The following is a 56,223-nucleotide window of genomic DNA, read 5'->3' as shown; positions in this document are numbered from 1 at the left end:
CCCGAAGAAAACCTCTCCATCCGAACTAAAAAGAGACTTAGCATGGCTAAATCAAAGCTGTGACAGAAGTAAAAAAAAAGAAAGGAAAGACCTTGTAACAGCGTGCTTAATCTTGGTAAAAAAAATCACTCCAATTTCTGCAGTGGAATTTTCCTTGGAAAGTGGGACTCTAAGGAGGAAAATAGCTGCGATTAACGATCTGGAGTTACTGTCAGATTTAGTTAAAAGTAAAGGACAGATTGGATTGGTTAACCCAAATTTCTGGACTGTATTTTTACTACTAAACTTGAAGAGCATTAGGAAACTATTGCAAAACAATCTTATTCAGAGACATATTGATTGTAGTTAAAGTGTTTAATTCAGCAAGTTTTGCTCTATTTCAAAAACCCTTTGAACATCGTGTTACAGCCTTTTGTTTACAGAGTAATAGCAATCTGCTATTACAAAGAGCAATAAATTCCTCTCACTCAGTCAACTACAGCTGCTAGTAAAACAATTAACTCTTTCCTTGCAGACTCTTAATACTACGTCATTACTTTAATCAAACACTGATTAATTCATTACCTCAAAACTTACAACTTTTCTACCTCATCACCTATATCAACGATTAGATAATCAATTTCTATAAAATATTTTATTAATGGTTTAATTGGTTTATTGTTTTAATTGATTAGTGTGATTAGAGTATTTAGTGCAAATAGTGTGATTACTGACTAGTTTAAAAGATCAAGATTCATGTAATTTAATTGATTAGTAAAATCAATGATTTAGTGAATTTAAATGAACAGTGTGACTAATGATTAGTGTAATTAATTGATTAGTGATTAGAGTAATTAATTGATTAGGCTGATTGTTGCTCAGGAAAATTAGCTGACTAGAGAGATTACTGCAATTGATTGATTGGTGTGATATTGGCTATATAGATTACCCAAAATTGTTCCTTTAATTTAATTCAATCAACGTACTATCTTAACAAACCTACCATGCCAAAAAAAAAATCCAATGCCAAACCACAACCTAAAGAGAAGGTAATCCTCACCAATGAACCACAAGACTCCTGCACATGCCTTAAATGCTACAAAAATCTAAAGGATAATGAAAACTCCATCAAATGTTCTCTGTGTAACAAATACGCTCATCATGACTGCTTGGGATTAACCAAGCAATTGATTCAATACCTGGAATCATCCAATGAGTTTCCATATCTCTGCAAATCATGCAAACCCAAACTGGATCTGTTGGAAAGAGTTGATACCATTGAAACCATTGAAACATCCCTTGACACCATAGTAGCATCCCTGGACACCTTAAAAAAAAGAATATCCAACCTTGAAAAAAAAGACACAACGCAAAAACCTGAACATCCAATAGCTACAAACCACATCTCTACCCAACAACCACAACCCAATCCAAAACCCAATCCACAAATAAACACAACCCAGACAAATATTGATATCCCAATCCTCATCAGAGAAGCTGTTGAGCGTGAATGGAAACGTCCAAACGCCATCTTATTTGGTCTAGAGGACATCAATGATAATGATGACATCACAACTGTCCGAAACATCATCAGTGATTATCAAGCATCAACCATCTCCGCTGATGAAATACTTGACATTTCCCGCATTGGCCGAGAGCTCAAAAACAGAGACTGCTCTGTGGCCCCACACTTCTGCAGAGTCATTTGCAAAAATGAATCAAGCAAACGTAAATTCATTTACACTATAAATTCACTCGCCAAAACCAACACCAACCATAAGAACCTCCGTTGTCGCCCGACCTAACCATACAGCAACGTGCCCGCTCCCGTGTACTCCGCGACTGAACTCAAAAAACGTCTAGACAATGGAGAGAAGGACCTGTACATTGACTACCATGCTGACTGTATCAAAAGTAAGTCACACAACCCGCAACTCAGCTTTAACCCTCAACCACATCCCTACCTCAACCGATCCACCATCACCCAAGACTAGGCACGCACGCCCCTAACTACCTCAATTCCAACTACTGCTGGCCTTAAATGCAAACTACTCAATGCAAGAAGCCTCGCGAATAAAATACCTGAATTTTTCCTCCTACTAAATATGGCTAAATTCGACATTATATTTGTCTGTGAAACATGGCTCAATGCATCTCTCCCTGACTCCATTACCACAGTAAGAGACTATCATGTTTACCGATCAGATCGTGAAATTTGTAGAGGGGGTGGTGTTGCTATCTTCTATAAAAAGTCCTTACATCTAAAAAATATCCAAGTTATCCAGGAGCTTGCTCTTCCTGAGACCATCATCTGTGAACTATCCTTAAATTCGATTCTTACTATGTTACAGAGCACCTGATTATGACATCGAACATGTAAACAAGCTAAATACACTACTAACATGGGCAGCATCCTGCCCATACCCTTTTATCTTTCTTGGTGATTTCAATCTACCTCATATTGACTGGACCCTAAATGAACTGAAACCATACACGCAATCTTCTACAATGCTATTACAAATCTGGGACTGGAACAACTAGTAACCAACAACACTAGACTAAACAACTGCCTCGATCTCATCTTCTGCAATAGTTTGAATTTAATTTACGGAATACAAACTAAAGAACCCTTTTCCAGCAGTGACCACAATATGATTGACTTCTGTCTCAACATACGCCCACACAAAAATCACCACAATGATATAATCCCAATTATAACTTCAAAAAAGGCAACTATGATCTTATAGACAACGATCTCTCATCCCTTGATTGGCAATCTCTATTCACTGGATGCAATACTGTTGAAGACCATTACAACATATTTTTACTTGAAGTCAAAAGAGTCATCAAACTATATGTACCAACAACAACTCCCAAAACAAAACAAAAAAGCAGATTACCCATAACAATAAGGAAACTTCAATCCAAAAAGAGATCACTCTGCGGAAAAACAAATCTGGTCACGTTGCCAATTTCAAAAGCCGATACAAAAATTTATGCCACCAGATAAAGACCGAATGCACCAATTATCACATTAAACAAGAGGAAAACCTTCTAAGCACCAATTCCACCGCGCTTTTTACAATTTTGTAAACAACAAACTAAAAGACTCAAGGTCCATCCCTCCCTTGATAGGACCTGATGGTAAAGACTGCAACGACGACACCATTAAAGCCAACATCTTTAACACATTCTTCGGCTCAGTATTTGTAAACAGCAATGGATCATGCCCAGTATTTCCTAGCCGTACCACAGATAACCACAATGATCTAATACATATCGATTTTACAGAAGACAATGTTGAAAAAGCACTACGCAATCTAAACCATCTCTATCTATTGGACCGGATGGAATATGTGCCTACTTCTTAAAAAAGCTATCCACTGCCATAGCCAAACCTCTAAGCATAATCTTTGAAAAATCTTTCAGGACCAGCTCCTTGCCTAACCTATGGTCACAAGCCACAGTCATCCCCATCTTCAAAAAGGGAGACCCCAGCCTAGTTGAATATTACAGACCAATCTCCTTATGCTGCGTCACCTGTAAAGTCATGGAATCAATTATTAACCAATCCATCATCCTCCACTTAGAGACAAACAACCTACTCTCCAATAAACAATTTGGTTTCAGGAAAAAACTATCCTGTAATCTGCAACTCTTACACTGCAAAAACATATGGACGACACAACTCGATCAGGGCAAAGCAATAGACGCAATCTACATAGATAAAGAATGTTTCCAAGCAAATACAACTCAGGTAAACAAAGTCACTAATCTAAAGGAGGATTAGAGAGAGGAAGTAAACATATGTTAGACTTTAACTAGAGATAACTAATTGCATTAATTACTGTGCTAAACAGTAACGAAAGTTAAGCAGCAACCAAAGTTAACCAGTGATGGAGGATAACTCAAAATGTGTATAAATGCAAGACTAGACTCCAATAAAGTTCATCATGATTCAGTTGTTCATGATCAAACTACTCAACTGCCTCGTCATTACAACATGTTTCAGCCTCCAGTCCCCTAATCCTCTTGGTTGCTCTTCTCTGCATTCTTTCTAGAGTCTCAACCTCTTTTTTACATTGTGGCGACCAAAACTGAATGAAGTATTCGAAATATAGTCTTACCAAGGCCTTATAAAGTGGCATTAACACTTCACGTGATCTTGATTCTATCCCTCTGTTTATGCAGCCTAGAACTGTGTTGGCCGTTTGGGCAGCTGCTGCACACGGCTGGCTCACATTTAAGGGATCGTCCACTAGGACTCCGAGATCCCCGTCACCACTTTCCCACTTCAAGTTTCCTCTTGAGTTTCTTACTTCTTCGTTGACCTCTATTTGTTTATGATTTATGTGTAAAATTTATCAGCCCCCCCCCATCTTGTCACTCGGTGGCTTTTGGGGTTATTTTTTTGCCACATTGTTAAGCAAATCGCTAAGTGAAGCAAATGGTCATTAAGCGAATCCAACTTCCCCCATTGGCTTTGCTTGTCGGAAACCATCTGGGAAGCTCACCAATGACCCTGGGAAGCTGTTGTAAATGCTGACCATTGGCCAAGCACCCAAATTTTGAGACTCCAGAATGGCGCATGGACAAAGTGCCAAGGACTCATTGTAAGTCACTTTTTTTCAGCACAGTTGAAGGTGTCTTCAACCGAACGGTCATAAAACAAGGATCGCCTCTATCATTGTACAGTATATTCTTTTGAAATTTGAAGTTCACCTGCAAGATCTCAATATACTAGATCTCAATATACAGGTAATCCTTGACGTATATGACCACAATGGAGCCCAACATTTCGATTGCCAAGCGGGACGGTTGTGAAGTGAATTTTTCCCCATTTGATGACCTGTCCTGCCACCACCGTTAAGCGAATCGCCGCAGTTGTTAAATTAGGCAGCCCAGTCGTTACGTGAATCCAACTTCCACCATGGATTCTGCTCGTCAGCAGGTCGCAAAAGGGGATCGCGTGATTCCCCCACCCCCGTGACACTGCAACCGTCGTGAAGTCGATTGCCGGTTGTCAGTTTTGATCTCGCGACCACGGGATGGCTGCAACAGTTGTAAGTGGTTTTTTTTCGTGCCGCTGCTCACTAAACGATTGGTCGTAAGTTGAGGATTACCTGTCCGCTTACAGTTCTTTTGCAATTCACAAGCACACCTGAAATTCAAACCCCGACTGGGGCCCAGAGCATACGCATTATCTTTGGGTCTCTTCTACGCTCTGTGGAACAGCAAGACAACTGCAACGCTATCAGCTGCACTACCTGGGAGAGGAGTTAGGTTACCTGTGGCAGGTAACTAATTAATTCTCGAGGAAGACACAGAGCTGCGTTATCTCCCCACCACCACCTGCTATACGGATCTGCAATTGGTGGGGCTGCCTCCCCAGCTAATGCCAGGCCAGGAGCCAGGAATATTCTGAAACCCCTTTGCAAGCCAGGTGTAAGAACACAGCTTTGCAACTGTGTGGTGTTTGCCCACCAGCGCTGAAACAGGAGGCCCAGGATATCCATGGGACCTCAGCCAAATCGAATCCCCAAAGACCAGACCGGCTCGTAACCCTGCCCTGAGAGACCACCACAGGTAAGCTTCTGTTGCTAAGGAAACACAATTGTTAAGCGAGTTTTGCCTCTTGTTACGATCTTTCTTGCCACCGTTGTTAAGTGAATCACTGCAGTTAAGTTAGTAACTTGGTTGTTAAGTGAATCGGCATTCAGCTTTGTTCGGGTATTTTCCCACGTCATTGTATTTTCCCACGCCATTGATGGCAGATGAGATTCTGCCGAAACGTTGCTACAACTTTAAAAGCACAACTACAATGACGTGGGAAAATGCCCGAACAAAGCTGAATGCCATACATGTAAGTACCCGCGAAAACTTAAGAAAACATTTATATATATATATACACATACACATATATTTATATAATCATATTTATATGGTGTCCTATTTTACAACCGTCATGATTTTATATTTAGATTTATTTACAATTACTGTTATAAATCGTGACGGTTCTAAAGTAGGGCATCAAATAATATAAATATGGAAGCAGTTGCCAAGCACCTGAATTTCGATCACCTGATCCTGAGGATGCTGCAAAGGTCATGAAAATGGTCCTAAGTCACAATTTTCAGGTTACTTTGAATGGCCACTAAATGAACTGTTATAAGTCAAGGACTATTTGACTTTTTGTTACTCTTCAACCATCTTTTTCCTGAAGCTACCACTGCTGGGTAGATTTCCCCCATACACACACAGGGTTTGACAAGGAGAAAAATTTGAATTAAAAGTTTAGAGGGTTGGGATAAATAACCGGATTCTGTAGAGGCGATCAAGGGATGGTAGCCACCGTCACCCTCTTCTGACGGGACGGAAAATCCGATCCCTAATTAAACCACGAGGGGATGATGGAGACCGAGGATCTTCTGGGACCAAAACACGAGATCCAATTTCCTGGTTGCAGATCCCAGGTGATGGAGCAGAGGGAGAGGCCCTCCAAGGATCCCCTCCATCCCTAAGCAACCCGAGAGATTAAGACTCTGTCGGTTGCTTAGGGAAAAGGGAAAACGCCATGTGAGAGAATTAGCGCCATGTTTTGGGTGGCACAATTTTGGGGTAGTCCTTGACTTAGGGCCGGTCACATAGCAGCCATTCCAAGTTGTGACAGACCCCTGAAAAGCTACCTGATGACCCGTTTTTTGAAGTTTTGATATTTTGTGTGCTTAGCAACCGGCAATTTTCAGGGTTAGGATTATTCATGGTTTTATAATTCACGATGTTCTGGCTGGTTTTAGTTTAGTTCTGGCGATCGGGCAAAACAGCGATAACCAATGCAGGTAGTCCTCGACTTACGACCACAATCATCTTTTAACGACCCCATAATCCCTTATGGGGTGGATTCTGGGCCACTGAATGGAGCTGAGTGTTTCCTGGCCGGATGCCCTTCCTGTCGCCAACGCGGAGTTTTGTTCGGCGGATAATATTCTCAGTGTGCCCAGAGGGAGAAATATTTGCTTCTACCTAGGATCGAACTCACAGCCCTCCTGATGGTGAGGCGAGAGCGCCACCTCGAGGCCATGGCATCACTCCAACTTACGACCACAATGGAGCCCAAATATTAATGAATGAACGAAGTGAGAAATTTGTTAAGGGAGTCGTGTCCCATTTTACGAGTCTTTCTTTTGCCACGTTTGTGAAGCGAATCCCTGCCATGGTTAAATTAGTCACACGGTTCTTGACCAGACCTGGTTTCTCCATGGTCTTGGCTTGTCAGAAGGTTGCCAAAGGGGATCACATGACCCCGGACTCTGCGACCGTCATAAATGTGAGTCAGTTTTTATATATTTATTATTTTCTAAAACTCTACGTATTTCATTATTGTATTTTATTATCTAACCATTGATAGAAAAGGTCCCAAATTTTATAAAATTGTTTATCCTCTTGTTCTCTAGTTTCAAATGTCAAATAATAAATATAGAAAATAATAAATATATAAAGATGTTTTTTTTTTTAAAAAAATGATATCTACAAAATGTCTTTAGGATAGATTTGAGAGGATTATATGAATTGCTATAAAATAAACGAAGTAAACTATGGTTATCTCGTAAAATATGAATGAATAAAATTATTGTCAAATGATTGATTAATAATGATACTAGGGTATTCAATTTTTGATTGATAATATGAGCTATTATGCAATGTAACTGTAACTTGAAGACTACGAAATGGATGCACAAAAAATTTTGTAAACCAACCAGCACACGGCTTGTATATTTATGGAAGAAAGTTTGATGTTTTTATGTTTTGTTTGTTTATGTTTGTCTTTAAAAAATCAATAAAATTTATTAAAATAAATAAATAAATAAATGTGAGTCAGTTGCCAAGCATCCAAATGTAAATCACATGACCTTGTGGGAATGCTGCAATGGTCGTAAGTGTGAAAAATGGCCCCAAGTCTACCTTTTTTCGGTGCCGTTGTAACTTTGAACAGTTACTAAGCAAACTATTGTAAGTTGAGGACTACCTGTAATGGCTTCACTTAATGACCATGTTGTTCACTGTTTAACGACCACAGCCAAACAAGGCAGTAAAAATGGGTCTGGTCACATGGTGATCTACTTTGGACCTGTTATGATCTACAGGAATTGTTAGGCTCAATTACCGCCGTAATCCGAGGACTACCTGTATTAGCTAGAACCCACAGAGCTGCAACTTGTAAAAGGTATCTTCCTTCGTCCTTCTCGATGCTTGGAGGACCAAAGTCTTACAGGCCGTCCTTGATTTCTGCCCGCAACCAAAACTTCCGTTGCTAAGCAAGACCATTGTTAAGTGAATTTTGCATCCATTTTACCCCCTTCTTTTGCCGCCGTGCTTAAGTGAATCACTGCAGTTGTTAAGTTAGGAACACGGTCGCAGTGAATCTGGCTTCCCATGGACTTTGCTTGTCAGAAGGTCGCAAAAGGGATCACGGGACCCGCAGGATGCTGTAAACCATTGTAAGTGCGAGTCAGCTGCTGCCGCCTGAATTTGGATCATGGGATCGGGGATGCTGCAAGGGTCGAAGTGTGAAAACGGTCATAAGTCTGTTTTTTCCAGGGCCGTTGTAACTTTGAACGGTCATTGAATGAATGGTTGTAAGTTGAAGCAATGCAAGTAGTCCTCAACTTACAACTGTTAGTGACCGTTCAAAGTTACAATGGCATAGGTAAAATTCCCATATGACCATATTTCACACTTAACGACCATTGCACCATCCCCACAGTCACGTGATCAAAAAATATCACACGCTTGGTCACTTGACTCATACTTGTGACGGTCGCAAGGTCCCAGAGTCACTCGATTCCCCTTTTGTGACCTCCTGACAAGCCCAGTCCATGGGGAAGCCGGGCTCGCTTAACAACCATGGGACTCACTTAACAACAGCAGGGATTTGCTTAACAACACTGGCAAGAAAGGTGGCCAAATGGGGCGGAATTCACTTAACCCCTGTCATGTTTAGCCACGGAAATTTTGGACTCTGTCGCGGTCATAAGGCGAAGACTCCCTGCTCTCGTCATCAGGTGGCATCACAAACCTTAACCTCTTGATCTGTGTCTTGCAGAGAGCAACATGAAGAGCCTGAAAGCCAGGTTCAAGAAGGGTGACGTGAGTACAAGCCACCATTGGCATTCTCTCCTATTTTCAGGTCCATGTCGGATTCCTAAGGTCAGCATTAAAACCCGGACCCCTTTTCTTGAGGCCTTCCTTCCTGCATAACAGGTTGTAAATGGGACAGGGACTCCAGATAATAGATTAACAGAGTTGGAAGGGATCTTGTAGGTCATCTAGTCCAACCCCCTAACCCTACACCATTTCTGACAAATGCCAATCCAATTGAGAGCCTCCAGGGATGAAGCTCCCACAGCTTCTGAAGGCAGCTTCTGTTCCATGGGTGGATTGTTCTCCCTGTCAGAAAGTTTTTCCTTATTTCCAGGTTGAATCTCTCCTTGTTCAGTTTCCATCCATTGTTCCTTCTCTGGCCTTCGGATGCCTTGGAAAATAGCTTGACCCCTTCCTCCTCCCTGTGGCAGCCCCTCAAATATTGGAAGACCGCTATCATGTCTCCCCTGGTCCTTCTCTTCAGCAGTCTAGCCCAGCCCAATTCCTGCAACTGTTCATCGTATGTTTAAACTCCAGTCCAGTGGATTCCAATTTTTTTACTACCGGTTCCGTGGGCTTGGATCGGTGGGCGTGGCATGGCTTGGTGAACGTGAGAGGGAAAGGACACTGTCAAATCTCCATTCCCAGCCCCACTCCAGGGGAAGGATACTGCAAAATCCTATTTCCTCACCACCCCACCCCACTAACCAGGGGTAGGATTCAAATTTTTTAACAACCGGTTCTGTGCGCGTGGCTTAGTTGGTGGCTTGGTGGTCATGTGACCGGGTGGATGTGGCTTGGTGGTTATGTTATTGGCTGGATGTGGCCAACTCAACATCACTCACATCGAGGCACGCATCTCCTCGCCTGGCCTCTCGTGACTGTGGGGATGCTGCAACAGTCGTAAGTGTGAAAAGTGGTCATAAGTCACTTTTTTCAGCGCCATTGTAACTTTGAATGGTCACTCTGCACAAGCAAAGTACCAGCAAAGGAGAGGAAAATAACTCCAGAGAAGTTCCTGAGACAGGAAGTCCAGTCCTGCCAAGAATGTAATAAGGATTAGCGGAGAGGCAGTTTCTGTAAGCAACACCAGAATGTTTCCTTCCTGCCTTCCTTACAGGATTAGGCCAGTAAAAATTTCTTCTAACAACCAGTTCTCTGAACTGCTTAGAATGTTAACAACCGGTTCTAGTGAATAGGTGCGAACTGGTAGAATCCCACCCCTGCCACTAACCTGCTATCCAGCTCCGTTCTCCTGTGCAGGGCAACCAGAGAAGACCCAGCCGATCAGCTGAGACTCGGGAGGCAAAGAATAGATGGGGGTGGAGCCAGTCAGAGGCAGGATTTGCCGGTTCTCCGAACTACTCAAAATTTCCACTACCGGTTCTCCAGAACTGGTCAGAACCTGCTGAATACTACCTCTGCTCCAATCCCCTAATCATCCTGGTTGCTCTTCTCTGCACTTTTTCTAGAGTCTCAGCATCTTTTTTTATAGTGTGGTGACCAAAAGTGGATGCAGGACTCTAGGTGTGGTCCTACTAAGGCTTTATAGAGTGGTATTAGTGCCTCCCTTGATCTCGATTGTATCCCTCTGTTAATGCAACTTAGGATTGCATTAGCTTTTTTGGCGGCGGCTGCACACGGCTGGCTCCTATTGAGCTGGTTGTCCACTAAGACTCTGAGATCCCTTCACAGTTCCTGCTACTGAGCCTGGTTTCACCTAGTCTATATGTGTCCTTTTGGTTTTTCTTGCCTAAGTGTAGGACTTTTACTTTTCTCCACCTTGAATTTCCGGTTCTTTCTAATAGCTAAGGACAGTTTACTCATCTTTAGTGCAACAGGGAAATCCCTGCTGTTGAGGAATTAAGATTAAAAATAGCAGGAGCTGCCAAGGTTGATTGATTTGATGAGGTCCCATCAAGTCAGTCTGGACCCTTAGTAGTACGTGAGAAAGCGCTGTCCTCATCCTAACCCTTCAGCATTTCTTCCATTACCCCTGTAACTGACTCCATCTCCCTTTTTTGCAGGTGGTCTCCTTCTTCCCGTTCCTTCCATTTTTTCCAGCATCAAAATCTTTAACAGAGCAATAGGTTGTAGAACATAAAAAGCACAGAATAATAGAGTTGGAAGGGACCTTGGAGATCTTCTAGTCCAACCCCCTGCTCAAGCAGGAGACAATATAGCAGTCTAGACCAATAGCTGTCCAGTCTCTTCTCACTGAAAAACTCCAGTGATGGAGCAGCCACAACTTCTAGTGGCATGCTGTTCCACTGGTTAATTGTCCTCACTGTTAGGAAATCTCTCCTTAGTTCTAGGTTGCTTCTCTCCTTGATTAGTTTCCACCAGTTGGTTCTTATCCTGCCTTCTGGTGCTTTGGGGAATAACTTGACTCATTCTTCTTTTGGGCAGCCCCTCAAATATAGGAAGGCTGCCATCATTTCACCCTTATTGGTGAGGGGGGAGTAAGTGTGAAAAACGGTCACAAGTCACTTTTTTGCAGTGCTGTTGTAACTTTTTTTTATTTATTTTATTTGGGTTGTCAATTGCTTACAAGATAATAGATATAAGTAAAAACATAGTTATGAATACATGGATACATATAAGAAAAATAAAAGAAACAATAGGACAGGGACAGTAGGCACATTGGTGCACTTATGCACGCCACCTACAGACCTCTTAGGAAAGGGGTGAGGTCAATAGTAGACAGTCTAAGGTTAAAGTTTTTGGGGTTTGGGGAAGAAACCACAGAGTCAGGTAGAGTATTCCAGACATTGACCACTCTGTGGCTGAAGTCGTATTTCCTGCAATCAAGTTTGGTGCGATTAACCTTGAGTTTGTATCTATTGTTTGCTCTTGTGTTGTTATGGTTGAAGCTGAAGTATTCATTGACAGGTAGGACATTGCAATGTATGATTTTATATACTATACTTAGATCAAACCGAAGGCGGCGTAGTTCAAGGTTTTCTAGATCTAGAATTTCAAGTCTGGTGGCATAAGGTATTCTGCAATGAGTAGAGGAGTGGAGAACTCTTCTTGTGAAATATTTCTGGACTTTCTCAACTGTGTTAATATCAGATGCGTAACGTGGGTTCCAGACTGATGAGCCGTATTCGAGTATTGGTCTGGCAAATGTTCTGTATGCTCTAGTTATTAGTGCGATATTCCCAGAGAAAAAGCTACGTAAGATTAGGTTAACAGCTCTTGATGCTTATACTTATACCTATTATCTTGTAAGCGATTGACAAATCAAATCAAATAAATAAATAAAAAGACTTTCAATGTTCCTTCTCGCTCCATTGATTAAAAAGCATGGATGTGGATGGATTTGAGCAGAGCGAAGCTCTGGGGTGTGTCTGCTTTCAGCCACTAGAGGGAGCCAGTCCTGCACTCGCTGCGCCCCCTCAGGGCCTTTGTGCGGTGTGGCTGAGTTCTCTGGACCATTTTGCTTCCATCTACAACGGCCAGCAGCCGCTTCGAGCATCTTCCCTTTGGTTCTCCCTCTTTCTGCACCAGGCCTGGCGTGGCAGACAGGTTGGATGGATGGCGACCCGCTACTTCCTCGGGGGAACCATGAAGCAGATTTGCTTCTGCGCTGCCTCCCCCTTCGTGGTAGGTTCTGCGACCCTGCAGCTCCCTTCCTTCCCCCTCCGTGCTCCTCTGCCGATAGCCTCCCCCTCCTCACCCGCCCTTCCCCGCTGCCATTGCACCAAGCCTCCTTCTCCACTTCTCCAGACTCCCCCCCACCCCCGTGTGTGTGTACGTAGGTGTGCTGGTTTCCAAGGAGCTGAATGAGGTGTTTTGTTTAATATTGCAAGGAAGCGAGGTTGGGGGAAAGGCAGACGGTGTAGCAGGAGAGGGCAGTTGCACTCTGTGCATACACAGAGGGCAGCGAGCCCGTACCCATCATCCATTGACTCTCCTTGTACTCTAGAAGGGTTCCAGCCGTGCGGTGAAGAATGAACTGAAAGCTACTGATCGTTTTTTTTAGCAGAAAATGTAGAGGCTGTCCTTTACGTGGGGCATTCCATCATCATCATCAGATGATGATGATGAAGAAGAGGAGGAAGAAGAAGAAGGAAGAGGAAGAAAATTCTCTCATCTTCATCCAGAGATTTCAATTCAAGAGAGCTCTCGTGTTTTCTACGTAGCATGATATCCCTGTTTAAGGATGTTTTTCCTGGTTTCTTTGTGCTGTTAAGGATGTTTGCCTGGTTCTCTTCCTCCCCTGACCCTCCATTGTTATCATCATTATCACAACAACCCTGTCAGGCAGACTTGGCTCAGAAATGAAGCATAACAGAATAACAGAGTTGGAAGGGACCTTGGAGGTCTTCTAGTCCAGCCCGCTGCTCCAGCAGGTGATCCTATACCATTTCAGACAAATGGTTGTCCAGTCTCTTAAAAAACCTCCAGTGATGGAGCACCCACAACTTCGGGTGGCAGGTAGTTCCACTGGTTAATTGCTGTTAGGAGAGGGTTAGTCAAGGTCACCTCATCAGGATTACAGGCAACATCAATTCCTCTCTAGTTTCACCCATTTCAAACCCTTCCAATACTTTTAATTTTTTGTTCAGTGCCTATGCAGTTTGTCCGTCATCCGGATCATGGTTATCCCAAAGGTGCTTTTTTTCTTTTTCTTCCCCAAAAAGCAACTGGACTTTCTTGGTCTTTCCTTGAAGACGTTGCACTTCTCATCCAAGAAGCTTCTTCCGTTCTGACTGAATGGTGGAGAATGGAATGGACTGCCAGGAATATAAACCCTTCCCTTCTCCACCCTTCCGTTAGAACCGAAGAAGCTTCTCGGATGAGAAGCGAAACACCTTCGAGGAAAAACAAAGAAAGTCCAGTTGCCTTTTGAAAGGAAAAAAGAAAAAAAAAGCACCTTTGGGTCGATTTTATTTCAGCTTTACTTGGCGTATTCTCAACCTCACCCGTCTGTTTTGCACCTTGTCTCCTCTTTCTAAGAGTATTTGCTCTCTGCATTTCTTGGAACGAACAGTTCTGGCCCCCACCCCTTCCCTTCTTGTCAATGCAGTTCCAAATGCTTTTAATGTGTTATTATTACTTTTTTAATGTCGGTGAGACTCTCTGCGCGCCTCTCTGCATTGGCCTGTCTCAAGCTTGCAAGGCAGATCAAGGTGAAGGAAAGGGACATTGGCATCCGAGTTGGGTTACTCCAGAAGAGGACTCCAAAACAGCCGAACCACCTGGCTTTTGCAAGGTTGAAGGCAGGAAGGGTGGTAATTTTCCATCCGTGGAAACCCCTGCGGCGGCTGCATTTGTAAAACCTGCTGAAGTGAAGCAAATTCTCCTTCGGAGTGATCTTGACTCCCAGACAGTCCTGAAGACACCGATGCAGCATTTGTAGAAGTGGCTGGCCCTTGCCTTCAGCTGACCAGTTTAGCCAGTAGCCCTCAAGATTTTTTCTCTCTTAAACCATCAAACGTATTTTGCTCTTTAGGAATAACAGAATAACAGAGTTGGAAGGGACCTTGGAGGTCTTCTAGTCCAACCCCCCCCCCCTGCTCAAGGAGGAAACCCTACACCACTTCAGACAAACGGTTATCCAATCTCTTCTGAAAAACTTCCAGTGTTGGAGCATTTACAATTTCTGGAGGCAAGTTGTTCCACTAATGAATTGTTCTCACTGTCAGAAAGTTTATCCTTAGGTCAGTGATGGCTAACCTTTTCAGCTTGGTATGTCGAAAATCGGGAAAAAGTGTAGCCTTCCTCGGGTCGTGTGTCACTTCGAGAAATATCAATAATTTGGTTTATGACGGACTGGGCTGGGGTGATCACACAGGGCTGTGAAACTCGTCTCCCTGGTCTCAGGGCTGCAGGTATAGGATGTGGGGATCGGAAGGCCACCTTACAGGGCTGTGAACCTCATGGATCTCCTTTCCTCCTGTAGCGTTCCTCAGGTAATGAAACTGACAAACCTCAGTTTATGGCGGTTAAAACTGGTTCTCTGCTGCAAAGATCTCGCAGCAGCGGTGACACCACGCCTCCACGCAACAAGCAGGGAGCAGGGATTGGAGCAGAGCACAGGCAGCCTCTAAATGTGCAGGTTTTCCCCACACCAACAGGCGTGTCAGTCAAAGTGCCTCGGCGTGTCACGAGTGACACGCGTGTCATAGGTTAGCCATCACTGCCTTAGTTTGCTTCTCTCCTTGGTTAGTTTCCATCCATTGCTTCCTGTCCTGCCCTCAGATGCTTTGGAGGATAGCTTGACTTCCTCTTCTTTGGGGGCAGTCCCTGAGATATTGGAACATGGCTATCATGTCTCCCCTAGTCCTTCATTTCACTAAAGTAGATATACGCAATTCCCGCAACCATTCTTTGTATGTCTTAGCTTCCAGTCCCCTAATCCCCTTGGTTGCTCTTCTCTGCACTCTTTCTAGTCTCAACATCTCTTTTACATCGTGCTGACCAAAACTGGATGCAGGATTCTAAGTGTGGCTTTATAAAGTGGTATTAACGCTTCAGGTGATCTCGATTCTATCCCTGTTTGTGTAGCCTAGAACTGTGTTGGCTTTTTTTGGTAGCTGTAACACATGGGTGGTTCATATTTAAGTGATCGTCCACTAGGAGTGCAAGATCCCTCTCAGAGTTAGTGAGAGATTGTTGTCCAATTGCTTCTTAAAAACTTCCAGTGTTGAAGTACTCACAACTTCTGGAGGTAAGTCGTCCCTCTGGTTAATAGTTCTAACTGTCAGGAAATTCCTCCTTTTAGTTCTAGGTTGTTTCTCTCCTTGATTAGTTTCCATCCGTTGCTTCTTGTTCGGTCTTCCGGTCCTTTGAAGAACAGAACATAGAATAAAAGTGTTGGAAGGGACTTAGAAGGTCTTCTAGTCGTACCCCCTGCTCAAGCAGGAGACCTGGCCTGGATCATTTCAGATAATGTAGCAGACGTTTCTAAAGATTCCCCATTCCCCTCCAAATAATATAAATAAGACCCACCAGATAACATCCCGCTTAGCTTTGTGTTTGTTTGTTTTTAGCTTTCTGTATTCTTACTAGATAGTGTCAATCATCACGTCAAGCTGCACTATATGGTTTGTAGATGGATATACAATGTAGGGTGTCTATAAGGGTCGAGGGCTTTGCAAAACCAGGTTTAGGGTTTGATGTAATGGGCTGGACAGACTTTTCACGAAGGAGGTTCTCTCGCACCTCGAAGTTTTCTTCTTTTTAGAAAGGAATTGTCGTTCAAAAGGGGGAGTGAAAACCCTGAGTTGGTGGTTGGATAAATTCTCATCCTCCATGTTGGCTCAGCCCAGGGGTTCTTTCTTCAGGATCTGGTGCAGCATTCCTCAAATTTGGCAACTGGAAGATGCATGGACTTCAACTCTCAGAATCCCCCCCAAGCCAGCATAGGGAATTCTGGGAGTTGAAGTCTACGCATCTTCAAGTTGTCAAGGTGGAAGAATGCCAATCTGGTGTGAGGTTCAGCTGATGCCTTCATGGTTGTCTGGAATGGGTACGGGGCTGAATGCCTGGCTTTCTCCTCCGTTTTGTGACGGTCCAACCACATTGTTCTAAAAGATAGGAATGAGCTACAAGAACATCTCAACGTTCTTTGTAAAAAATAATAATATCCTAAGCACTTAGGAGATACAGTGAGTAGATTACTCTGAGTTGAACTCTTGACTGGCCAAGTCCTGAGGGAGTTGATTAAGGCTTCATCTGTCTATGGAGATTCTCAGTTCATCCAGGTTATGGTTGTCCCACAGATGCTTTTTCAAGAGACAACTGGAGTTTCTGGTAACTGGACCAGAAAGTCCAATTGCCTCTTGAAAAAAGCATCTTTGAGACAAGACTTCACCTGATTCCATTTGTTGGGAGATATTGACCCAGTAACTCTTGAGGAAGCTATCCAGATCCTGTTTATCCAGCTACCCCTCTGTTAGATCTGTACCCCTGCTGATTAGGAAGTGATGTACGGTTGGGGTCCACATGGTCACAAATGTTTCCTCAAGTGAGACAATTGTGTCTCCTCTCTTCAAGAAGGGGACCCAAAAAGTCCTGGACAACTTCTTCAACCTTCCCTTTCCAGGGAAGATTGTGGAGAAGGTGGTCAGGTTGTAGCTGGAAAGACCTTTGGATAAGGCAGAGAATCCATATCCTATCCTAGGTCTCAAGCTAGGACACAGGGTTGAAGGCACGTGTTGATGACTTCTGGGGAAGCCAGGATGGAGGTGGTGGGACCATCGTGGCTCTTCTTGATCTCTCAGTGGCTTTTTGGTGCATCCTTTTTGGAGGCCTGATGTGTGATAGTTCTCCTTGGGCCAGTTTTGATTGATGTTGCTAGAGCGGAAGAGGTGACCTTCAACCCTTTCAATACTATATTAAAAGAAAATGACTTCATACAGAGGATGGAGAAAGAACTGGCTTTTTTCTTTAAAGAAAATAAAAAAGAAGACACATCAATGCAGAATGTACGGGATACAATGAAGGCATAGGCCAGAGGCTTGATAATAAACTATACAAGGAAAAGAAATATCACAAAAAGACTAGCCTCTAAGACATTAGAGGATGAGTATAAAGAACTTGAAACAGAGCTACAGAAAATTCCACAGAAAAAGGACATTAAGTTAAAAATGGATATAATTAAACATAAAATGGGATTAATGGAAAAAAGAAGAATTAGCACAGAAAATCAGAGGCACGAAACAGAACTACTTTGAAGATGCAAATAAACCAGATAGATGGTTAGGATATACACTGAGAAAGGAGAAAGAATCAAGGAAAATATTGCAATTAATAGATGATCAAGGCCAAGTTTGCTATGGAAGTAAAGAGAAGAAGGAAATTATACGAGACTATTACAGGAAACTATACACACAAGAGAATATTGATGATGAAAGAGTTAAACAGTACTTATAGAATGCTAACCTACCCCTGGTACCTAAAGAGATTGAAATAATGTTAGAAAATAATATAATGATGATGGAGTTAACTGAAGCACTTAAGAAACAAAACAATGGAAAGGCACCAGGCCCAGGTGGACTTCAGGAGGAATTTTATAAAACACTACAAGAATCGTTGAATCTTCCATTGCTAGAAGTTATGAATGAAGTTATGTCAATGATTGCTTGGGGGAAGAATTTTGGATATGGGATTGATCTAGAGAAATGGCAAAAATTGTGGTCTCAAAATTATAAAATGACATTGTCAACAGCATATAAAGAGAATTTGTATAAGATGTTTTACAGGTGGCATTTCCCCCCAACAAGAATAGCAAGAATGTTCAAGAACAAATCTGAAAAATGTTGGAAATGTCATCAGACACCTGGCTCATATTACCATATGTGGTGGACCTGTGCAGATGCCAAAAAATATTGGACTAAAATCCACACATGGTTGGAAAAAATGACAAAAAAACATATAGACTTGAAACCAGATATATTTTTACTGGGAATTTTACCTGAAATATATAGTAAAGAATTGAAATACCTGATTGTAAATGTATTAACAGCGGCTTGGATTGTATTTGCCAAAAACTGGAAAAATGAGAAAGCACCATCACAGGAGGAAATTATTAAGAAAATATTGGAATGTGCTGAAATGAGTAGATTGACATTTGAAATCAGAGAACAAGATGATAAACAATTTTATAAAATTTGGGATCTATTCTATCAATGGTTAGACAATAAAACATGGTAATGAAATATGTAGATTGTGAGAACATAATGAATATATAAAAATGTATTTTTTAATTATATCTACAAAATGATTGTAGGATAGATCTGAGATGATAATATGAACTGTCACAAAACAAATTAAATAAAATATGGATTATCTTGTAAAACATGAATGAATACCGTGTTTCTCATATAATAAGGCTGGGTCTTATTTTTTTTTTGAGCCCCGAAAAAATGGCTAGGCCGTCTTTTCGGGGGTGACTTAATTCCCCCCCTTGCATCTTAGGGTGGGCGGCGACGGCTTGGATGTTGACCTCGGCGTTGGTGGGGCACTTCGTATCGGGGTCAACGCAGGCAGCACCATATCCAGGTGTGCAACAAAAGTACTTCCTAAATGCAAGCCCCCCCCCACCATTCCCCCCCCCATTTCGCATGTTTTAATATAGGCCTTAATTTGGGGGGGGGAGGGACTTAATTTCATTTCATGCCTATAAAACATGCTGGGACTTCCTATTGGGGGAGGCCGTATTGTTGGAGAAACAGGGTAATAGTATAGTCAAATGATTGATTAATAATGATATTAATGTATTTAGGAATATTTGATTGACAATATGAGAATATATACAATGTAATTGTAATTGAAGACTATGAAGTGGAAGCACAAAACAATTTGTAAACCAACCGACATACTGTATGGAAGATGGCTTGATGTTTTGATGTTTTGTTTGTCTTAAAAAACAATAAAACTTTATGAAAAAAAAGAAAAGAAAGAAAAATGAAACCCATTCTACATCCTGTCCCTGAACTGACCAAACAATGCGGTCACGGTCATTTCCCATGTCTTGAAGCTCCAAAGATCTGGATGGAGAGGAACAGGCCTAAACTTAACCCTAATAAGATGGAATAAGATGGCTATATGGGATCTTGGTTCTCTCAGGGAGATCGGGGATTGTCCTTCCCTCCGTGTGTGTCCCTGAACATATATGTCAACTATACATCCTTTCTAGGAGCTCCTTGGTAGTGGCTGTTTCCCCAGTTGTTGGTTCAGATGGAGAAGCTTTGTTGGGTCTTCCAAGTTGGGTGGGCTGGAAAGGTGAGGGAGAAGTCATATCTCGCCTACAAGTGATGCTACAAGTGATATCTCGCCTGCAAGTGATGCTGTTGGTTTTCAGAGCCAAGACTGGAACAAGAATGACGAGAAGCTCCTGCAAGCGGTGGAATTCAATGATGCGGACCGTGTCTCCTCTCTCCTGCTCCGGAAGAATTTGGTCCCCACCAAACTGGACACGGAAGGGAAATCAGCGTAAGCCTTTCCTTTCTTTCTCCCCAATTATTTAATCTCTTGTTTCTCTTTCCCCTTTTCCAAATCTTCCCTTCCCTTTCTCATCTATTTAGTTCCTTTCCTTTCCTATTTATTTAGTTCCTTTCTGTTGTGTCCGTCGAGGAAGGAAGCTCGGAGTCAGTGACTTGGTTTCAGCTCTTTATTGGCTCCTGAAACAGCTTGGGCTTGAAGGGGAAAAACCGCTGCTTTTATTCCCGAGCCGCGGCGTCACTGCCAATGACACCGCTTCAAATCTCCGCGATTAGTTTCCTCCAATCGCGGGGGATTCGCAACGGCCAATCAGTGCGGCTCGCTCGACCAATCCGGTTGCCGCGCTTTAACCAATCGCGACGCGGCTACGAGTATGTAAATTGACTTGTACAGAACACCCTCCCCTCTTGGTTCGGTCCTACGTAACGTAGTCCCGTAGGTAGGCGGGGCTTCGTACTTGTCTACTTGACTTGCGCAGCTTAGTTGTTGTTTGGCTCCCGGCCGGTTCGGTCGGGACTTCTGTTTCTCTTGGCCCTGTCGATGGAACCCCCTGGAAGGTGTCGCTGGGCCTCTTGTTGCAGCTCCCTCCTGGTCTACCCGGTTGGTCGAGCTGCGACTTTCGCCGCTCCTGCCTGGTCTTTCCGGGCTGGTTGAGCTGGCCTGGCTGTTCCTTCCTGGTGAGACTTCGGGCTGGCTGTTGACTGGTGAGTATTGCTGGTTATTTCCTATTTGATCCCCTGTATCTTCCCTCCCCTCTTGGTTTGTGTTATCGGGTCGCCTGTGTTTGGTTGCGTGTCGGTTGTGTTCTTTGTTCTTGATCTTATTTGATCGATGTGGCGTTTCCATGTTTGTCCGTCGGTTGTCTGTAGCCGGTAGGAGTGGGGTCCTGTCAGTTGGGTTATAGTTGCGGTACCCATAGTGGGTCTCCGGTAAGGTTTTTTGCATAGACTGCGTCGCCTGGTGCAAAACCCGGTGCTTGCTAGATGAGTCCGGGGTTTTTCGGGTTGTATGTGGGGTGTAGTCTGTCGAGTGGTGACCTTAGTTTTCTTCCCATTAGTAATTCTGCCGGGCTTTTGTTTGTCGTTGTGTTTGGGGTGATATGTTGTATTAGGAGCATTTTATTTATTTTTCTTGTATGTCCCCGTGTTCGATCTTTTGGAGGGTTCTTTTGTAAATTGAACCATCCGTTCTGCCCTACCATTGGCCGCCGGATGCGCCGTCGCTGTCAGTGCGTGTCGTATGCTCGCTCCGCTAGGAATCTTTCAATTCCAGCGAGGTGAACTGGGGTCCGTTGTCTGACACGATAACATCCGGGAGACCGTGGGTTGCGAAAAGTTTGTTTAAGACCTTGGTTACCGATCTGTTGTGGTGGTCTTCATGTTGCTTACCTCCAGCCAGTTGGAGTAAGCATCCACCGTGATGAGGAATGTGTTCCCTTTGTGGGCCCGGCAAAATCTATATGGAGTCTCGACCATGGTCCCCTGGGCGTTTCCCATTCTAATATTGGTGCTGCGGGGGATTTGGTCTGGTTTCCTGGCAGCGCGAGCACTTGGCTACCCAGGCCTCGATCTCCTTGTCCATACCTGGCCACCAAGCATAGCTTCTGGCCAAAGCTTTAGTCCTCACAATCCCGGGTGCCCTTCGTGTAATAATTTTAATACCTTCCCTTGCAGTTTTTCCGTATGACCACCCTGTCCCCCATAACAAACAACCTTTCTGTAGTGACAGTTCTGTTTGCCGGTTTCGGAATGTCCTGAATGCTTCATCGTTGTCTTTCTCTGGCCATCTTTTCTACCCAATGTAATACCCGCGCCAGACGCTTGTCTTTATTAGTCTCTCGGGCAATGTCTGACGCGGTTATGGGTAGGTCCGGCAATGTCTCTATGCTGAGGGTGGTCGTCGTGGGAGCTGGATCGCCGCCTAGGTCGGGAAGCGGCGAGCGGCTCAACGCGTCTGCATGGGAGATCGCCTTACCGGGTCTGTGTGTGAGCCGGTAGTCGTAGGCGGCGAGGAACTCAGACCACCTTGTCATCCTGGGGGATAGGATGTTCGGGTGGCCTTGTTCCCCGCCAGGATGCCCAGCAGCGGCTTGTGGTCCGTGATGAGGGTGAATCGGGCGGCCGTAGAGGTACTCGTGGAACTTCTTTACTGCTGCGACGATGGCCAGTGCCTCCTTATCTAATTGGCTGTAGTTTCTTTCGGGTTTGCTGAGTGTTCTTGAAAAGAAAGCGATGGGTGCTTCTTTTCCGTCTGGGAGTGTATGGCTGAGGACAGCGCCGACGCCAAATGGTGAGGCGTCGCATGTGACGGCGATGGGTAGGGTCTCATTATACTGAATGAGAACGGCATCCGAGGTGAGCAGGTCTTTGGTATTCTTGAATGCGGTGTCCTCCCGCTTTCCCCCAGGTCCATTTGGCCGCCCTGTCCAGGAGCCTATGCAAAGGCTCCGCCTGCGGTCGCCTTTTGGGGCAAGAACACATTGTAAAAATTTAGCAGTCCCAGAAATGCCTGCAGCTCTGTTTTGTTCTTGGGTGTGGGGGCTTCCTTTATGGCTTTGACCTTGCTTCCGGTTGGGTGGATGCCATGTCGGTCTAGGAGGTACCCCAGGAACTCGACTTGCTCTGTGCATAGCTGGCATTTCTTTCTTCACCTTTAGCCCGGCCCCTTTGAATTTTTCTAGTACCTCCCTTAGGCGACCCTCTAGTTCCTCCTGGTTGGCTGCTGACACTAATACATCGTCAAAATAGGGAACCACCCCTTGATTCCTCGCAGCAGTCTCTCCATGAGGCTCTGAAAAATTCCTGGGCTACGCTGACTCCAAACTGGAGTCGGTTACAACGAAACGCTCCCGGTGGGTGACTATTGTTTGCGCCTCGGCGGTCTCTTCATCGACCGGCAGTTGCTGATAGGCTTGCGCCAGGTCGAGCCGCAAGACCTTGCCCCCCAGCGAGTGTAATAGGTGTTGCACTACTGGGACGGGTAGGCGCTTTGTTGCAGGGCGCAATTGAGGGTGGCCTTATAGTCCCCGCAGATCCTTACTGACCCATCTGGCTTGACTGGGGTGACTATAGGGGTCTCCCACCGGGCGTGGTCGATTGGCTGCAAAACCTCTGTTTGACGAGCTTGTCAATTTGCTCGTCTATTTTCTTCCGGAGTGCAAAAGGCACCCGCCTGGGTTTTAGGCGATGGGGGCGACATTTGGATCTAGGCTGAAAGAGATAGGGGCCCTTTGTACTTGCCTAGGGTGCCGCCGAATACTTCTTGGAAATCCTCGCCAGCTGCTGCTCCCAGTCGGCCTCTGTGGTGTGGTTTATTCCGTGACCTCGATCCCGAGTGGCGCGAACCATTGGAGTCCTAAGAGGCTGGGTCGGTTCCGGTCCACGATAGTCAGGGGAAGTTTCAGCGGTGCGGTTTTTGAAAGTTACCTCGAACTGTCCGGTCCCAATGACGGGATGCGGTTCCCCTGATAGTCCTTGATGATCAGCTTCTGGTTCTCCAGTCCTCTTTTCTGGATGTTCGGCACCAGGCGCTTGAGTTCTTTCCAGGCGACCATGGAGAGGTAGGATCCGGAGTCTACCTCCATCCGGCATGGCTCGCCCTCGATGCTCACCTCCACGTAGACCTTCCGGGCATCCGTGGTTTCGGCATGGCCGATGGTGACCGTCTGGTGGGTTTCTTCTCTCTGGCGGCCTTCCCGCTCCGCCGCCCTCGGTTGTCTCGGGTCCAGCGATAGTCGGCTTGGCGATCTCTGGTTCTCGGGGGTGTCGTCTCGTCCCCGGTTGCTTGGTTCTCGCCGGCGGGGCTGTGTGTCTTTTGAGTCGGCAGACTCGGGCGATGTGGCCCTTCTTGTTGCAGTGCCGGCAGATCGCGTCGATAAACGGCACTCTGATCGAAGGTGATTTCCCGCACCCGGCGCACTGGTTCCTCGACTTACGACCTCGTTGATCTCGCCGGTCCCGTCCTGTTTGTAGTCGGTGGACGTCTTCCTCCTCGTCCGTGGTCTCGGAGGCGGAGTCCAGGTCCCCGTGGTGTGTGGTGGTTTCTCGTCGGCTTGTCTCGGGGTTTTCAGTGTGGTCCCCGTTGTCTGCCCTCCGAAGTCTGGCTGCTGACTTCCGGGTGGCTTCGGCTGCGGAAGCTTCGGCCAGGGCGTCCCCGAGGTCGATGTTGCCTTCGCCATCAGTCGACTTTTTAGTGCCTGATCCCTGAGGCCTAGGACCACGCGGTCTCGGAGGATATCGCCCAGGTCCCTGAACTCGCACATCCCCTAGGTCTCTCAAGGCGGCTATAAAGTCGCTGATGCTCTCGCCCTGCCGCTGGTTTCGCCGATAGAACTCATCCCGCCGGATGAGGATGGGCACCGCGGGGCGTAGTGGTTCCGAAGGAGTGGCTCGAGATCGCCCAGTCCATCGCCTTCACGTCCTCGGGCTTCGCGAGGGCTTTGGCCATCTTAAACACTGCGGGCCCGCAGTGTGTGAGGAAGACGGCCCTTTTCTTCTGCCCGTTCGCATCCTTCAAATTGCTACTTTCGAGGAACATCAGGAATCTATCCGTGTACGATTCCCAGTCCTCGGTAGCGGGGTTGAAGGGTGCTGGTGGGGTCATGCTGGCCATCTTGTCGGTCTTTGTCTTCCTCGACACGTGCTCGGTGGTTATTCGCTGGATCCCACCTTTGTCGCCAGTGTTGTGTCCGTCGAGGAAGGAAGCTCGGAGTCAGTGACTTGGTTTCAGCTCTTTATTGGCTCCTGAAACAGCTTGGGCTTGAAGGGGAAAAACCGCTGCTTTTATTCCCGAGCTAGCGGCGGCGCGCGTTAATGACACCGCTTGAATCTCCCGCGATTAGTTTCTCCAATCGCGGGGATTCGTAACGGGCCAATCAGTGCGGCTCGCTTCGACCAATCCGGTTGCCGCGCGCTTTAACCAATCGCGACGCGGGGCTACGAGTATGTAAATTGACTTGTACAGAACACTTTCCTTCCTTTCCCTTCCCTCTCCTTCTCCCTTCCCTTCCCTTTCTCATCTATTTAGTTCATTTGCTTTCCTTTCCTATTTATTTAGTTCCTTTCCTTCCTTTTCCTTCCCTCTCCTTCTCCCTTCCCTTCCTTTCTCATTTATTTAGTTCCTTTCCTTTCCTTTCCTTTCCTTTCCTTTCCTATTTATTTAGTTCTTTCCTTCTTTTCCTTCCCTCTCCTTCTCCCTTCCCTTCCTTTTCTCATTTATTTAGTTCCTTTGCTTTTCTTTCCTATTTATTTAGTTCCTTTCCTTCCTTTCCCTTCCTCTCTCCTCTTCCCTTCCCTTTCTCATCTATTTAGTTCCTTTCCTTCCTTTCCCTTCCTTCCCCTTTCTCAGTTTTTCATTCCTCTTTCTTCCTTCTTCCATCTGTCCTTTGCTCAACTTCTTCCCTTCCCCTTCCCTTTCTCAACTATTTACTTCTTCCCTCCCTCCCTCTTTCCTTTCCTTACTTCTTAATCCTTTCCCCTCTCCCTTCTCCATCTCCCAGCGCCTTTCTGACACCCAGCCTCCTGGTGTTCTCCCATCCAAATAATAAAATGTTTCCACTGTTGTAGCAGTGATCAGAATTTAGACACTTGGCAACCGACTCATATTTATGACGGTTGCAATACGCCAGAGAGGGACGTCACATGATCCCCTTTTGCGACCTTCTGACAAGCCGTACAATTTGGGAAGCCAGATTCACTTAACAACTGTGTGACTCACTTCACAACCTCAGTGATTCACGTAACCACGGTGGCAAGAAAGGTCGTAATAATGGGACAAAATTCACTTAGCAACTGTCTTGCTTAGCAAAGAAGTGTAGGGATCAACTGTGGTCGTAAGTCGAGGACTACCTGCATTTGTTCCCCCCTGGCTATTGAGGATTCCCAGGAGTTTATTTTCCACTTGCAGGTTCCACCTGTGTGCCATGAAGGGGAACGTGGACTGCTTGGAGGTGATGCTGGCCCATGGGGCGGACGCTCTAACCACCGACGGGTCAGGTGAGAATATTTTTACGAATGGCCAAAGAAGCAGGCTGCCTGATTTGAGTGGAAATCACGGACTTACCTGTCGGTTGGCCCGGATGGAGCTGTCACACGCTACCTGTGGAGGTACAGGTAGTCCTTGATTTACAACATCCTTGGAAAGGCAAGTAACCTCGTGTTTGTTGTCTTCTGATATTCCCCAACCTAGGTCACACTGCGTTGCACCTCTCGGCAAAACACGGCCACCCCCAGTGTGTCAGCAAGCTGTTGCAGGTAACAGACAGTGACTCAGTTTTGCAAACTTTACAAGCAGAATTGTGTGTTGCCTTCTTCCAGGATGTCTTTTTGATTTATTTGTTTTTAACTTTGTCTTATTTTATCTTTCTCTTTCTTTTTCAAATAAAATGGGTTTGACCAGGGTTAAATAAATAACTAAGGTTATACAATAGATGGATAGATAGGTAGGTAGGTAGATAGATAAGCGTCAGACTCCAACTTTCATTAAAGGGTTGATCCTAAATTTTTTCTCTCTCATCTCTTAAGTCTTCCTGCCATGTTGATGTAGCTGATAGCCAGGGAAGGACCGCACTCCATCACGCAGGTAAGTTCTAGACCAGACTAGGTTCGTCTTCTGGACACGGGTTTGATTTGATTTGAGTTTATTTGATTTGTCAATCGCTTACAAGATAATTGGTATAAGTAAAAACATAGTTATGAATACATGGATACATATAATAAAAATAAGAGAAACAATAGGACAGGGACGGTAGGCACGTTGGTGCGCTTATGCACGCCCCCTACAGACCTCTTAGGAAAGGGGTGAGGTCAATAGTAGACAGTCTAAGGTTAAAGTTTTTGGGGTTTGGGGAAGAAACCACAGAGTCAGGTAGAGTATTCCAGACATTGACCCCTCTGTTGCTGAAGTCATATTTCCTGCAATCAAGTTTGGTGCGGTTAACCTTGAATTTGTATCTATTGTGTGCTCTTGTGTTGTTATGGTTGAAGCTGAAGTATTCATTGACAGGTAGGACATTGCAATGTATGATTTTATATACTATACTTAGATCGGACCGAAGGTGGCGTAATTCAAGGTTTTCTAGGTCTAGAATTTCAAGTCTGGTGGCATAAGGTATTCTGCAACGAGTAGAGAAGTGGAGAACTCTTCTTGTGGAAATATTTCTGGACTTTCTCAACTGTGCTAATATCAGATACGTAATGTGGGTTCCAGACTGATGAACTGTATTCGAGTATTGGTCTAGCAAATGTTTTGTATGCTCTAGTTATTAGTGCGATATTACCAGAGAAAAAGCTACGTAGGATTAGGTTAACAACTCTTAATGCCTTTTTGGCTATGTAGTTGCAGTGGGCTCTAGCACTTAGATCATTAGAGGTGAGTATTCCAAGGTCCTTGACAGAGCTTGGATCATCAACAAGATCTTGACTATTCAGCTTGTATTTTATTTTCTGATTTTTTTTTGCCAATAGGTAAGACAGGGTTCTTGGCAAGACCTTGTCTCCCTGAAAGCATCTGCTCATCCCACCGGATCGGATAAAGCGGGGACCCCCCAAACTGAGCAACTTTTAAGACTTGTGGTCTTCAACTCCCAGAATTCTTGGGAGGAATTCTGGATGTTGAAGTCCACAAGTCTTAAAGTTGCCAAAGTTGGAGACCCCTGAGATGGAGTAACCATGCTCCAGGTCCTTTCCCTTAATGGGTGCCATCTGGTGGGGATATCAGAACCTGGTTTTTTTCTTTTCTTCCTGTGGCAGCTCTTGTCCTAGGGAACTCCCTTCCCCTTGAGATTTAGCAGCCCCCCCTCCACCCTGTTAGTTTTCTGAGAAGGCATAAAGAGCTGGTCTTCTGACACAACGGGAAGTTGGAGCCTGAAGACGGTGCTGTTGAAGGAGAACGGCTGGGCTGTCGGGGTTCCCCCCGCCTTGTTTTTAATTGTTTTGGGTTTTTTATTGTCATTGTGGAATGCCCAGGGTTGTGTTTGTCAAGTTGGGTGGCCCTCTGATAAGACTGTAGAAAGAGTACAGAGAAGAGCCACCGAGATGATAAGGGCTCTGGTGGCTGAACCACAAGATGCAACATTCCAAGTGTCACATTATCAAAGCTCTTTAAAATGGTGCTATCTTGATATTATTTCTGTGTTGAATGCAGCTTTTGGGGTTTTTTTTGGCCATTGCAGCACACCGCTGGCTCATACTTGAAGCTGTTTCCCTTGGAATTGTTTAGGCCAGGGGTGTCCAACCTTGGCAACTTTAAGACTTGTGGACTTCAACTCCCAGAGTTCCTCAGCCAGCTTTGCTGGCTGAGGAACTCTGGGAGTTGAAGTCCACAAGTCTTAAAGTTGCCAAGGTTGGACACCCCTGGTTTAGCCCAAGAAATTGCATCCTTCCCCATGAAGTTTAAAAATTGTACTACACTCAATTTTACAAGATGAAGGAATGTCTGAAGTTGAAAATGGCAGGAAAACTTACAAAACAACCCCCAACAATTAAGGAGCGCAGTGGTTAGAATGCAGCATTGCAGGCTAACTCTGCCCACGGCCAGGAGTTTGATCCTGACCAGCTCAAGGCTGACTCAGCCTTCCGTCCTTCTGAGATCAGTAAAACGAGGACCCAGATTGTTGGGGGGCCATAGGCTGACTCTGTAAACTGCTTAGAGAGGGGCTATGAAGCACCGTGAAACGGTATATAAGTCTAAGTGCTCTTGCTATTATCGGTGAAAATGGATGGATTCTCATTTGGTTTATTTTTCAGTGAAAAATTTCAGTTTCAGTTAAGAACGTGATTCGATTCTCTCTTTCCCCCCCCGCAGCCATCCATGGGTCTATCTCTTGTTTGGAAATCCTTTGTGACTTCAAGGCTTCCTTGAACATCAAGGACCAGGTAAGAGTCCTTTAGTTTTTCTCTTGCTCCCATCCTCCTCCCCTCCTTCCTGTTTTCTATGCTTTTCTTTCCTCTCCTTCGTATCTTTTCTTTCTTCTCTTTTCTCTCCTCTTCCACTATTTCCTTCTCTTCCTCCTCCTTTCCTTTTCTCCTTCCTTTTGCATTTTGTCTTCGTTTCTTCTCCTCCCTTTTTTCCTCCTCCTCCATCTCTTGCTCTGTCCCTTTATCCTTTCTTCTTTCCTTCCTCCTCCTCCTCCTGTTTCCGCTTCTCCTTCCTTCTTTCCTTTTTGCCTTCTTCCTCCTGTTTCCTCTTCTCCTTTTCTTTTCTTCTTTCCTCCCCCTTTCTCCCATAACCAGTTCCTTCAAGGAAAGGGAGAACTTCCATGAACATCCATGCTGATATTTTACATGGAGTGGTGATGAAGGCACAGATGTTTTAACTGACCAGGCATTGTGTGCCCTACTTTCTCCCGGCAGGATGGGGTAAGCCCTCTGATGCTGGCAGCCAAGATGAACCATTCAGAGCTCTGCCGCTACTTGCTACACCGAGGAGCTGCTGTGAACACCAGAGACCAGAAAGGCCGGTGAGAAAACTGGTGGAAAGCCAGGAGTTTGTCTCTCTTGTTCTAAGTGACAGGATGCTCCAATCTCATTATATTAGTTTATTTGAGATAAGCCACAGTGATAACTGTCGTGGTTCATGCGCAGATGCGGACACGCAATTGCCCACCGTGACTAGCGCGGGAAATCCTAATGAGTTGATTTATTTTATTTTATTTATTTGATTTGTCAATTGTTTACAAGATAATAAGTATAAGTGTATACATAGTTGTGAATACATGAGATGGGTACATATAAGGAAAATAAAAGAATAGAGAAACAATAGGACAGGGACGGTAGGCACGTTGGTGCGCTTTATGCACGCCCCTACAGACCTCTTAGGAAAGGGGTGAGGTCAATGGTAGACAGTCTAAGGTTAAAGTTTTTGGGGTTTGGGGAAGAAACTACAGAGTCGGGTAGAGTATTCCAGACATTGACCACTCTATTGCTGAAGTCGTATTTCCTGCAATCAAACCCCTTTTTCTGCAGCAAACTTTGAGTTATCCTGAGTTTACTTGTAGCATTAGTATAAGCCAGGCATGGCGAGCAAACCCTATATAAGGGTGCCCGCCAGCCGTTACTGTTGTTGCAGTTGAGTTGGTGTTCTATGCTTACCAGTAAATGTTTGTTGCGGATCTATTGAATCTGGCTAGTTATTGCGGTGACCTCACAACTGGCGATGAAGGTAGGATTGCCGGATAGAGTCAGCCTCGGACGCCGCAGGATGCAGCACTCAAAAGCCGACTGATTGGAGCTGGGCCAGAACCGTGGGAACAGCTGCTGATCAACGAGGAGAGCCTGCTGACCGGAAGAGGCAGAAGCGCTACTGATCAGGAGATCTGATAGCACCCCCGAAGCTGCATCGCTGCAGGAGGGCCAGCTGACCTGGAACCATCACTGGATCGCCGCAGAGGCATCGGAGGCCCAGAGAAAGCCGCCACCAAGCCATGTGAGTCAGCTGGCCGAGAACCATCGTTGCAGGACAACTCAGGGCAACCCAGGACAGCCCAAGGTCGGGGGCCCTTGTCAGACCACCAGGGGAAATGTCCGGACAGCACCCAAGGGGTCACCTGAAGGAAAAGATGGCACATACTCAAAAGTTCACTCCTTTGGACCCTGAATTAGAAACATGGGACTCTTTATCTAATGCAATTTGATTGCAATTTGGAAGCTAAGGATTTTACCAACATCACAACCGAAAAAGAGCAATATTCCTTAGCAACTGGGGCAGAGACGTCGTGCCATCATTGTTCCAGAACCCCTGCAGACCGTCCCATGGGCCACGCTAATACAAAAGCTCGCCCAACATTACGCTCCCAAACTTTCCTGCATTGCAAGGCGGCACACATTTTACTGGAGAGACCAAGCGGAGGGGGAACCCATAAATCATTATATGTCAGCACTGCCACAACGGTGCCTTATATTACAAGTTCCATGACCTGGACGAGGCCCTCCGGGACCGGTTAGTGAGCGGCATGAGGGATATAAGACTACAAAGGTGCCTACTCGCCAGGGCCACCCTAACGCTAAACGAAGCCCTAGATGAGGCCATCGGGCAGATCCACGGAAAAAATCCAAACGTGGAAAAGGAACAGTTCAAGAACTGCCAGACGGGCTGCCACAGTCCATCGTGAGGAAACCGAGGACATAGAGGGAGATGAGGATGAAGACAACAACGAGGAAGATGTGCACAGAATGAGAGCGGCAGCCCCCCCAAGGCGCGACAGAGAAGGAGAACATAAGGCAGCGCAGTGCATGGGGTGAGGGGGAAACCACCCGAGGGTGGCGTGCCATCCTAAGAACGCAGTCTGCAGGTGGTGCCGTGCAGCCTTCCATGAATCAGATAACAGATAATCAGGGTTTGGAAGTCCAACCCCCTGCCCAAGCGGGAGACCCTACACCATTTCTGACAGATGGCAATCCAATCTCTTCTTGAAAGTCTCAAGTGATGGCGCTCCCACAAGTTCCAAGGGCAAGATATTCCATTGGTTGATTGTTCTCACTGTCAGAAAGTTTCTCCTTATTTCCAGGTTGAATCTCTCCTTGTTCAGTTTCCATCCATTATTCCTTGCCTGGCCTACAGGTGCTTTGGAAAATAACTTGACCCCTTCCTCCTCTCTGTGGCAGCCCCTCAAATATTGGAAGACCGCTATCATGTCTCCCCTGGTCCTTCTCTTCACTAGACTAGCCAGGCCCAGTTCCTGCAACCGTTCTTCATATGTTTTAGTCTCCAGTCCCCTAAGTCTCCAGTCCTTGGTTGTTCTTCTCTGTACTTTTTCTAGAGTTTCACCATCTTTTTTATAATGTGGTGACCAAAACTGGATGCAGTACTCTAGGTGTGGTCTTACTAAGGCTTTATAGAGTGGTATTAGTACCTCACTTGATCTCGATTGTATCCCTCTGTTCATGCAATTTAGGATTGCATTGGCTTTTCTGGCTGCCGCTGTACATGGCTGGCTCCTATTTGTCCACTAAGACTCCAAGATCCCTCTGACAGTTCCTGCTATTAAGCCTGGTTTCACCCAGTCCATATGTGTACTTTGGGTTTTTCTTGCCTAAGTGCAGGACTTTAATTTTCTTGAATCCACAACCACCAACACAGAAAAAGGCAACTTAGGCCATCCACACAGCAGGAAGAGGAGCCAAACAAAAGGGAAGAACAGAGAAGAGGACTGTTTCACCGTTCGTACAGACCCACGACCCATGGAAATTGTTGGCCATCAATCCGGGAGCTGCCCAAACCAGAAAATACATGTGACCGTTAATATCGAGGGGGTGCCATGCAGAATGGAGGTAGACACGGGGTCAGCCACAACCATCATATCGCAAGCAACACTAGAGGAGATCATGGACAAGAAGAAGCAGCAGACGCTCAAGCCCAGCCGCGTAAGACTCCGGGACTACCAGGGAAACAACATTCACATCACAGGCAGTGGCCAATTCTTTGTAAAGAATGGACAGTTTGCTGGATACCTACCGTTAGTCATAACCAAGGGAGCCTTGCCTAGCCTCTTAGGACTAGACTGGTTTGCATCCTTGGGGCTAGGAGTCACAGGTATCATGCAATGATTACAGAAACGGCTAAGGACTTGAGTAAAGAGTTTGCAGACATGTTCGATGGCATATTGGGGGAATACAGAGGCAAGCCAATATCCTTCAGCCTAGACCCACAAATGGCACCCACCAGACTGAAACCTAGACGGGTGCCATTTGCACTGAAGCCCAAGACTGATGAACAACTGGACAGATTAGTCGAGCAAGGAGTCCTAGAACCGGTTGATCACGCTCGGTGGGAGACCCCAGTCGTCACACCCATGAAGACCGACGGGTCAATACGAATTTGTGTGGATTACAAGTGCACAATAAACAAGGCACTACAACAGAGTGTGTACCCTGTCCCTGTGGTACAACACCTACTACACTCATTGGAAGGTGGCAAAATCTTCACAAAACTCGACCTCACCCAGGCCTACCAGCAACTCCCTGTAGATGATGAGACAGCTGAGGCCCAGATGATTGTCACACACAGGGGGGCTTTCCGGTGCAAATGACTGCAGTTTGGGGTGAATGTTGCCCCCGGACTTTTCCAGAGTCTGATGGAGAGGATGCTGCACAGGATCCTGGGAGTCATCCTGTATTTCGATGACGTCCTGATCTCACCAGCAAACAAACCAGAACTATTTGAATAATTACAGGCAGTACTCAAGAAGTTCCAACAGGCAGGGCTCAAGGTAAAAAAGGAAAAGTGCCTAGTAGCCGTGGACCAGGTAGAATTCCTTGGATACCTCATCGATGCAGCCAGTCTACACCCCACCAAGGAGAAGACTCAGGCGATTTAAACAGCCACAATGCCCACAAATAGGACGGAGCTCCAAGCTTTCCTATGGCTCCTAAACATCTACAGTGTCTTCCTTAAACAAAAAGCATCCATCACAGAACCATTACACAGGCTACTAGACAGGAAAAAAACATGGGCCTAGGGTCAGAAGGAAGCAATGGCTTTCAAACAACTCCAAAACTTACTCACATCAGACACTGTACTGGTCCAGTACAACGAGACCCTACCGTTAACACTGACACATGATGCCTCACTGTATGGAGTTGAAGCCATCCTGAGCCACAAATTCCCAGATGGAAAGGAGGCGCCTGTCACATTTTTTTCGAGAACGCTATCTGGGGCAGAGAGAAATTACAGCCAGCTCGATAAGGAGGTACTAGCTGCTATTGCAGGGATAAAACGATTCCATGAGTATGTCTACGGGCGAAAATTTGAGCTTATAACAGACCACAAACCGCTATTAGGCCTCCTCGCAGGAGACCATCAGACACTGCAAGTCCTGTCCCCACACATGATCCAGTGGACTGAATTCCTAGTGGCATATCAATATAAGCTCATACACTGCCCAGGCACAAACATAAGTAAAGCAGATGCACTTAGTAGATGCCGATTATCTAAACAAGAGGAAGACCCAACACCAATTGCAACAGTACTGCTAATCGAGACAGTACAAACAGGGCTGATCACGGCCACCGAGGTAGCCAGAAAACCCAAGGAAGACCCCAAAATAACAAAGGTACTGATCTGGGTGTGGAGGGGGTGGCCTAAAGATCCAACAAGTACCAGCATTTAGGCCATTCAAAGTGAGGCAACATGAACTATCTATACAGAAGGGTTGTCTATTGTGGGGGAGTCACGTAGTGATACCCCATCAACTAAGAGAATCGTTGCTGCAGACACTACATGAAGGCCACCCTGGAATCGTCCGGATGAAGGTGTTAACTCGCAGTTACCTGTGGTGGCCATCACTGGACAAAGACATCAAACAGTGGATGGCCTGCTGTAAGCCCTGCCAAGAGACGCAGCCGTCACAACGCAGCTGTTCGCAACTCATGGCCTGCCAGATGCGTTGGTCTCTGACAACAGGCCACATTTCACAGCTAGGCCATTCAAGATATTCCTGGCAAACAGAGGTATCCGCCATGCACTCACTGCTCCATTTCACCCCACTGGAAATGGGCAAGTAGGGAGGATGGTGCGCATGGAAAAGGAGGCCCTCACCAGCCCTCACCAGCATGGGGCAAGGAAATATACAAGAAAAGCTAGAGAGATACTTATTGACCCAGCACGTCACCTCATGTATGGCTACGGGCAGGAGCCCAGCAGAGCTGTTAATGCAGAGGACACTGAGAACACAGCTGGATAGAGTACACCCCTACTACAGGACAGACACACAACAAAGAGAGGATGACAAAGTCAGAAGATTCCAGCAAGGTGAAAGGGTGTACGCAAGGAACTATGCCGGATACCCGGCTACATACTGGAAGTCATGGGGCCCCGGTCATATTGTGTGGAACTCGGCAAGGGTAAGGTGTGGTGCAGACACATTGACCAGCTGCAGAGAGACCCTGAACGACAGACCAAGAGAGAGTAGGAGGACACTGAACCACAGGTGGATGAGGAGACTTACCTGGGAAGGCGATCGCAGCGCCCGAGATGATACATGTCGTGAACACCCCAATCCTGAAATACATCCAACAATCCTGAAACAAGACAAGGCGACACAGATATGAGTAATGAGCAACCCAGGATCCTGGAGGATTGAAAGTCGACTCAGAACCGGAAACGATCAGCATACTTAAAGGACTATGATTGTAGCTTAATAAATATTAATTAAAGTTAAAAGGATTAATAATTAAAGTTTAATAAGCATTAAAGTTCCAGCTGGATGGTGAGGGGTGTTGTGTCCATGCAGCCGTGGACACATAATAACCCACCGCGACTAGCGCAGGAAATCTCAATGATCTAATTGGCTAACGACACGTCAGGCAACCCCTATATAAGGGTACCCACCAGCCATTAGCGTTGTTGCAGTTTGAGTTGGCGTTTTTACTACCAGTAAACCTTTTATGGTGGATCCTTTGGCTCTGGCATGTTATTCCGGCGATATAACAGAGGAAGAAAAGGTCTGTGGGATCCGTGGTGTTTCTGAGCTTGGTGGTTTTCTTGCAGACATTTCATTACCAAACTAGGTAGCATCATCCATGCTGGACAGTCTCAAAGTTTTCAAAGTATTCAAAGAACCCAATTAATTAACCCTGGGGAGGTATTTGGGGAGTTACTTCTGTAATTCTAACCTTGAGATCCTCTCCTCGGATTGACGGCGCCCCTCTTTGCTTCAGCACAGCCCTGATGGTCGCTTGTGAGAACGGCAGCGTGGAGACAGTTGAAGCGCTTATCCACGGCGGGGCACGGGTCGGCCTGATCGATGCCACGGGCCGTGATGCCGCACACTACGGAGCTGCCACGGGCAATGCCCTCATTCAACATTATCTCCAAGAGGGTGCCCAGCGCCACTCTTGGGCCAGCGGTAAGACCCCCGTCCTCCTTCCCGGGTGCTAGTCCTGTTGAAGGAAGAGGGTTTACTGGCTTCCCGAAGGAATTGGGCCTGGATTGGCCTGGAAGAAACTCACAATGTCCTTCAGCTGGATTGAAGGTGGGCTTTCTCCCCTTGTGTTGACCACTTGGAGCACTTTCCACATCCGAGGTCCTTGATGCTTGCCAAGCTGGTTTGGTTTCTTGCAGATGTTTCATGACCCAGCTAGGTAACTTCATCAGTGCAAGGGTGTATCTGTGCATTTCGGTCATGAAACGTCCGCAAGAAAACCACCAAGGACCTCGTATTTCAACTCTGAGCTGCAAAAGATTCTCCTCCATTGATACTACAGGTAGTCCTCGATTTACAACAGTTCATTTAGTGACCGTTCAAAGTTACAACAGCACAGAAAAATAGCGACTTGAGACTGTTTTTCACACTTACGACCATTGCAGCATCCCCAGGGTCACGTGATCAAAATCCAGACGTTTGGCTGCTGACTCCCATTTATGACGGGTCGCAGTGCCCCAGGATCACGGGATCCCCTTTTGCAACCTTCCCACAAGCAAAGTCAACGAAGAAGCCAAATTCACTTAACAACCGCGTTACTAATTTAACAACTGCAGTGATTCCCTTCACGACTGCGGCAAGAAAGGTCATAAAACGGGGCACACAACTCCCATAACCACTCTCTCACATAGCAATAGACATTTTTGGGCCAATTGTGGTTGTAAGTCGAGGACTATCTGCATGGCCGCCAGGTCTGCTGCCTTCTTCTCTTCGGCTCCTCCGCGGGTTTCCAGGCCCTCCCCCACCTGGCAGCTGGAATAAGCATTTGAATATGTTCGTATCCTAAGTGGCTTCATGTCCGGAGACCCCTGACAAACCTCCAAGCAGCTGTGGGTCTCTAAAACACCCCCCTCTCCCTAGTTTAGCCATCCGGCGTTTTTGTGGCAGTTTCGTCGGGGCCCTTTGGGTGCTCAACCCCACCCCACATTGGAGGGTTCCTTGCCAGCTGTTCTCCCTGCTACCTTGAAACATCCCTTTGATATTTTTGTTTTGTTCTTTTTGCAGAGGAACAATCACCTGATCTGTCCTCTCAGGTAAAATCTTTTCCAGTCCAAAAAGGGCTCATTGACAGCAGCCGCCGCCGGGAGATCAACCGTTAACACTCCCCCACACCTCCTTCTGCTTCTCGCTCCCTCTTTCCCCCCCCCCCCCCCCCCCCCCCCCCCCCCCCCCCCCCCCCCCCCCCCCCCCCCCCCCCCCCCCCCCCCCCCCCCCCCCCCCCCCCCCCCCCCCCCTTCCCCTTCTCATTTGCCCTCTCTCCCTGACTCCCCTCCCTTCTCTTTCTCCCTCTCCCTCCCTCCCCCTTTTTTCCTCCTCCCCTCCTTCCTTTCTCCTCTCCATCCCTCCCTTCCCTCCTCTTCTCTTTCATTCCTCTCCCCTCCCTCCCTCCCTCTCCCTTTCTCCTCCCTCCCCCTTTCTCTCCTCCCTCCCTCCCTCCCTTCCCTTTCTTTCTCCCTCTCCCTGCCTCCCCACTCTCCCTCCTTCCCCCTCTCCTCCTCCTCTCTCCCTCTTCTTTCTCTCTCCCTACCTCCCTCCTCTCCCTCCCTTCTCTTTCTCCCTCTCCCTACCTCCCCCTTTTTCCTCCCTCCCCCTTTCTCCTCTCCCCCTCCCCCTCCCTCCCCTTTCTTTCTCCCTCTCCCCTGCCTGCCCCCACTCTCCCTCCTTCCCCTGTCCTCCCTCTCTCCCTTCTTTCTCTCTCCCTGACTCCCCTCCCTTCTCTTTCTCCCTCTCCCTACCTCCCCCTTTTTCCTCCCTCCCCTTTCTCCTCTCCCTCCCTCCCCTCCCCTTTCTTTCTCCCTCTCCCTGCCTCCCCACTCTCCCTCCTTCCCCTCTCCTCCCTCTCTCCCTTCCTTCTCTCTCCCTGACTCCCCCTTCTTTCCCCCCTCCTCCCTTTCCCGCCTTCCACTCCTTTTTCTCCCCTCTCCCTCCCTCCCTCCCGCTTCTCTCCATCCCTCAGGCTTCCTCCTCTCGACAGTCCCTCTGCAAGGAGAAGATCAACAGTCCAAGGAAGCGGAAGGCACCCCAGCCGCCCACCTGTAACCCCAACCAGGTAGGCAGCCGATGGGTTCATGGCCCCACGTGGCCCCTTGAAGGAAGCGATGGAGTTTTCTTTGGTCTGAAAATGCACCGTTCTGGCACGGAGGGGGCTGACTGGGATATCCAGGGCTCTTGGCTTAACCAGAGAGCGGGAAACCATTCTCAAAAATAGAAATGGTTAAGGGTATTCCCAATAGAGCAGAATATTCTTGACTCAGGGTTGAAATGAGGGGTATTTGGTGCTCTCTGAGCTGGGTGGTTTTCTTGCAGACGTTTCATTCCCCAACTAGGTAACGTCATCAGTGCCAGTGAGTGTGGGATTTACCAACTAGTTTTGTTTGGTGGCGTAGTTTCCTCCTCAAATGTTCCTTCTGCCTATTTGTTGTCTGGTGTTAATCCCCGCTTATCTGGATGCTGTCTGCTGGAGACGTGGTTGGTCTTTTGCCCCCCCCCCCCTTTTTGTAAGTTTTATTTGAGTTTTCATAAAAAGAAAAGAAATACAAGTAAAACATCTTTTTTGAAAGCAGCATAATCCCGGGTTCCATCTCTTCGTACAGACACAAATTCAAGTTCATGCTCATTTTTATATACCATTCCATATCTTATTACTATTCTACGTTTTCTACATAGCTTCTCCCCTCTTTTTACTTTCTTAATTTTATTTTATTTTTTTCATCTCAATTCAAATCATTGCACTTATATTCTTTGTCTGTCCTGTTTCCAGCTGTCTACTATTCTTTTCTCACTAAACAAAATTTCTCCTGTAATCACTGATTGGAGTATGACGCCTTTATATCTTTCCCCTAAAATTATAACCCTTTAATATAATACATAACTTCCATTCGGATTCCGCTTGGCACATTCTAAAACTACACACTGTATTCTTGAAAAAAAGAAAAAACAATTATAAATGTATAATATAATTAAAACAACAATCCATTCCAATTCAATTCTATCATTCATATTAATATTCATTTAGACCTTAACATTTTGCACGTTACTTTTCAAAATAAATATCATACTTCTATGGGAACAATTATAAACTTTCCTTTTGCTCCCCTTCTTTACTGTCCCTTTTGAATGGATTGTCATCATCTCTATAGGTTGATCGATGGCTGAATGGTGCAAATGCCAAGCTCCCGAGAACCCCCTGGCATTTTTATACTTGGCTTAGTCTCTGATACGGACACAGGTCCGGTTTGCAAGGCTTCGGCAGCGGCAGGGATTTCGTGACACCGCGCGATCCCTGCTCCGCTCACTGCCGAGGTTCCTCCGATCCGCTTGGATTTGGAGGATATAGCTGCCCCATAGAGGCAGCTGAAGATAGGGGGGGACCCGGATAGGGGTTTGGGGGTGTCGCAGACCCCCTCCCCAGCTGGCAAAACCCCCTTTTCCCAAGGCGGAGGAGCGGCGGCCAGTAATGGCCGCCACAAAGAAGCCTGCAGCTGGACAAGATCGTGCAGGAGGAAGAAAGTCGGAAGAGTTGCGAAGAAGTGAAAGTGGTTTTTGCTGACCCGGGATAAAGTAAGAGAAAGTAATTGGAAATTTGCTAAAGATAAATTGTTTCCAGAGAGATTTACAAGCGGCGAATGGAATTTTAAAAGGAAAAGTTTTTCTTTTCTTTTCACTGTCCTTCCTAACGTGACAGCGGATGGAACCACAAGAGGGAGCCCAACATTTATTTATGTGGCTAAGCGAGACAGTTGTGAAGTGAGTTTTGCTCCACTTTAGGACTTTTCTTAACGCATTTGTTAAGCGAATCACGTGCAGCTGTTAAATTAGTGAACACGGTTAAGTGAAACTGGCTTCCCGGTCGACTTGGCTTGCCAGAAGTTTGCAAAAGGGGATCACCTGCGGCCGTCATAAACACGAGTCAGTTGCTATGTGTCTGAATTTGGAATGTGTGATCCTGGGGATAATTCAACAGCCATAAGTATGACCATGTGAGTGACTTAAAGACGGCGGCAGTGACTCGCTTAACCAAGGCAGCAAGAATGGTCGTTCAATGGGGCAAAACCCAAAAAAGCTCACCCAACGGTCTTCCTTGTTTCTAGGGGGATCGGGAAGCCTACGAGGAGATCGCGAGGCTACGGCAGGAGAGGACGCAGTTCCTCCAAAAGATCCGGGGATTGGAGCAGCTCCGAGACCAAGAGAAACAGGAAGTGAGTGTTTGAAGAAAGACCCCCGGAGGAAAATGCTAGAAGGAACTTAGCAAACCCAGCATAAGAACCAGGGTGGTGCAGTAGTCAGAAGGCGGGATTGCAGGCTGACCCTGCCCCAGGCCAGGGGTTCAATCCTGACCGGCTCAAGGTGGACTCAGCCTTCTGTCCTTCCAAGGTTGGTAAAACGAGGACCCAGATTGTTGGAGGCCAGAGGCTGACTTTGTAAACCGCTTAGAGAGGGCTGTGGAGCACTGTGAAGCGATATATAAATGCTATTGCTTCTGTCTGTCTGTCTGTCTGTCTGTCTGTCTGTCTGTCTGTCTATCATCTGTGGTGGCGCAGTGGTTAAAGTATAGTATTGTAGGCTAATTCTGCCCACTGCCAGCAGTTTGATCCTGACCAGCTCAAGGTTGACTCAGCCTTCCATCCTTCCAAGGTCGGTAAAACGAGGACCCAGATTGTTGGAGGCCAGAGGCTGACTTTGTAAACCGCTTAGAGAGGGCTGTGGAGCACTGTGAAGCGATATATAAATGCTATTGCTTCTATCTGTCTGTCTGTCTATCATCTGTGGTGGCGCAGTGGTTAAAGTATAGTATTGTAGGCTAATTCTGCCCACTGCCAGCAGTTTGATCCTGACCAGCTCAAGGTTGACTCAGCCTTCCGTCCTTCCAAGGTCGGTAAAATGAGGACCCAGATTGTTGGAGGCCAGAGGCTGACTTTGTAAACCGCTTAGAGAGGGCTGTAGAAGCACTGTGAAGTGGTATATAAGTGCTACTGTATTGCTTTCATCTATCATATCTCTCTATCCATCCATCCATCCATCCATCCATCCATCCATCCATCCATCCATCCATCTATCTCAAGAGCTCTGGTGCAGTGGTTAGAATACAGTATTGCTGGCTGACTCTGCCACTGTGACTTACGACCTTTTTTCCATACCTATGACCACTGTAGCATCCCCCGTGGTCACACGATTGAAATTCAGATGCTTGGCAACTGGTTCATACTTATGATGGTTGCAGTGTCCTGGGATCATGTGATCCCCTTTTGCGACCATCTGACATGCAAAGTCAACGGGGAAGCCAGATTCACTTAACAACCCATGTGACCAATTTAACAATGGTGGCAATTCGCTTAACAACCATGTAGAAGACAGTTTGTAAAAATGTTGGAAAAGTCACTTACTGTCTCACTTAACAATATTTTCACCTTTCTGGAATTTTAAATAGAAATGCATTTCTTTGATTGCAGGGGTGGGTCTCCCACTTTGAATAAGACACCCCCCACCTGCATGTACTGTTAAATAAATAAATACTGTAGGGTTATTTGACCCTTTATTTAAATCCATGTTTATTTTATTTTCTGGACATCCAGAATTGGGGAAAGTTGTTTCAGGAGATGCTTTAATAAATCAGAATTTTTTTTCCTGGCAATGACTTTACCTCTTTTCTTCTCCTTCTCCTTCTCCTTCTCCTTCTCCTTCTCCTTCTCCTTCTCCTTCTCCTTCTCCTTCTCCTTTCCTCCTTCTCCTTCTCCTTCTCCTCCTCCTCCTCCTCCTCCTCCTCCTCCTCCTCCTCCTCCTCCTCCTTCTTTTCTCTCTCTCTCTCTCTCTCTCTCTCCCTCCCTCCCTCCCTCCCTCTCTCTCTCTCTCTCTCTCTTGCCTCTGGTAGCAGCTGGAGATTCAGAATGGTTCCTTGCCTATACTGCAGAAGCAGGTGAGTGTTATTCTGGAACACAAAGATGTCAGACAGGTGGTTGAACTCATAATGATGTCACACATTACAACATAACCCCAGTGATGCACAGAGCCTGCCTAATGGCGGATTGCTAATTGCACGGGTATGAATAGAATAAAGAATAGAATAAGAATAGAAAAAAGATAGAACAGAGTAGAAAATAGAGTAGAATAAGGACAGAATAGAACAGAAAATAGAATAAGAATAAGGATAGAATAGAATAGAACAGAAAATAGAATAAGAATTAGAATAAAGATAGAATAGAACAGAAAATAGAATAAGAATCAGAATAAGGATAGAATAGAACAGAAAATAGAATCAGAATCAGAATAAGGATAGAATAGAACAGAAAATAGAATCAGAATCAGAATAAGGATAGAATAGAACAGAAAATAGAATCAGAATCAGAATAAGGATAGAATAGAATAGGAGAAGAAAAGAATAAGAGTAGAATAGAATAAGAATAGAGTAGATAATAGAGTTTCCTGCTTAGGCAGGAAACTACTGTATACCATTTCAGACAAATGGTTATCCAATCTCTTCTTAAAGAAATTCTTAAATCATGGCAATATTTAATACAGGTCGTCCTCGACTTACAACCAAAATGCAGGTAGGCAGGCAGGTAGGTAAGAAGAAAGAGAGAAAGGAGGGGGGAGGGAGAATGAGAAAGACAGACAGACCGACTTAATGGCTATAAATGACCTCAAATGCTCAAAACCATAAGCCATCTTTTGGCTTGTGGTGACTTGCATCATTCACAGAAGCAGTTGACCCCCTCTTGGGGAATATGTTGACCTGAAGCATCTTCCCTACTGCAGATTCAAAAGACCCACTGTCCTGGTTTCCGACCACCAACTCCAAAGCCTATCTCAGTTCAGTTCAACTCAACTGGTACACCAGGAACTCCACATCTAAGACTTTCAATTCAGTTCAAAAGAAGTTATCAGATACCCAAATAGGAAAGCGTCACAATCGGAATAAAACCTTTGAGGTTTTTTTTGTTGTTGTTGTTGTCTAACCAGCTAGAAGATCTTCAAAACCAACTGGCGGAGACGGCAAACGAGAAGGAAAATCTTAAGAAGGAACTGGAGGCGCTGCGAAGCCGGCTTTCATTATGTGAGGTACCAAAGAAGGATTTGAATTTCACGTCATTCCTTTAAGATGACCTTGAGGGACAATAGTTTTGCTTAGATGGAGTGACCGGCTGAGCTGTCCAGCCCCTCGATGGTCCAATTAAGGCTGGGGCGTCAGGCTACAAAATCCAAGAAAGATATTTTGTGATTCTTTCAAGGTTTCATGATCGTTCCTCGCCGGTAGACGGAATCTTGCCAAACAATAGCAGGATAACAACCCCGTAAAGCATTGCCCAGTGTCGCCTTGCTGCGAGATGGATGGCAAACAAATTTAAGAATGATTTAAAAGATAAAATGTACGCTCTGGGAATTGTTAGGGAGGTGCTACTTCCACCTTCTTTCTCCTTACATAAACTATCTGAACTGAGTTGTCTCTTGCTCCTTTGGGATACACACCCCCTCCGGATGGAAAAGTATATTTATAGCTCAGGATTGAACCATCCTTGGTGAATTCTCAGCTTGGCTCTTTTCCTGATGTTTGATGACCCGACTAGATATCACCATCCGTGCTAGAAGGGGACAGGAGGAGGACGACGACAATATTTGTAGCTCAGGTTAAACTGTGGGGGGGTCCTTGCTGTTCTGTGCACTTGGCTGCTTTCTTGCAGACGTTTTCCCTGTGCACTGATGATGTTAACTAGTTTGGTAATGAAACGTCTGCAAGAAAACAAACAAAGCACAAGGATGCTGGTCTTTCTCCTCCTCCTTCTCCTGCTGCTCCTCCTTCTCCTCCACTCCCCAAATCCCACTTTGGTCTAGCCCTGATGATGTTACCTAGTTGGATAACGAAACGTCCGTAAGGAAACAACTAAACTCAGAGAGCACCTAGGACCTACCCTCCCCTCCCTCTTGAGAATCCGGATGGCCTTCCCTCACATCTGGACGGTATCCAAGAGGGACAAATGTACCTCCCGGTGTTTGCATGAAGTCATTTTTCAAAATACGAGGGTTATCCACAAAATAGATTACGTTTTCGTCTGTAGCAAGAAGGGGCGGAGCTAGGGCGGCCATCTTTGGTCTGTGCGTCCGCCGCTCACTCTGCATCTAGTCGTGCTAGTGGGAGGTTCGTATCGTTGCCCGTTATTTCACAGCAAACATTTGAAATGTGTGCTGCCATTGAAAATCCCTCGAGTTTTCACGAATCTTGTCATCGACTTTCGCGACCAGTTCATCAGTCACAATGCTCGGATGTCCACTCCACTGTTCATCATGAACGTTAGTTCGTCCATTTTTAAACTTAATGCACCATTGGCGCACTCCACCTTCAGTGATGATGTTGTCCCCGTACACTTCACGCAGTTGCCGAAAAATTTCAATCGGTTTATGGTTTTTTGCCAACAAAAACCTTATCACTGATCGCACCTCACAACTTGAGGGATTTTCAATGGCAGCACACATTTCAAACGTTTGCTGTGAAATAACGGGCAACGATACGAACCTCCCACTAGCACGACTAGATGCAGACTGAGCGGCGGACGCACAGACCAAAGATGGCCGTGCTAGCTCCGCCCCTTCTTGCTACAGACGAAAACGTAATCTATTTTGTGGATAGCCCTCGTAGTTATCTTTTCCTTGAGCCGAAGGGTGTCCGTCGGCTCCTCACCTTCTCCGTAGAACTTGTTGTAGATTCCCACTTTTGGGGAAATCCCCCATCTCGTCTTCTCTTTGTGCAGTACGAGAAGGAAAATACCAGTTATGATGTTGAAACCCTGCAGGATGAAGAGGGAGAACTGCTGGAGTTCCCAGGTAAGGCTGGGTCTTAAATCTGTCGGCAGGTAGTCCTCGACTTCACAACAGCTCATTCAGTGACCGTTTGAAGTTACAAGGAGAAAAAAAAGTGACCTATGACCGTTTTTCACACAACCATGGCGGCATCACCATGGTCATGTGAACAAAATACAGACACTTGGAAACCGACTCATATTTATGATGGTTTGCAGCATCCCGGTTTGATCCCCTTTTGCGACCTTCTGACAAGCGAAGTCAATGGGAAAAGTCAGATTCACTTAACAACCGTGTGACAAATTTAACAACGGCAGCGGTTCAGTGAACAACGGGGCAAGAAAGGTCACAAAATGGGTTAAATTGCACTTAACAAATATTAGTTACTTATTGTTACTTAGCAAGATACATTTTTTTGGCTCGATTGTGGTCGTAAGTCCGGGACTACCTGTGTAATATGTTCAGAACTTGACAAATCTATAGGTGAGATCCCCTCTAAATACAGGTCGTCCTTGACTGTCATCCATTCATTTAGTGACCGTTTGAAATTTCAACAGCATTGAAAAAAAAGTGACTTCGTACGAACGATTCTCACACTCACAACTATTGCAATGTAACACAAAATGCAGGCACTTGAACATCAGTATGTATTTATAGTGGTTGCAAGATTCTGGGGTTGTGTGATCTCCGTTTGTGACCATCCCGGCCAGCTTCTGACCAGCAACGTCCATGGAGGATGCTAGATTCACTTAACGACCTTGCAATTCACTTAACAACTGCAGTGATTAACTTAAGAACCATAGCAAAAAAAGTCAGGAAATCAGGTGCGATTCAGTTAACAGCCAGCTCGCTTGGCAATGGAAATTCAGGCCCCCAATGGTGGTCATAAGATGAGGATGACCTGTATTAGTGACTGCCACCGCTATTGGCCATCTCGAGGGCGTATCTGAGGAGAACACAGGTAGTCCTCGACTTACAACGGCTCATTAAGCAACCATTCAAAGTTACAATGGCACTAACACCAGGGACTTATGACCGTTTTTCACACTTTTATGATTGTTGTGGCATTCCTGTAGTCACATAATTAAAGTTCAGACTCGTATTTATGACGGTTGCAAGGTCCTGGAGTCATGTGATCTCCTTTTGGGACCCTCTGACCAGCAAATTTCATGGGGAAGCCGGATTTGCTTAACAACTGGCTCACTAACTTATATCAACTGCAATGTTTCGCTTAACGACCGTGGCAAGAAAGGTGGCAAAACAGGGCGAAACTCAGTGAACAAACATCTGACTTAGCAACAGAAGACATGTTGGGCTCCATGGGGGTTGTAAGTCGAGGACTAACTGCATTTTTGTAACTTTAGCCTGGGGCGAGGCTTTCCCTTCTCCACCAGGTTTAATCTATTTTTTTTTGCACGTTTTCACTTTTTTTCCATTTCTTCTTCTTTTCTTTCTAGCAACCGCTGAGCTTCTCTCCAAGAAAACTTTAAATGCCTCCACGGAAGAACTCTTAGCAACCCTGCAGGGCCAGATCGAGTCCCTAACCCAGAAGAACAAAAAGCTAATGGAAAAAATACAGGTAAATCCTAGCTTTGACCACCTGGGCATTCACTCACCTGCTGTGGAGAAATAGAGAAAGTCCTTGACTTACAACAGTTCATTTAGTGACCATTCAAAGTTACAACGGCACTGAAAAATAGTGACATGAGACTGTTTTTCATGCTTATGATCGTCGCGGCGTCTCCATGGTCATGTGATCAGAATTCAAATGCTTGGCAATGACTCATAGTTACGACGGTTGCAGTATCCCGCGGTCATGAGATCCCCTTTTGCAACCTTCCGACAAGCGAAGTCCACGGGGAAGCCAGATTCACTTAACAACCGGGTAACTAACTTAAGAACTGCAGCGATTCACTTCACGATGGTGGCCTGAAAGGTCATAACATGGGGCACAGCTCACTTAACCACTCTTTCACTTAGCGACAGAAATTTTGGGCTCAATGGTGATTGTAAGCCGAGGACTACCTGCATTACTTGAGTTTACCAACTCTAAACTACAGGGAGTCCTTGACCTACAGCAGTTCATTTAGTGACCGTTTCAAAAGTATGATGGCACTGGAAAAAGTGTCTTACGACTGTTTTTCACACATAATGACCCTGGCAGCCTCTCCGTGGTCAGGTGATCCAAATTCAATCCATTGGCAACTGACTTGTACTTATGACAGTTTCAGGGTCCCGGAAGTGATGTCATCTTTGCAACCTTCTGGTGAAGCCAAATTCACTTAAGAATTACTGATTCACTTAACAACTGTGGCAGGAGAGGTCCTAAAATGGGGCAAAACTCACTTAACAACAGTCTCGCTGTAGCTATGGAAATTTGCGGCTCAATTGAGGTCATTAAGTCGAGGAATAACAATAGTTATATTTCGTTGTTATTGTAAATGACAATAAATTTCCTCTTGGGGTTAGCCACGGAAGGCAAAATGCAGCAGAAGAACGAAAAGTATCGGTCAAAAGCCGAAGAAAGTCACCACGGCTATGCATTAAACCAGAGGTCTCCAAACTTGGCCACTTTAAGACTTGTGGACTTCAACTCCCAGAATTCCTCAACCAGCTACGCTATGCTGGCTGAGGAATTCTGGGAGTTGAAGTCCACAAGTCTTAAAATGGCCACGTTTGAGGACTCCTGCATTAAACTCTCTCCTGAACACATTTGTGGTTTTTCTTCCTTTCTCTCTGTGTGTATCCCATAAATCAAATTTTTTGTTTTGTGCAGGTTCTGGAGAAAGATGAGAAGGAGCAGAGCGAGGCTGACACTTCCGGGGATTTCATCCCTGTCATTTTGTATGACTCGCTCAGATCTGAGTTCGAGAAGCTGAAAGGACAGCAGCTGGAGGCCCAAGAGCTTCTGAAGTCCCTGGAAAGCAACGGAACAGATGGAAGCCCTCGTAAGCTCATTTCTGCAGAGGCTTACGAGCAGCTGAAGGACGATTACGAGAAGCAAATCGCGGCCCTTAAAGAAGCTTTGGAGAAGATCAGCCTCCCGGACGATCAGATCGGAGAGAACCGAGCGATGGAGAGGAAAGCAGAGTCGGAACCGGAAGGGAAAAGCAAATTCAACCCGGTAACCCGAGAACAGATGGAGCAGCTGATGAACGAGCTGAACGAGACCCAGGAGAAATATCAGGCAGCTTTGGCTGAAGTCAAGATCCTTGAAGATCAGATCGAGCTGGGCATCTTGTCCATGGAGGAGAAAGAGATGGAGGAGAGTTCCAGAATTGAACTCGAGACAGTGAAGGCTACTCTCCACCAGACTCGGGAGGAGCTGAAGGAGCGAGATCGGAAGATGAAGGATTTGGAGGGGCTGCTGAGGGTCCAAGAAGAAAGAGAGGCCCAAAACTGCTCCGTTGAGGCATACGAGGAGGTGAAAGCCACCCTGGGTGCCTCCTTGGATGCAATGTCTCGGGAGAAAGAGGCCCTTCTTAAGAGATGCACCTCTGTGGAAACAGAACTAAGAGAACTGAGGGCCTCCTTGGAGGAGGAGAGACACAAGGTGCTTGAAGGAAGGTCTTCAGTCAGCCAGGCTCTTCAGGAGGAGGCTACCAAGTTGCGAGAGCAGCTGAAGGCCGTGACGAAGCAACACGAAGAAGTGAAGGCTCACGTTGAGGAGCTCCGAGAAGGCCGGGAGAAGCTGGAAGAGGAGCTTCAAGGGACTAAGGAGAGGCTGGCTTCTCAGTTCGTCCCCAGAGTGGACCACGAAGATGTAGTGGAGAAGTTGAAGGCCGCCCTCTCCGAGGCTGAGAAGAAGCTGCTGGAGATGAAAGAGAAGTACACCTCCACCCAGACGGAGCTGGCAGAACTTCAGAAGACCACCGAGACGTACAGGCGAGAGTCGGTGCCCCTGGCCGAGCATGCTCGGGCCAAGGAGGCCTTGGAGGGCACCTTGTGGGAGTTGAAGGCCAAAACAAAGCAGTTGGAGCAGGAGCTGAAAGCCAAAGCCCACGAGGCATCCCATCTCCAGGCCCAGCTGGACGAGGCCTGTCAAGGTGCCGTCTCCGCGGAGGCCCAAGAGCAGCTGAGGGCCACCTTGCAGGCCGAAATCGAGGCCCTGAAGGCGAAGCTGAGCGACCTGGGCAGCAAGCATGAACGGACCTGCACCGAAGTCTTCCAGGTGCAGCGGGAGGCCCTCTTCATGAAGAGTGAGAAGCACGCGGCTGAGGCGCAGTTAGCCGCCGCCGAAAAGCAGCTGCAGAGCCTGCGGGCAGAGTCCGAACGTCTCCAGGAGCTGCACAGCCACATCGAGGACTCTGCCAAGCTGGTTAAAGAGAAAGACAAGAAGGTGAGTCCTGTTTGGTTCGTCCGAAAAAATTACTCTCGGACGGTGTCCTATTGCATCCAGTTTGGGTCACAATAAGATGTTGAGACTCTAGAAAGAGTGCAGTGAAAAGAAAGATGATTAGGGGACTGGAGACTAAAACATAGAAAGAATGGTTGCAGGAATCAAGATCTTGTTGATGATCCAAGCTCTGTAAAAAGGACCTTGGAATACTCACCTCTAATGATCTAAGTGCTAGAGCCCACTGCAACTACAGAGCCAAAAAGGCATTAAGAGTTGTTAACCTAATCCTACGTAGCTTTTTCTCTGGTAATATCACACTACTAACTAGAGCATACAAGACATTTGCTAGACCAATACTCGAATACAGCTCATCAGTCTGGAACCCACATTACGTATCTGATATTAGCACAATTGAGAAAGTCCAGAAATATTTCACAAGAAGAGTTCTCCACTCCTCTACTCTACTCCACCGGACTTGAAATTCTAGAACTAGAAAACCTTGAATTACGCCGTCTTCGGTCTGACTTAAGCATGGTATACAAAATCATACATTGCAATGTCCTACCTGTCAATGAATACTTCAGCTTCAATCGTAACAACACAAGAGCACACAATAGATACAAACTCAAGGTTAACCGCACCAAACTTGATTGCAGGAAATACGACTTCAGCAACAGAGTGGCCAATGCCTGGAATACTCTACCCGACTCTGTGGTTTCTTCCCCAAACCCCAAAAACTTTAACCTTAGACTGTCTACTATTGACCTCACCCCTTTCCTAAGAGGTCTCTAGGGGGCGTGCATAAGCGCACCAACGTGCCTACCGTCCCTGTCCTATTGTTCCTTTTATTTTTCTTTTATTTTTCTTATATGTACCCATTTCGTATATTCATAACTATGTATACACTTATACTTATTATCTTGTAAACAATTGACAAATCAAATAAATAAATAAATAAATAAAAATAAATAAATAAATAAATAAATTGTCTATAGTATAGGCTATCTAGGGAATTCTGGGAATTGAAGTCCACAGGTCTTAAAATGGCCAAGTTTGGATAGCCTGATGTAAACGGAAATTGCCTCTGGGATGAACTGAAATTAGCTGAAATTCCACCTCGTTTTCTTATCTCAGGCCTTAATTCCTTTGATTTACTCTTTCTCACTCCTCCTGGTGCTTTGCCTACTGTGACCTATGCAGATGAACTGGGCATCCAGTAGAAGAATCCAGACGTGTTGCTTACCGCCTGTGTCATTTTCCCCCCCCTTCCTTCCTTGGCAGATCACAGATCTCTCCAAGGAGGTCTTCAAACTGAAAGAAGCTCTGAAGGATCTTTCCGAGCTGTCTAGTGGTGCTTCCCCTAAAGGGATCTTTTTACCAAAGGTAGAGAGCGAGCTGGACGTAGCTGCCTTCCAGAGGACAATTAAAGATCTGGAGCAGCAGTTGATTGTGAGTATCATACAAAAGAAAGAGAGGGGAATTAAGGAGAGTTGTTTTAGAACAGGGGTGTCCAACCTTGGCAACTTTAAGACTTGTGGACTTCAACTCCCAGAGTTCCTCAGCCAGCTTTGCTGGCTGAGGAACTCTGGGAGTTGAAGTCCACAAGTCTTAAAGTTGCCAAGGTTGGACACCCCTGTTTTAGGAGGTCCATCAAACTCAATTGTCTGGTTCCTTCCATTTGAGATGGGTCAGGTGTTCCTCGGAAAATGAACCAGGAGTAATGTATTTGGTAAGACCACATTGGGAAGAACACTTAGACTTATATACCACTTCACAGTGCTTTACAGCCCTAAGCGGTTTACAGAGTCAGCATATTGTCCCCCAACCATCTGGCTCCTCATTTTACGGACCTTGAAAGGATGGAAAGCCGAGTCAACATTGAACTGGTCAGGATCAAACTGCTGGCAGTGAGCAGAGTCGGCCTGCAATACTGCATTCTAACCATGGCCCCACCACGGCGCTTACATCCAGTTTTGGTCCACCATGATACAAAAAAAAAGAGGTTAAGACCCTAGAAAGGATGCAGAGAATAGCATTCTTTCTAAGGATGATGATTAGAGGCTAAAACCTATGAAGAACAGCTACAGAAATTGGGTCTAGTCTAGAGAAAAGAAGGACTTGGGGTGTGTGTGTGTGACAAGATTGCAGCGTTCCAATATCTCAGGGGTTGCCCCAAAGAAGAGGGAGTCAAGCTATTTTCCAAAGCACCTGAAGGCAGGACAAGGAGCAACGGATAGAAACTAACTGAGGAGAGAAGCAACCTAGAAATGAGGAGAAATTTTCTGAGGACAATTAATCAGGGGGACGATTTGCCTCAAGTTGTGAGTGTTCCATCACTGGGGGGGTTTTAAGAAGAAATTGGACAACCATTTTTCTGAAATGGTATAAAGCCTATGTGTGAGCCGCAGGTGGAACTAGAAGACCTCAAAGGTCCCTTCCAATTGTGTTATTCTGTTAAAATCCCACTTCCAGGTGAGATGGAGATGACCTGTGTTTCATGTCTAGAACACAGTTCTTTTAACAACTTAATGGCGCGTATAGTAATCAACCAACCAGCCAATAAAAAAGCTCTTGGCCATTGTTAAGCCTGGATTCCCCAACGGGTGTTAAGGAAAACAAACTAAACAGAATGTGCAGCGAAGTCAGATAGGAAGACAGGTAAATGTGTGAGATAAGTTTTCTAGTTAACACGCAGTAAAAATACAGATACGCTTGTGCTATCAAAAATGATAATTTATTCCATTTAAGAATTATAGCATAGTCATATAAACGGTCCATTAGTCATATATCATTTTCAGTCAAGTCTTGTCGAGGATACTCTATTTGCAAAGTCCGTGTTGAATAGCCAATGTCAGTTCACTTACAATAAATCTGTCCAATCTTTATCTTCTCTCCGTTGAGTTCTCAACACTCCTTCTTCGGCAAGAACGCAGTCATCAATCCATTCAGTAATTAGGGATCAGTAAGCCAGAGAGAGCGAGCTGAAATTGCCTCGCTTCTTATATAGTGCTTTTACAACCACACCCTTAATTACATTCTTGCAGTTAAAGTTACACACACTTTAACTAACAAACCATGATACCATATTTATTATTTTTATCCAAACCAGTTAGGGTAAACAATGTTATCCCTAACAGCCATGACTATACCTTACTTGAATAAAAGGTAGAAGTTTGCATGAGATGGGACCAACTCTCGAAGCTGTGGTGGTTAGCTAAACATCTCTGGAAAAAACAACAACAATGTTCTGTAAGAAATTTTAAAATTAACCCCCAGAATTTTAATAGGATCGAGAATAGCTCATTGGGAATCCCATAAAAAATAAACCAAACAAACTCACCTGGTAAATTCAGAGTGAGGGCCGTAAACAGGCAAGCTCTCCTCAGGCAAGGAAAAAATTTGGAGATGCTTGTGACCGCAGTGAATCCCCCCCTCCCCCCGAAATAGTCTTAGCTGAGCCACTTCGGTTATTTTATTCTATTTGAAACGATTTCTAATTTCTTTTCATTCTCTTTTTTGCACTAGGAATCTGAGCGACGGCATAGCAATATCATCTCTTTGTACAGAGGACACCTTCTCTACGCTATCCAGGTGGGTTGGCCCAGGTCTTCCTTCCTGACACTGAGTTAGAAATACTGCATTTCATAGTGTGGGTGAGCAAAGAAGAATCTGGAATATGTTTTCGGGGACCCTAAGTTGAGAGGAGGCGGGAGGGGGCTAGAAGACTGAACTGCCATTTGAGTGTGGGGACACCGATGGTGGGTTTGAATGTGAACGTGAGAGAGTGCACGGGGGTTGCCTGAACATCTAAAATAGAATGAGCTGGAAGGGAAAACCATTTCAGATAAAGTGATTATCTAGATTATCTTCTTCAAAACCTCCAGGGATGCAGCACCCATGACTTTTGGAGGGAAAGCTGTTCCGCTGGTTATTTGTCCTCCCTGTTAAAAAGCTTCTCCTTAATTCCAGGTTGCTTCTCTCCTTGGTTAGTTTCCAACCATGGTTTCTCGTCCTGCCTCCTATTTATGTGTGTTTATGTGGATACGTGCGCACACGTACATCCAGGCTTGCTCCAAAGCTGCTTTTGGCTTTGGAGTGGGAATAGCTGTCCATCCCTTAAAAACTAACATGTCCAAGTTAGCTTAAAAGTCCTGTTCAAGCAATTAAACTTTGCCTCGGGAACGAGATACTCTTCACGCTTGAACATAAAGGTCGTCCTCAAGCTACGACCACATTTGAGCCCAAAATGTACATATCGAGTGAGTTTGGCCACCTTTTCTCACCATATTTCTTAAGTGAATCACCCGCGGTTGTTAAGTGAGTAACACAGTTGTGAAGCGGAATCTGGCTCTCCCGTTGCCTTGGCTTGTCAGAAGGTCACAAAAGGGGGATCCCTGTAACTCTGGGATGCTGCAACCGTCATAAATGTGAGTCAGTTGTCAAGCACCCAAGTGTAAATCACCTGACCACAGGGAATGCGGCAACGGTCATAAATGGGAAAAACTGGCCATGTCACTTTTTTTCACTGCCGTTGTAACTTCAAACTGTCACTACATGAACTGTTGTAAGTCAAGGACTACCTGGATGACAGTGTTTCCATTTATGTTGACTCTTCCATAGAGCCCCTTGAGGAACAAACTATGCAGGCTGATGTCTAATTGGTCAGCATCCAGAGCCTCTGAACAAGATAGTGGATTCCAGGCTCAATTCCCCACCGAGTTCTAACTAAAGTCTTTCCTGGACCAAATTCTTATCTTTCCAGCCAGAGTTAAAGTATGGAAAGGAAAAAAAAAAAGAAATGTGTTTCCCATCATCTGTTAGAACCACGTTTCTCAACCTTGGCAACTTTGAAGGTGTGCAGACTTCAGTTGCCAAAATTCCCCAGCCTGCAAAAACAACCATGACAAAAATGGTTGAAAAGAAGTTAAAATCAATTAGCATGGGTGGGGGTGGTTGGACTAGATGACCTACCAGGTCCCTTCCAACTCTCTTGATCTGTTAAAATAATCAGGAAAAACGTGGAAAGTGCTAACCTGTAAGTTACGAAACGTCCAGCCATCTCACAGGTCTTCTTGCAGACATTTCATGACCCAACTAGGTAACATTATCAGTGGCAGCGTGACTAGTCCCGTGATTGGCACTGATGTTACCTAGTCGGGTTATGAAACATCTGCAAGAAAACCACAAAGACTCGGAGACCACCAAGGACCCCTCATGTGATTCATCTGACAGTGAGAACCATCAACCCATGGAACAGAAGTTGCCCTCAGAAGTTGTGGGAGCGCCATCGCTTGAGACTTTCAAGAAGAGATTGGACTGCCATCTGTCAGAAATGGTGTAGGGTCTCCCGCTTGGGCGGGGGGTTGGATTAGATGACCTACAAGGTCCCTTCCAACTCTGTTATGTCAACCCTGAGCTACAAATATTCTCCTTTATCAGGGAAATCGTGGCTGTTGTTCCTGTAGTGATTCCCTCAAGCAAAAACAATCTCCTTGAAAAGTGAGATTACATATTTGGCTCTGTCCTCTTGTAAGGACAAAGGCAGAAGTCCTCCTACCAGCCATGATTTAACCATCTTGGTTAAATGCTGAGGAACACCTCCAGATGTTCATGATCTCATCTTATTTCTTTCCCCCTCTCTGCTCCTCACAGGGCCACATGGATGAAGACGTCCAAAGAATCCTCTTCCAGATTTTGAAGATGCAAAGGCTCCAGGAACAAAGCAGATGAGACAAGGCGACGGGTTGCAAACTCGAACCTGGGGTGGGGTGGGCAGGCTGGGACATTTCCTTGGGGGAAGAAGGACATCAAGGTCACACCAACTAACCAGTCCAACGGTGAGCCAGGGAGGGAGTAGAGCAGCTGGAACCCAAATGCCTTTGAATTGCTTCACAGCAGGCAGGAAATCCTTGGCGCCTTCACTTTTCCATGTTCACGGCGGCCAAAGCTCTCCCGGATGAATTTCTCACAATGTTAAAGGCTACAGGGTCATTGCAAGGGGGTAGAGTAGAGAGATGAAAGGTCTAGGGTGGGTCAGGGGCGTGACCAGGGGTGGGATTCTACCAGTTCGCACCTATTCGCTAGAACCGGTTGTTAACATTCTAAGCAGTTTGGAGAACCGGTTGTTAGAAGAAATTACTGGCCTAATCCTGTAAGGAAGGCAGGAAGGAAACATTCTGGGGTTGCTTACAGAAACTGCCTCTCCGTTAACCCTTATTACATTCTTGGCAGGACGAGACTTCCTGTCTCAGGAACGTCTCTTGAGTTTTTCCCCCCCTCCTTTGCTGGTACTTTGCTTGGGTGGAGTGACCATTCAAAGTTACAATGGCACTGAAGAAAGTGACTTACGACCATTTTTCACACTTACGACTGTTGCAGCATCCCCACAGTCGTGAGGCCAGGCGAGGAGATGCGTGCCTCGATGTGATATTGAGTTGGCCACGCCCAGCCAATAACATGACCACCAAGCCACGCCCACCAACTAAGCCATGCCCACAGAACCGGTTGTTAAAAAATTTGAATCCCACCCCGGGCGTGACCCCTAGTGGTCAGCCGTTTATTTCCACTGCATCTAATGGCAAAAAAAGAAAAAGAAAAAATGAGTCCCGATGCTTCCTTACTGGAGAATCTTAGGCCAGTTGGTCTCTCTGATCACAGACTACCTGCATGGTTGTTGTTTTGGTAAAGCGGGGGAAACTATGTAGCTTTTGAGTTCTATACCAGGGTGTGTGTGTGTGTGTGTGTGTGTGTGTGTGTGTCAAATGGGTAAGTTGGGGGGGGGAGTGTCACATCTGCATAATTGAAGCCACATCTCTTTTTAATGTGTTTTGTAACATGTGCAGAAAAAGAACAGGGCTGCCATCTTGACTTTTTTGCCTCTCCCCAACTTGGGCAGAAAAGCAGTGGGATACAAATGTAGTAATTTTTTTTTTAACACGGACAAAGGACAAAGTTACAGGTAGTCCTCAACTTATACCTGCTCATTTAATGACCAGAGTTAATAACAGCACTGGAAAAAATGATTTTTTTTCACACTTACGACTGTTGCAGTCTCCCCATAGCCATGTGATCAAAATTCAGGGGCTTGGCAACTGACTCGTAT

General features: G+C 45.8%; 1 protein-coding gene across 1 annotated transcript; it reads left to right on the top strand.

The window, feature by feature from the left end:
• Positions 1–12,558: 12,558 nt before the first annotated feature.
• On the top strand, positions 12,559–55,333 carry ANKRD24 (ankyrin repeat domain 24). The gene is made up of 19 exons (XM_087952806.1): positions 12,559–12,729; positions 19,937–20,067; positions 25,981–26,069; positions 26,263–26,327; positions 26,598–26,655; positions 28,879–28,949; positions 29,427–29,533; positions 35,730–35,917; positions 36,998–37,026; positions 37,950–38,042; positions 40,084–40,191; positions 41,862–41,906; positions 42,950–43,048; positions 44,734–44,806; positions 46,240–46,361; positions 47,559–49,121; positions 50,403–50,570; positions 52,647–52,712; positions 54,774–55,333. Exons 1-19 carry the CDS (start codon positions 12,661–12,663, stop codon positions 54,849–54,851), a joined length of 3,222 nt encoding a protein of 1,073 aa, XP_087808932.1. The 5' UTR covers positions 12,559–12,660; the 3' UTR covers positions 54,852–55,333.
• The last annotated feature ends 890 nt before the right edge of the window (positions 55,334–56,223 follow it).

Source organism: Notechis scutatus, chromosome 1 (assembly GCF_049901735.1).
Source record: "Notechis scutatus isolate UNSWTSFEM ecotype Mainland chromosome 1, rNotScu1.2, whole genome shotgun sequence".
Taxonomy (NCBI): domain Eukaryota; kingdom Metazoa; phylum Chordata; class Lepidosauria; order Squamata; family Elapidae; genus Notechis; species Notechis scutatus.
The sequence above is the reverse complement of the archived record's forward strand: the minus strand, read 5'-3'. Positions and strand labels throughout refer to the sequence as shown.

Bases quoted from the DNA above. Each gene is read 5' to 3' on its own strand.
- ANKRD24 (XM_087952806.1), top strand. From the start codon at position 12,661: ATGGCGACCCGCTACTTCCTCGGGGGAACCATGAAGCAGATTTGCTTC. The intron at 20,068-25,980 runs GTAAGCCTTTCC...TTCCACTTGCAG, and splicing joins GACACGGAAGGGAAATCAGC to GTTCCACCTGTGTGCCATGA. The intron at 28,950-29,426 runs GTAAGAGTCCTT...TTCTCCCGGCAG, and splicing joins CCTTGAACATCAAGGACCAG to GATGGGGTAAGCCCTCTGAT.